Source organism: Calidris pugnax, unplaced genomic scaffold (genome assembly GCF_001431845.1).
Source record: "Calidris pugnax isolate Ruff unplaced genomic scaffold, ASM143184v1 scaffold1, whole genome shotgun sequence".
NCBI classification, from domain to species: domain Eukaryota; kingdom Metazoa; phylum Chordata; class Aves; order Charadriiformes; family Scolopacidae; genus Calidris; species Calidris pugnax.
This window is the reverse complement of record NW_015090800.1, coordinates 8,211,437-8,283,525: the sequence shown is the minus strand read 5'-3', so window position 1 is coordinate 8,283,525 and position 72,089 is coordinate 8,211,437.

Genomic DNA, 72,089 nt, shown 5'->3' with positions numbered 1-72,089 from the left:
ACAGCCTTTTATAAACGGTTGTGCAATTTCCCCCTTATTCTGCTGCTCATGAACTATGCTGTGGGACATGTCTGCCATCATGTCACATACAGGGGATTTTACAGTGTGAGTGACCACTGGGATTCAGTACCAGAAAAGATGTGACAATGAGAATCTAAATATACAATACAGAATAATTGTTCCCAAGGTAACCGTAAATCTGGGCCAGGGAATATAGTTTTGAAAGGTACTACTGACATTTATAGAATAGCTGCTGTGAATTATCATAGTACCTTTCACTTCAGAAAAGCTATGACAGTTCATGCCAGCTGTAGAAATACCCCTGAATTTATGAAGAAAATATAATACTTATTCTTCAGCACATTTCAAGAAACAAGAGAGCTAGCATGTTTAGATAGAAGCGCAATTCAGAAACCCGTGTCAAAAGGTAAATGTCTGATGTCTTTAAACAGGCATGGCTGTATGGATTCCAGTATATCTTTCCCCTGGGATTTCATGAGCAAATACAATGTACAAGACATTTTAAATTTGCTGTTCAAAATTTCAAGGACAGGGTCATCTGAATTGTATACAACTCTGATTTTCTGGGGGGAAAACACAGAAACTTTTAAAACTGGGGTCCAGGTCTTGTTTGGTCTGATCTTTGTTCTCTGTGCTGGTCTTCAGTCTTCTTAATTCCACCAGCCTTAACAACCATTGCCTGGTTCCTAGAAGCAGCATAGGAAAATTGGCAGATTAGCCTTGAATTGATATGGTGGACCAAATAGATCTGCCAGACTTTTCTCTCCTTCCCTTTTGCTGCTGAATGCCCAGCTCAAGTCTGAGGCAGGCATGCATGTATAATGTAGGCTGTGGTGTGCTGTGGGTTGCAGAGCCCTGAAGCATGAAAAAGTTGATTGGAATGAAAGCTATGATAATCACACTTTCATCTAAACATCTTAGCAGGGCTTCACAGGAAGGATGGCTGTGTGCAGAAGGTCAAGAGTGGCTAATATTAGGACAGACTAAATAACACCTCTTAGACAACTGCTGTTGTGTTTCAGAGAGCGATCCAGATGTGTCAGTGGTAGCAGGCACACAAAGCATATATTGGATATCAGGAATTTAGAGCTACAGCAATTGAAGACAGATGAATAATAGCCAACAGAGCTAAACCTTGAAAGCCATACTCAGTGTCAAAAATCTTGCTTCAGTTATTCAGAGAAACTATCTAGTAGGGATTATAAGATAAGTGCTTATTTCATTTAAATCAACAAAATTAGTCGTCTCTAAAAGCAGAAATGTCACACAACCTGAAAGACAGTGAAACTGGTTGGATCCTGGATCGAGTTTATATGACATTTAGCATGAGAGTTTTCTGATCACTACAAGCTTTGTTTAAATTTTCTTCAGATTTCCCCAGACAGCTCATCCTGATGAATTATGTCTACTTGAAACATAATATATTAAAATACAGTAAATTTTGGATTATTTATGGGTAAAAATATTACGTGAATACTTGATGGCAAACTGGATGTTTTTTATTGGCTTTTTAACCCCAAAGCAACCAACCTGTTTTAACAAATACAGAAGAAGAAGAGTGAAAACAATCAGCACCTTTTGTTTGACAAGAACAAAGGAAATGTCAGGCCAAAGGATTAGTCTTTTCCAGAAATTTATAAGCATCTGAAAAAGAAGGGTTTGTAATGAATGTGTCTCTTCAACCAGAACAAGCACACTGCGACTGCAAAGCTATCATAATACAACATACTGTACCAGTGGGAAATAAACACACATCAAGAAATCTTATTATTTCTATGACTGTGCTACGACATAAGTAATTTTAATGAGTATAACAGCAACCACCTCCCCACAGTTACTCTGCAGGCATTCTTCTCATACAGAGTACTGTGGGAGCCAAGCTTTGTCAAACTTTGAGCCCAGAAGATATTTACTTCAGGGAGAGTCCCCTGAAATTTCTTTTATCAGCTTACAATAACGTGGGTCACTTCTGCCATATCCCTTCAGCCATTCCAGTAAGTGTCTGCGTGGAGCTACAACATTAACAGTGCCTTTATTTCTCTGCAATACATTTTGGGGTTTGTGTAAAGGGCACCTCTTTCTTCTGCTCTATATTTCCTTGGACGCTGCCAGTGCTCCCCACTCAGCAGTGTAAATCCCATCTAATTCCACCAAAGTCAATGGTCAGGACTGATGCTTTCAATCCTAAAATATCCAAATATGTCTTTTGGGGCCAGTCCAATAGGTTAAACAATTTCATGTCATTCTTGTGTGATGGGAACTGTTTAGACAATCCCGGGGAGACACAGTTATTGCTAGGGATCCTTTGGCTGCAGCTTTCAGACAAGGAACTTTCACAAAATGTCAAACTCATAAAATTGTGCATAGATACAACCTATCATTTCATTTTGTTTCATAAGTTATACTTAGCTCACTTCAAAAAATATTAGAAACAAATTGTTAGTTGTAGTAAATAATTACAGTTCAGCTAGAGCTGAAGAAGGTTTTCTGATTTATGTTCAAAAAGATCTAACCTAGAGAAGAGTACGGTAGTTCTCTCTCCATCGTAAGATGGAAACTCCTTCCCATATCTCATGAATTAATTTTTTATGTCTCCTAAAGAGTTTTATCTCCCCATAGTGAGTAACCTGCTTCCCTGTTCCTGATGATTTTATTCATTAAGACTTCTCATTTTAATATTTTTCTTGATTTAATTAACGCATATGGATATTTTTGTTCAACTCCTATGCTTTTCTATTATGAAAATTGTCAAGTGCATTAATGTTGTGTAACTTTCAACTGTTAACATATTCCTCTCTGTAGGCTAGGATTCAAGGAATGCATGGTAAAACTAAAACTTGTCCCAAAGTTGCTCAAGAGCTATCTGCATAATTTAAGAGATAGAGAATGAAACCATTGACATTACAAATACACAGTAGATTCCTACTTAAAAGTGACCCACAAAAACAATGAGTGGGCTTTATGAGGACCAGGGTTCAGGATCCTTCACAATCTGCTCTGCTACTTCCTTCCCCAAAAAAGCCTGTCTTTCAACCTGTGTCCTGAGACAGCTATCATCCTGCCTTTATGCTTGGATGCATGCCCCAGAGAGTGCAAGTGTGCTGACACATTTTTTCTCTGGCCCTCAAGGGTTATTTCATCTTAGTAGAGCCTTCAGGAGTTCACAAGGTGCAAACTGCATCCATTATCTGTAACCCATTGCTACCCTCATTTCCCCTATGGCCACAGGCCTTGTTTATAAGCTTGTGAGTTGCTTTTCCGTGTACATTTTATATACACCATGTACATCCAATACAAAATCTTTGTGAAAGTGAAATATGTTGATAGTCTGGAAACAGTGTTCCAATAACAATGATGTCAGCTTAGAAAGCTGTTAGCTTTCAGAAAAGGAAAAAAAAAAAAGAATGTAATAGTGGTAGACAAAATCATGAAGAGTGACCAGCTTTCCTGATCCAGAAAACAGAAGTCGAATAAGAAAATAAAGGATTTATTTTCTTCAATGGGAGGGTCAAGATCATCTTATTTCAGTTATGAGACTTTAACTTCTCGTGGGTAGGTGCTCTGAAGTAAAATCAATAGAAAATTAAGCTGATCAGTAGCCACCTGGCTTGGATTCAGCACCTCCAATTGAAACTAGTCATGAGTGGCTGTAGAATTCCTGCCACCACTTCAGCTGTGGGGAAGCATGTGATACAGGACACGCTTGAGAGTGCGGCTGTGATTATGGAGGATATCACTGCTTTCAAATCACAGACACAGAAAGACAAATGAGACCAGTATGTCTGCAAAACTCTTGGTTCAGGCTGAAAACTCTGCCATGCTCCAGAGAGACTTTGAATTGGCTATGCTAGCAGAGCTCCTGTCTGCTCAGAAAGAAGTTAAGCTAAACAAAGTGACTCAGCTGAGAGATTGTGTAACCTACACAGTTCCAGGTAATAAAAAAAAAGAAAAAATGGCTGGATTAGTGCATTTCATACACTGTGCAAGTATCCCTATGAGCTTTAAAGCAATGAGTTTGATGCTTGAATAGTCTGGTGGCTCTGAAGGCAAATAATTTCTTGGTTTATCTTCCACTCTTTTTAAAACTTGCCATGGGATCTTTAATTTCCACCTGGGCAACCAAACAAATCCTTAATTTAATGTGTTCCCTGAGTAACTTGTCTTCTTACAGTGCAGCAGCTACCCCTACCACCCCCAGAACCGCACTGCACTACCAGCACCCAGCATAGGCACCTTTAGCTGAATCCAGTGTGGTATCAGCCATGGGTAAAAGTCACTGAGCAATAATAACACTGGAAATCACAAGATGTGTTAGTCTGGTTTCATCTCCATTATGTTAGCACTAACAGAAGTTCTTGCTCTTTGCAAAGTTTCAGTTAAAAGTTCTCAAATTGTTGGGAGTGATACCTCAGAAGAGCTTCATAGCCAGTGTCTGGGAGCTGATGGTCTTAAGTTCTTCCTCTGTTTTAAACACAACCTTTTGATTCATCGTTATTCTAGAAATTCTTGGATCTACTTTATCTGAGACCCACTAATACTTTTGGTTATATGTATTCAGCAGTTATTTTAATTTACTGCGTAAAAGAAGCAATTTATAATCCCACTAATAGAAAACAGAGGGGCTCTCATTTGACCAGGAAAACTGAAAATACATTTACATTATATCCCTGCATACTCTCTCAGTGAATTAAGATATTTTGTCATATTTTGAATCAGGTCTAGAGTAAGCTTCTTAAATACAGGGTTCAGGGAATCAATAAGAAATTTAAAAGTTTCTCAGTTTCAAAGGACTTTGCTCAGAAGCAGCACAACAGGGATTTGGAGCAGTGTTTCAGAGGTAATTAAGTAACACATGGAAAGTAAGCATCTAAATATCCTTAAAATTTGCCTCATATATTGCTGCAAAAATTCCTGCCCTTTTGCGCTATCGTTTAGCTCTGCAACCTCACAAAACTTTGAGCTGGGCAGTGACACACAGAAAAGTGTCCAGCGCTTGGCAAGATATATATTTATCAGTGTTTTTCTATTGTTCCACCTCAGGGGTCTCACCAGCGAAGTGCCATGGGGAATGATATGGGAAGCTTGTACCCGAGATCACCCCTTATCTGCCTCGTTCAGCTGTTACTCTTCGTACACAAGTCACACAAGGACTTTGTGACTGTTAGAGTTTGGTCTTCAATGAAGTATAAGCCTCTTGCTAACAGCAAAGACAAGTAACTAAGGTTACATTTCCCCAAGATTTCTCTAAATCTTCTTCCTAAGTCCATTTTGCCTATATTTTGGTCACAGAAAGTGACTCCTCCATTTCTGCTACGTATCTGCTAGTACTGCATGGTTATTACAATGTTAGCATAAGGTTTTCCTAAGGATTCCTCTTGACTTCGTTTGCTTGACCTCACTCAGAGGTCAAGATAGCTGTACATGATGAGATATAAACAAAGAAAAGGATTTATTGCAAAACACTGAATACCTTTCGGGGCAATTAAGAGGTAAACTAGAAGTGTGATGAAAAATGACAGTTGTAGTGATAAGAGTAATAACGTGTCAGAAGGAAATAAAAGAGCCAATCTTGACTGAAGATGAATTTGTATGACTGACAGCTAGATTTCTTTTTTATTATTATTACTTGTTCATTCTCTTTTGAACTTGCTCTTAGAACTAAAGAAGACAATAAACATGGAGCCCCTGTGGTGCCGGAGACCAGAATCACACTTTAAATCAATTAATTCTAGATGTGAAAAGTAATATACATATCAAAAGAAAATGTTGAAAAATGAAATTATTACTCTCTCTTTCCCTTCTGGGGACCAATTGTGCCTCTGCTGAAAAAGGATCATGAATGTTCCTTAAGTGGAATTTTCCCTTTTCCCCAACTTTATCAAGTATGTATTTTGGTAAAGTCCAAAGGGCCTATTATTCAGTGTGGGCAGATTCAGAGAAGAATTCCCAGTCCTCCTTCCAAGAGCTGCTAATTTTTGAAAGCATCTGAGTTAGCCACCAGGAGATGAAACTTAACTTTAAGATATTTATCCACAGTTTGTCACTTCAATTCGTTAGTATAGCAATACTATTTAGACTCTGATCATTCCCATAAACCATTTTTTTGATGTATTGTGCCTGAGACTGTATACAGGCATCCAAATGATGCCTTACAAACACCAAAAGAAGGATCATCTCAGGTGAAACATAGCAGATATTCTTTTTACATATTTTCTTACAATGCTTGCCCTTTTTGCAACATTGCTAACTGGTGTATAATGTTGTGTTTCTTTATATTCCAGGTTAATGAAACATTACTTACCAGCCACTCATTCCTCACTCTCCATTTTGGCAGACAATTACTGCTAAATGCAGATGATTGTTATTTGTCCCTAATGAATCACACCATTTTTGTCTAATTAGTCACAAATATTCTGAATTCTGCCCCTGTCCTCTGATGTGCTCACAGCTCTCCCTAATTTGCTGTCCTCCTCCAATTCATGTTCTCTATGCCATCACTCTGCATGTGAATAAAAATAGGGATCAGTATTAGGTTCAGGGTAGAGTTCTGCAGAAACCCACTGGGTAATTGCTCTGCAAGTGTAGCTGTTCATGAACTCTCTAACTTACCTGGGGTCTGGACCATCTGCCTGAAATCCCTACCAAACTCAAAGGTATCTTTTGCTTATCCTTAAACAAAAATCTGTACCTTGTCATAATCAGTTATGGCTCATTTTCTCTGCACCACTTCCTCTTGATAGATACATGTGGGCCATTAGCCTAGTATCTATCTTATAACCTAAACACTTACGAATCCAACGGCACATTGATCCAAATGACTTCTCGAAGGTCACAGAGGGAGTCAATGTCACCACTGGGGTTAAGTTTAGGAAAGCCCAGATATTAATCTTGCTCTCAGACCACAGCTCTCTCAATGCCCTGATTAAAGTGAAAGTTTTCGGGAGTTATACAAGGGATTGAAGACTGCTTGTTAGGTAGTGCTAGGCTGAACACTGACTGCATAATGAGCAAAGAGAAAAGAGCAGATTTACTGAGCTTGAACATTCAGCCCAATGTTGAAGGATTGAACTCCAAACTTTTTTTGTCCAAGATGTATCAAAACAAAAACTAATTACAACTGAAGACAAGGGTTTGTCTTGCAGGATCAAGGTACAGAAGTGACCAGCAAAGTCTTGTGGAACTCAAACAATAAATCCAGAGAGACCTTATACAGAAAACCATTTGAGGCTAGGATTGAAATGAAAATTCTATAGGTCAAGAACATATGTCATAAAAGCATCAGGACATATTGATCAAACAACTGTGGAGAACATTAAAGGCAGGGAGGAAAAAATGAAACGTCACAACCCCTTCCCTGGAGGGGGTAGTAGTGACAGCTGATGTCTAGACACCTTGAGAACAATTCTGGTGCTCAGACACAGGCCTTTCATGCCATTTTGGACACTGCACACTGGCTGAGACATCCCCATGAGGTTGACAGACAGGACACAAAACCTATGCGAGACCGTTGTTTCTAGAGTGGCAGCTGAAGCCCAGAGGTCTTACCCAGGCACCTAGATCCTAATTTTTGCTTCAGAAGTGACTGCAGCCTGAACTGCAAGAAGGCATGGATGCTTGGTTCTGATTAATGCTGAAAAATATGAGGCTGCTTACCCAAACCTTGTGAATAAGCAAAACTCAGTAAAAGGTTTGAAGAAAACAGGGTGGTTAGGAAGTTTTGCTTAAACTAACTTTTAATTTATTGCCTTTCCAGAAAGATTTCAAAATCTTTGCATTCCTTTATCAGGAATCACAACCATGAAGAAAAACAACTAGTAACAAAAGTTCAAAGAAGGACTAGCCTTAGCACATACTCACACAAATGCTTTTTCTTAGTCAAAAAATAATTGGCAGGAATTTATTTTTGGTCAGCTCTAGTAAGATTGAAATAATTTAAATCTTATATATTTTAGCTTTCCTCTACATCAGAATTTGGATTTGGTATGAGTTCTAACATGGAAGTCAGCCCGTTCTTTGTTTTTTCCAAGCCAGTTCTTCCATCAGCAATAAAGAAGCAGATCTTTGCACTCCAGCTTTGACTCTGCTGTAACTACAACAATCTGTAAGTGCAGTTCTCAGAGCAACATGCCATTACAGAGTACATCTTGCTTTTTTGTTGTAAAATAAAGAAGAAAAAAAAAAATAAAAGGAGAGCTATACTTGTACACCGGGGCTGACATGAAAAAGGCAAAGTCAACAGCAGTAAACTGTATCCTATGGAGACAATGTTGTTTTCTTTTTAGTTGGACCATTTTTTCACCTAGAATGAAAGTGGCCTCAATTTAACGTTTGGCCTCTTTGGAGTGAGTGTGACATTCCTTCTGCAGCTGCCTTATCTGCTCTCCATGCAATCTGTTCTGATGATGTACATATAAGGAAGAAGGAAGAAGTGGCAGCAATTTTTTAATCAGAATTTGCTTGCAGAGCACTTTCTTACGCTTGTATTTGCTGCAGAGAGCTGTAAAAAAATTGTCTTTTATTCCAAGTTTCCTGAACTAAATGAGCAAAAATAAAACATTGCATGCAACAGTGATCTGCATTATGCCATTAGCAAGCATTTGCTTTCAGTTGAACAAAATAACCTAGTAATTGTTTAGAGAAAACACGCAGTTGGCTTTTTACTTTGAAATGAGAGTTACACCAGAAAGCATCCAAGAAAAAAGAGGAATCATATTTTATTATAAACTATTAATAACTGTGTGCATTTTTTTAGTACAATACAAACAAGTGGTTCTGATTTGTGGGCTTCCACCTGCTGGAAGTCCTTCAGTACATCAGTCCTCATTTCTGTACCTGGCACACCAGTAATAGCAAACAGCTACTCATATACTTAAAGAATTACCGCTAGGAACATGCGTGTGCTCCTATAAGCTAGAATGCTCTCCTTATTGTAGATTCATCTTTATATTATAAACACTGAGTCCATATATAAGGTGAAAAAAAAAATTAAAAACAAATACCATTTCTAATCACCCTTGATCATACACACATTACACCCCGGTGAGAATTATTAGCTGTGATATCAAGATAGGATTATAATCGTATCTGTGAATTCATTTGATAAGGCAACTATTAGCTAGAAAGCATGATGGTGTGTCTATGTTTACATGGTTAATGTGGCTGGACACTTAACAATGATGGGAGAGGGAATCATAAACCAATAAAGGATGCCTAGTTTCTGCTAAAATAGTCAAAAGTTTATGTGAATGGTTACTAAAATGTAAAGACAAGATGCTCAGCTGGTAGAAGTCAATAGAATTACTGCAATTTAGTCAAGCATGTGGAACTATATATACAGTTAAATACACGCTTCCTGAATAACAATAGTAATTTCCCTGCAAACTCTGCAATGTCTAGCAATTAGAGAAAGAGACCATGAGTCAGACCTCCCAAGATCTATTCTGAGCTGAGCTGGTACTACAATCGCTGGCCTATGCATGTGTGAGGATGGTTTTCAGAAACACTGAACACTCACAACCCTAACTGAAGTCAAGAGGGGTCAGAGAGCATGAGTAGCTATGGGAAAATCAGGTCTTCAGCTCCCTACAATTTACTGCTGCCTGTAAACGCTGTCCCCATCATTCTCTGCTTTCTGGGGTTCAAAGCTTATCTTTTTGGGCATTTTCCTCGTAATTCATTCAGATATAATGGTTAATACTAAGAAAAAAACAGAAAATAATCAATGTGAAGAGGATGTACTGTAATTATTTTGTACAACAACAATAATAGTTGCAAATGAATTAAAAAGTAAGAGTAGATTTCACTGTAGTAAGAGAACACTTAACCAAATGTAACTATTATGTTCTTGTAAAGAACAGTGAGAATTTAATAAATTTACATGGATTTTCTCCAGAGCTTCAAGACTATATGCTATTTCAAAAATGCTAGACAACATAGTCCTTCTTAGGATTGGTTTTGAGGGAGTCATTCTCCCCAAAAAGGGGTCCATCAAAGCAGTTCTGTGAAAATACATAGAGTTGGAAAAGTGCTATGCCTTGATGAGATTCTGTGATGACATTTCAAGGGGCTTAAGTCTGTAGCTGTACTTCATTCAGTAAGCAGTAGATAGCAAGCACTGATTTGCTTGGATAGTTATTACACATTTTCCAAGCAGTTACTAAATGAACTGGTTCAGAAACAGTTTTCCTTGTCTACCCTTGAGGGTCTTCAGTGCTGCATCTGGGTCATGAGATGCTGAGTGTCTGGCAGAGGGAGGAAAATAGAATGTCTGGGAATTTCAAGAATCTGCTGCAGAAATAATATTAAAAGAAGTCTCCACTCATCTCTGATAAAATTTCCTCTCTGAGCTGTTCCCTAATAGTCTAATATCCTTCTCTGCAAGAGGTTTTTGTTTACATTGCCAGCTGACAAATATAGTGTAAATGAAACAAATTCCACAGACGGCTTCAAGGAGCACTTTTTTCAGTATGTGAAAATGTAGTGAGATCAGGAAAGGTGGCAGCAAGACTTCCCAGACCTAATTTCTATCCTAAGTTCTGCAGACAACTTACTCTCTGACTGGATCAGGACACTTCTTTTTTTCACCTTATCCAGCTTCTAAAGAGAAAATCCAAAGCCCCAATTCTCTCAGAGATACTTTGTGGGGCTTAGTGAATGTCAGTAAAATTTAGAGATACTAGAATAGTGTGAAGAAAGACCTTGTAGTTTGTAGGTGATGCACTTGAAAGCAGAGACTGGAGACTGGCCCGGTGTCAGGAGGAAGCCAGCATGCCAACACATTCATTATATAATTTGATATAATCCAGCCATAATTTCAGAAGATGAACATTGCAAGAGCATGAACATGAAGTCCATATCCTTGGCTCACAAATTATTGATTTTGAATACCCAGAAGGAAATCCTGGCTTCAGAGAGATCTCCGGGATTTTTATGATTAATATCAATAGCACCCAATTTCAGCTCAGCTCAAGTTTTTAGGACCTCCACATGCTTTTATTGCTGCTTGCTCCTTTCCCTTTCACCTTCGTATGCTGTTGAATTACAGTGGGTTAACAAGTTGTCATGTGTCAACTGAAACACAGGACCTAATTGCCCGTACAGACTTAGCCTGTGGCAAATATGAAGTAAATCCATTTACTCTCTTGTATTAAGGGTAAAGCTATTGCCTCCTTTTTCAAAATTTGCTACTTTTGTTGCTTGCTTTAGTTTTGTGGCAAGATCGAGCTCAAATAATTATTTTTTTTTTTTTTAACACACGAAAGACAGAGCACAAGAAGAGCTCTTTGCTTCACAAGAATTTGGGAAAACTGTCTTCCGTTTGCTGTGGAAATGCCAACGGTATTTTCCTGTCCCAGGTGATAAGGAAGGGGTGAGGCCAGAGAATCAGTGTACCCCTTTCCCTTCCATCTGCTTGGAGATACTGTACTCCCCCCAAAAAACAATACAAAGATGATGTTTTACATGTTTTTTTACTTTCCTGACAGCCAAACCACAATGACTTTGCAGCTCTTAGATCAGAGCAAGCACTCAGTAAAAGTAAAAGCAACTCAGTGACGGGTCCAGAGGAGAATTATGTGGTATTTGACCTTTCAGCGACATCTTTGTAAAACACTGGCTGGTAAAATCTACTGGGGAACAATCTTCCAGATTAGCTGCTTTGACTCTGGGCTTCTAGTTCAAGTACAAGTATTAAATGTGTTTTAGACAATGTCAGCAGTAGTTAGAGCAATATTCTGTACACTGTACTCACTATTCTCAGGTTACAGAGAAGCAAAAGGAGCAATTGTACATCAGGCAGTCAGAATAAGGAGGCTTGAAAACGTGCTGCACAAGCAGACTTAACTCCTAGACTGAGCAGTTTCCACTTCATATAACCGTTTCCAAAAAATGAAACAAGTCCCTGAACGTCCACACTGTAGATAGATAGGTCAATGCCAGGATTGATTTCAGTAGTTCTATTTATGGGTGCAAACTTAAGCATCTCCATACACAGCCTATTGTGCTCCTTTGCTGTATCAAGCTGTACCTTTCTCACTACCCAGCTAAGCGACTAGCCTTCTGTCAGAAACACAACTTTACCAATTAAACACCATTCTTTAGATTCTATGTAAGGGAAGAATCAAAAGGTCTTTAACTTAACCACGCAGCTTGCACACCATGAACAGCTCTGCATTAACAGCTCCTACACTTTCGTACCTTTCTGGTCATTAGTTACATTTAGTAGTGCTTATAAGTGAATACATAGGTATCAATAGGGTCAGCAATTGCAGGATTGGAGCTGCAAAAATAGATGTATCATGTAGTAGATCTTGGCACAAGGGGGGCATAGATTGTAATTTTTTTTTAACACTTATAAACCACTTAACGTGCCCACAGCTGTTGCTCTGAACACAAGCAGTATTTAAAGCAGTGCTTACAAGTATAGTCAGGAATTCTGCCTCTCTTTAGAGAGACATAGTTCACTTATTTGCCGGTGAGTTTTAACGCAGCTCTCCAAGATAACCCAAATGCCCTCTGGGTAACAGTAGCAGTGCTTTTACCTCCAGCGTGACAAATCTCAGCTTTCCTCACCTTCCTGCATCCCCACCAGCAGCAGTTATGAGGCAGTCAAGTTTACAAAGGTGACCGTACCTGTCTGCAAATCCCACCAGCAATCACCTCCTGGAACTGAAGAACAGCAGCTGCCAGAGGGGAAAAAAATCTCCTGAGCTAGTCATGATATAAAGGACAGAGCTGAATGATGAAAGGAACAAAGTCATTGAAGGGATTTGCTCCATGCAGTGGTGATGTGGTTCAGCTGCTGTTCATTGTATTGGAAACAGCTGTCATAATATTATATTCACTTCAAGGGTATGTAATGATTAAAACATTTTTGGTAATTAGAAGATTCAGCTAGAGGCAGTAAAGCAGGTGATCTACACTGCAATTAGGACTGAAAAAAGGTAGTGTTCTCCTTTACTCCTTGTTATATAAAGCATTGATCAGAAATGACTCAGTCCTTTGCTTTCACTATTAAACAGACTGTACAATAAACCTACATACTATGGTAGGTGGGTGCTGTCCCCAGCAAGGAAGGATGTGGGTGCTGTTTTCAAAACTTAAAGGAAGTGGGCCAGAGTATCCTCAGCCAGTTTAAAACTGAGGGTTTATTCTGCTAAAGGCAATAAAGCATTACCAATATTCTCCCGCTAAGGATTTGTCTCAGTGGGTGCAAGCTGAAACTGAAATGTTGCTGGATTAGAAAAGGCACATACAGTGTCTTTGCAAGGATGCAGATGACTGCACAAGGTGAGTAGTAGTGAAGTATAAACCCTTAGTCTAAGGGGTGTTTGAAAATACTGCTTTAATATAGCTTATTTCTACCCATCCTGATAGATTAAACAGAGTGCAAAATAATTTACCTGTAGCCGTATTTTTACTAGTCTTAAATACAGCTGTAAAACAAATTTTAAAACACTATGGAAGCAAAACTCTTGAGACTCTGAGCAATAACAAGATTCAACTCAAAGTATCTTACAAAACCCAATTTTTTAACCCCTTAATCTCAGAGTGATAGGATTTTACTGATAGTAGAAATTGTAAAAAATGTTTCCTTTATCCTAAAGTTGAATTATAGAGTCACTAGAAATTTAGACTCAAGAAAAAAAAAAATAGATGTATTAGATAATGAGAAATACTTAATGGAATAATGTTTTATATAAGAAAGTGTAGAAGTCATGTTTCTTTTTTAAAAAAAAAAAAAGCTCAAGACACTGTCTTTATGGCAATATTCTAGAGAATATGTTCCAAATGACATGGCTATAACTTGTCTTATCAGACAGACTCAGAACAGTTATGGTTATCAGTATGAGAGTTATAAGTGTTTTACAACTGAAGTAGAAAGACTTATTGCCTGGGAATTGAAAGGACGTGTTTAAGTCTGAATTACACATTTTTATTAAGTTGCATAACAACATTCTTAGGAAACTGCGGGTGAATGACAAGCTGCAAGAGGTTGTCAACACCTGGGAGGATAGAATTCAAATTCAAAGTCATCTTGAGATATTAGTTTAAACTTAGTGCAGAAATTCAACAAAACAAGTGATCTATATTCAAGGAGTACTAATGCACAGGTAGAATTTAAGAAAGCCTGTCTGGAAAGGAAAAAGTAGCACAGGGTTCATAAGGAATCCCAAACTGAAAGGAGGCAAAAAAACATGATGCTATGGTGGAGAAAGGAACCATCTCTCTGACATGCATAAATTAAAAATGGCCTGCTGTCAGTATACAGAGGCCTCAGCTAAAATATCATGTCTTCTTTGGGGCATCTTTATTATGAAAGCTGTACACAAACTAGAGGGATTCTTGAGGAGATTGACAAATCATATAAGCAGTTCAGCAGCCATAGCCTGTGAGAAATAATGGAAAGGATCAGGTGTGTTCAGCTCAGGAAACAGAATTCTGAGGCTGGAGGGAAAGAAGTTTCTTTAAATCCATAAAGGTTGCTATAAAGATGTCTGTGATTGATTTGTTCCCTGTATCTACTTGAAAATGTATTTGTTGTGGAGAAGAAAACCTGGAAGCAAACCCTTGCTGAAAAAAGATTCTTAATTCATTTGAATGTTTATATGCCAGAAAAGCTGAGTTAGGGCTGTTTGGGCAGCAGAGAAACATTCTAAAGTTTTTAATTTACTTACTTCCTATTCCTACTTATATTCCAATGAGGATTTTCACTAAAAATCAAAACATGAAATAAGAAATTAATCCTACCAAACCAATCTATCTCTATTAGAGCTATGTGGAGTCAGAATAAAATCAGGCATCTTTTTAATATCTGCAAAACTAAAAAGAATAACCAGAAGTCAAAATTTTCATTGGTCAAAGGACTTTATAGTGTTGTCCTGTCACACTAAAAATTATAATTCCCCGCCAGTCTTATTAAAACAGATAAAAATAGAAAGTGTGAGGGTAGAAGGAGCATAAGGGGATCCAACTTTTGCCTCTAGGTTTTGAAAAATAAATGAGAGAAGTAGCTCTTTTCTATTATTAGCCACCAAAGCAGCCAAAGGCAAACTTTTAGTGAACTTTGTATCAGTGGAAAATCCATTTATAACTTGCTTTGATTTCTGTTCCTTTTCTACACTAGGACAAGAAAATGATAAGCTACAGCTACATCATCAAATATAAAATTTGTGGGGATACCTGCGACGAATTGTCATGTATTTGAAGATACACCATTTTTCTCACTTGGGCTTTCCAAGCTTTCAAATACAGTTCTGTAATAAATAGAAAACAATTTCTCCAAATATCTTGAGTCACACACAGATTTGGAGAAGGCAAACTTTAATCTTCCCTGCATTTACGTAAGCGACTGAGGCTTTGCTCTGGCACCTTCCCCACACTAGGCAGCTCTGATCCTCTTCTGAGTAACTGCTTCAAGTGAGGGTGGTTACAGGTGCGATGGAGGATCAGATCCCCATGGCATCTGCGGAGCAGAGGGGCACATCTGCAGGGAAGAAACCTGTTCTGTAGCTCACACCACTGAATTTCTCATCTTTTTTTTCTGTCAGAGGGAAGGGACCACATTCTCCTGTTTCATTGTAGCCTCTAGAAGAAAGAGAATAGCTTTCCAGGGAAAAGATTTCTTTCAACAAAATTGTATTTTCCAGTGACAATGGCTTTTATGCGGGAGTTTCAACACAGTCTAATAATAACACTTAGACTGTAAATTTGTCAAAACACTGCACAAACATCAGCTAATTAACCTCACCGCACATCTTTAAGACAGGCAAGTACTGTGAGCTCTATTTAATAGACAGCACAGTAAAAACATGAGATAAGTTGCTTGCTGAAACCTACACAGTGAAACAGCGGAAGAATCAGGGTTATATATGAAGATTTCATGGTTCTTTACCCTTTGATTAATTTGCTAGGCAGCAGAGTTTTGAAGAGAAAGCATGTTTAGCCCTGGCAATAGCATTTAGGCTCAGCATTCAGTGCTGTATTCTGCAATGGAAAGTCTTTACACTACTTATGCTGAGATCACTGAGAAGTATAAAACTCCTCTGCCTGTAAAAGCAGGGTGTAGAAGTGGAGAAGGAGCATGGGCAATACCAGCAATTTGTCTTTTGGATTTAAGCAAAGCAAGTGACATTTCCTGAGAGCACTCCCCGAATGCTGTGCAATTGGTGTATTGTGTGAGAAATCATTGCTACATAGGTGGCAAAGAGAAGCTCTCCCACGTCCTATTGCGCATGGATGATATGGCAGTGTTTGAACAAATTATTTATAGACTGCATTATAAACCTGGAGGTTTCTCTAGCATCTGGGCTGAATTCCAGTTCTGCCATGATGGTTAAGAAGAATTATCTCTGACAACGCCTGAACCACAATGTAGGCAACGATCGGTGGATGGGTGCAATAAATGCCCATTATACAGTATCTACCATAAACCTCGGGTGTGCAGAAGTATTTGCATAGGTGGGGACAAATGGTGAGCTGAAATATCCCGTTTTCTGACGTTCATTTAAAGTAATACTGCCGTATGCTCAAGAGCAAAAAGAAATTAAACGTCATCTTTACTGATGATTAACACATAATCACCAGTGCTGTGAAGACCTTGATGGTTTTTCAAAGACTTTATGAAAACTGTCATTTCTGTTCTGCAGTAAATTCTGAAATGTCACTTTTGCATAGGACAGAAATGTCATGCTCAGCTGAGGAGCCTAGCCATTTATCCTGTCAAGACCAGACTCAGCTCTGGAATACCAGTGAATTCAGAGCAGCTCCCCAGAAAGATTTTTGAACAGGGTTAACTATAGGAGCTCTGTGGCTACAGGCTCCTCAGATATAAGGGGAGGAACTAGCATAGTCATAAAAAAATATATAAAAATGAGTCCACTTACAAAGAACAGGTTGCATTAGCAATTTTACAGCCAAATACAGTAAATTTTTAATGTTATTTTGCTTTTATTTGGTTTGCTTAGCAGTTGTTCCTTTGGTAGAAAATAGTTTCAGTGCAGTATAATGTAGATATGGGGTCCTTTTTGAATATAGGCTTTATAGGTTTCTTTAAAGCTAGTGGGATTCTGGATTCACCTGATTTCCAGTAAAAGTTTATTTTCTAGCAGGTTCCTTTTGACATAAAAGGCTTTAATCTCAACCCTAAAATAAATAGTCTTAGCAAAAATAGGTCAGCATTTCCTGACAGAGTGCTTTTTGTCAGAAAATGCTGATTTGATTCAATTAAAATCCTGTGTAGCAATGTGACTATTTCAATGAAAGTGTCCTCAGGAAAGGATTGCTATGGTTGAAGATAATGTTTCAAGTGAAAAATCAAAGAGTGAGAGACTCAAGATATAAATGCCAACAGTCTACTATTTAGATTGTTCTCTTGAGTTTTGATGATTCATTTTCGAGACCTGTAATTCTCCCACCCCCAAGCGACTGACAAAACTCCAGGACTACAGCATGCCCCTTTCAGTCTTGCTGAAGCGGTTATGTTTTGAAAAAAGATTTAACATTCATCAGTTTGGATAAAGACTGATTTTATATCCAAGTGAATGGGGCATTGGGGGTCTGATTTGACATCCAAGTGAAGGGGATTTGGTTTCTTGAATCTGTTCTGTTTGATTCCCATCAGTGAACTGAAAGTATTCTTTATAATTTTTTTCAAAATTTATTTAATGCAGGGGGCGGGATGGGGAGGAAGGAAAATATTCTGCCTGCTGCCAGAAGTCAGATGGTCCTTTCATCCATTGTATGTGTTCAGAAGCCAGCACTGGCAAGGGGAGATGCATGCTGAGGTGAGGCGCAGCTCTCCTGATGCACCAGTCAGGAGAAGGAAGTGGCTTGTTTCTGAATTCCACCTCTTTTTGATCTTCTTATTCTGAAATGCCTTGCTAGCTATACGCCTGTGAAGATACCGCGGACTGGACATCACTGAGGAATGGCATCTGCATGGCTTATTAACAGTGGGAACGATTAATAAAGCACTATCAATGATGTAGAGTTTGTTTTGTGTGGATTTAGTCGAATGTCCCCCGCATAACATTGGTGGGCCAGAGAGAGAGTTGCTCCTCCATGACTGCATAGTTGAATTTAGCTCCTGAACAGAGTGATTTTCGCTAGATCATCTCTGGACTTCTGGGAGCTAAAGCACATCAGTGTATATATCTTTCTCTGCCAGGCGATTTCCCCTGCTCCTAGTATCACATGCCACAAAATCTCAGCAGCAGCTGTCAGTTATAAGATCAAAAGGTGGAATATATATGGATAACACTTTTGCTGACTACAGGAACTTTCATGCCATGTTAAGGCTTCTTTGAAGTTAATAATTTTGTAAGGGAACAACCTCTAATGGCAGTGCCTAAATAATGATACAAATGGCTTTACATTCTCTGGGAAAAGCTTGCATAACATTCTCTCTTCCTCCTACAGCCTTTTAAAAGTCAGCTTGCTACACCATACTAGCAGAAAACAGAATAACACTACATTGCAAAAGACAGAGAGGTGCTGTGGGGTTTTTTTTTGGTACTGTCAATGCTGTGACAAATGCTGTGACACCAGTCACAGACAGAAGACTGTGTCTCTGCAGGATGCATTAGACAATATCTGCCTGCTATCTGACTTCCTTGCCAGTCTGCTTGATGTGACGCAGGCTGGAGTCACGTCTTCAGTGTGAAGGGAGAGAAGAGAAGAAGCCACGAGCGTGGCAGGTCATTTAACAGTTGAAGCCAAGGCCCTCTTCCCTGTTAGTGTATGACTCCAGAACAACCCTTGCCCTTCCTAAACATAGTCAGTTTGTGCCTAAGCTGTGCATGGCAAAGAGAGGGTTATTGCCTCCTTCCTTGGAGAGCGGAGACAGGGAAGGCAAGAGATCTTATTGTTTGGGCCCATATTATTCAGTGAAAAGTCCAAATTCATTGTAATGGTGCCAGATCCTGATTGATAAAAAAAAGTCAATAGTTACTCAGTAACACTGAGTTACTGTGCTGATGGAAGTGCCCCGGGAGGAAGGAGGGAGGGAGATGTGCCACACACATACATGCTATGAGCAAAAAATGAATCAAAGTACAAGACTTGCTATTCATTTCAATATATGAAAAGTATCCAAATATATCAAAATATATCCAGAGAGAGTTCAGGACCACTGGCACAGGGAATGCTCTAGCATTGGACCTCACTGACAGAAGGCAGGAAGCCCTGCAGAGCAGTACTACCTCTCAGCGTCAGGCACATGCAAACCTCCCTCTTGCCCTAGTTGCAAAGTCATCACAAGTTTTGAGGGGTTCCCCAGGTCTCAAAGAAAAGTTTTGGAGCCAGTGATCCAAAGTATCATTATTTATACCATATAAGTACTTTTCCTATTTGTCTCCTGGCAGCATAAGTGCTGATGCTGAACTTTTGTTTTAAGAAGCATTTACTGATTCAAATTTTAAATGTATGTTGGTCTGACCCTAAATTTTGAGTGGATGTGGAAGTTCTGACAAAGTGGGATCCAATCTTTAAGATATTCTGACAGGTATATGGACCATTGGAGCCTGTCTAGGCGTGAGGTTGATGCTGCATCCCCAAAACTGGTCCTGAATGTCAGCACTTTTTTCACTACTCCAGGTCTGATAGATGTCTTTGCCTTGAAACTTTTTTTTTTATAAAAAATGCTTTAAAATTACTTGATGGCTCCAAGGACAAGGAGACTGTAGTTCCTTTTTTATTATTATTTAGTTTTCTAACAGATTTTTACCACATTTCCTTAATTTATAGCACTGTACATGTGTTACACAGCTTCAAGCCTATACCATCTGATTTCTTTTAGCAGACAGGCGTTAATGGCAATGTCAAGTTTTTCCAGAGTATGTGCTTATGTGGGTTTAATAGATGTCAGGCCCAGGAAAGCACATCACAATCTGCAAGTCTGACCTCCTCCTAACACAGGCCATTGGATTGCCCTTTATTAATTCCCACTTCACATCCACTAGCTGTCCTTGAGCTAGAATATCTCTTTGAGGAAAATATCAAATAATCCTATATACATTTTCAGTGATGCAGAATGTATTACCTGCCTGATACACTGCCCAGTGACTGAACTGTGTAACTGTTGTTAAAAACACTATTTTTGTTCTTGCCTGAATCTTTCATGTTACACTGAAGAAAAAAAAGACATGCATTGCTTTTGGATGAAATTAAATAAAAAATAATGAATAGGAACCCCAAATTACTACTAATTTTAGTCTGCTCTCCAAGTATATAGACTGTAAACAACTTGTCCATAGATGGTTTTTGGTGATCTAACTCATTAATTTTTCTCAGTATTCATTTAACTCTTTCCAGCCTCTTAAATTCCCATTTTAAAGGATGGACCATAAGAAGATGTGGTACTCCAATAGCAGTCACTTCAGTGCTAATTGCACGAGAGAATGTAAATTCTCTTATTGCACTCCCTCAATTGCACATTTAATGATCTTAACTGTTTTGACCACTCTTGCCACATTGGGAACTGTAATTCTCTATCATAAACCTCAAGTCATTCTCAACATTTCCTATGATAAGATCTTCTAATCTGCAATTATGTCTTGTATCCTTCTTTTATGAGAGGTATGATTTTATACTTGGGTATATTCTAAGAAACTTTGTTTCTTTGCATTTTTTGCCTCCTCATGGTGAACTTTGTATCTCACTATTTTCTAACATTGACTTCTCTTGGGCATTATTTTACATTTCTTTTGTTTGTATCACCTGAAAATTGTATTAATATGCTTTATAGGTGTCTTTCAAGATTGTGGCAGAGGATTAATTTATTTTAATATGAGAAAAAATGTTAAATGTTTTCAGCTAAGAGCCAATCCCTATAGGATCACAGCAGAGACAGCAGCTCAGCAAGATTTCCTGTTTCTAATAATATTTTAGGACTATTATTTCAGCAGGTTTTGATTCATTACGATCTAGCCTGTTGGTTTTATACTTTCCATTTAACTAATCAAGAAGTCATCAGATATCAAGTTAAATATTTTCCTTCTACCTTAATGTGTTAAATCAACATTTTTGCTTTTGCTATCTAACTTTATACCGCTGCCAAAACATATCCAGTTAGATCAATCTTTTCTTCTGTAAATTCTTTAATTTCTTTATCAATCAGGTTCCCTTACTAGTCATTCTATTATTTCGTCAATAATATCAGTCTAAGAAGACCTATAATTGCTCAGTTCATGCCATTTCCTTTTAAACAGTTGCCCAATGCTATTCCACTGCCAGACCACTGAAAGTGCCTTTGTGCCATATGGCTTGCTGAATACCCACAGTAATGGTGATTACAGTTTCTGGGGCAACACTGGGAACAACAGAAGTGACAGACACCCATGAGGAAATGGGAGATACAATAAAGTGTGGATACCTCTTCACTGATTTTTTACTCTTTATCTATCACTCTCTAATGTTTTCTCCTCATTGCCCTTTTGTCTCTTTTTTCTTTCTTTTGGTGAGACAATGGTACAATATTCGAACCACCTCTTATCTGTTTTAACTTTCCCTTTTTCAATTAAGTTAAACAAAATCTTTTGTGGGTCCTTAATTCCCTTGGATTCTTTTCCTTTCTATTTGCTGCTCTCTTTTCTCTGTTCCTTCTGTTGTGTTCCCTTCTTTGGTGATTTCATACACAACATCTCTATCTCTCTAAACCCTCTATTTTCTTCAACCCCATTCCATGTTATGTTTCCTCTTGCAGTGTTTTCTTTGTTCTTCTGAATAAACAGCTTATTCCAAAGTTTCTGTGTGAGGAAAGTTAATTCACTTGTTAGCTGATTCTTTTCCTTCCTGATCATGTCGATTCTGAGCAGTACATTTCCATGAGTTTTTTGCCCATTTTCAGTAATTTTTTTAAACAGTATCTTGCTCTGGGAGACTGGTTTGAAATAAGTAGGTACTAATGTGGATAGATAGTCAACAGATTTTAGCAATTATCTTTTGAGATTAACTTGATGTTGGTGATCTGTTGCAATTTTGAAAGAAAAGTGGAGTACTTGCACTGAGTCACATTTTTTTCCCCACAAACTAGAATGAATATTTTTACCCTGCAAAGAATGATTGCATTAATATCTTTATCACTCATCAATTATGTCAACACACTGTGTACGCAAGAATACTTGTTAGTTTTTCAGATAACAAGAAACCCACTCTGAATTTTTTGCAAAGCAAGTCAAATGCAAAGCATTCTCTTTGAATTGTCAACATCATCACTCAGTTTCATTAGCTGTTGTATTAATTTGGAGATTTAATCATTTGAATCTATTGATTTAATGATTTAATTTTATTTGTGATATAAATGTGGTTATTATATTGCTTCACTTTTAATTAGTTTAGTGAAATGCAGAAATTATATCAGTAATATGGTGGATTAAGTATATATTTTTTTGCTTACTCCTTATAATAAAATACATTAGAAGATGGACAGACCATCTTTATCCTATCAAACTGAAGCAAGATTCATATACTCTATGAGCACAGGTAATCTTAAGCAAGTAATCTCCATCTCATGTGAGGATTCTTATATTCTTGGGTAAGAAATCTGTGAGTCACATAGGTCTCTTTGCAGATATGTCCCCACAAAAGATACCATGAGCAAATCAGCTAATGGTGAGGTCATAGCCGCAAAGGCAAGAGCAAATATTGGGCACAACCCAGTGAAGCCCTCCTTTTTCCAGACCCTGCAGCATTCTGGCTGCTAAAATTGCCCTGTCTAGTAATTTAGAAGGGTGAAAAATCCAGCTGACCTGAATTGTTATCCTTGCCTGTAAAATCACTCAGCCTTGTTTATTGTATATTTGCGGGTGCACAGATCTAGTGTCATCACCCCTTCCACTCCACTGTGGCATCGAAAAGCCATAACACTGTCATTTTACACCCACAGAACAAGTGCAGCCAAATAAACAGCCTCCCTGCTCTCTGTTATTGCTTATGTAAAGCGGCTCTGATGGCAAAATGGCGAAAAAGCGCTATTTGCTCCACTGTCTAATCAGGAAACTGCTCTTTTAATGAATGTATTGTTCAGCTCAGAGTACTTCTATTGAAATGATTTTGTTAGCCCCAGTAACACAGTCGCTCATCATGCAAATCAAATGGTGTTTTCCTTAGCTTCTGCCAGTTATAAAATACTAGTGTTTGTCAAATGCAAAGACAAATTACCTTGCCTTGCCTCCGGTTTTATTTATAGAACAAGGAACCAAGTTGTTGTAGCCCTGAGGACTACCAGTTTTATGTTGCATACCAGTGTCATTTTTCTGTGTTTTAGGTTGAACTAGATCTTTTGGTATCAAGACAGAAATTAGGTAAAATGCCTATTTGCTTTAAAATTCTAAAGAATGAGATTTCAGCTGAATATCTCGTGTAAATGAAAGTTTGGGGCACCTGGAGAGACAAGACTCTCTAACAGGTGGGTGATTACCAGTCTGAGTTTAGTAGGTGTTTAGATAAATAGACTAAATCACTCCCTGAAGCTGTGTTTCTCCACTGACTTGTAAACAAGATATAGACAACTTGTTTGCTGAACAACAGCTAGTTTTGATGCAGCATAGGTTACATGGGGCAACCGTATCAACAGATTTTTATTTTTCACAGTCCCTTTCCCTTTGAATACAGATGCAATGCAGGCAAATACTCTCAGGGGTGCTACTCTAGTGCACAACAAATAGTCAAGAGAGAGACAGAAATTGTCATGTGAAGGAACAGAGCACTAAGATCTTATAGGAAATACTCTCCATGAACACCATCACCTCCCCCACCCAATGTTACGGTTCAAAGTCCATAAAGTTCCTGAGTCTCTTTTACTGAATTTAGCGGGTTTCAGAATAGTCTCAGGGGTGGTTTTTATACAGCAAATAAACAATACAAGCGCCTCAATAGATAGTGGATTTCCACACTCTCCTGTACAGTATTAAGAGCTTGCCATTCTGAATAAGGCAAACATAATTTAAATTGACATCTTTCTAACAAGATAAAAAATATGTTTCATCCTTCTTATGTTTGTAATTTGTGACATCCTTGGAGCAGGGACAAACCTCTTTAAATATTTAACAAACTCTTGAAACACATAATGCAATGCTGGAAATTAATATTTGCCTTGAAACCCCTTTCCTAAGAAAGAGGCGACTTAGCAGAAATTCAGAAAGCACTGAAAGGTCAACAGCAAAGCCTTACTCCATCAAAGAGAGCTCACTCATGGCCAAAAATAGAAACTAGTATAGGAAATGCAGCCTCCAGTTTCAAAGCTAACATAGAATAAGATATGTGCAAAAAAAGGTAAAACGTGAGAACTCTTAGTTGCAGCTCTGAGCTGCTTGAAGGCAAAGTGGATGAAAACAAAGCAGTGTATGCGTAACATGCAGCTACTGAAATGTGAGATAAGGTTGGTGTGTGATGAAGAGTTTTCAGGTCATTGAACAACTGCTTGTACTTAAAGCCCTGCCATGGGAAATGATCTGACAAAAATTACAACAGACGTTTGTAATGACATACTTTGGTATCCTGGTTAGCTGCTGCAGAATGGATAAAACCAGCTGGTGAAATGTTTGTTCTGGCCTAGTCCCATGATAATGTTTTAGACGTAGGTTTGTTCTTCATTTCAGGAGATTTGACAAAGGCATTTCCTTTCCAGCTGTAGGCTGACAGAGCCCTTACATGCCATTGGTTCCCTTTGACTCAAATGGAAAAACGCCAACAACTGACAAAATACTGTCCCCAGCTCCAGCTCCCTGCATGAAACCTATATCTCTCTTCCAGCTCTTGTCCTTGCCCAATAACATTTCCTAGTGGAGCGATAGTTTTCATGCTTCTGCATCACAGATGAATGGGAAAACAAGAGGCTACAGAGATAGTCTCCCCATTGCCAACCGAATGCTGCACATGAATGAAACTTTTTGAAACACACTGAAACCACTCTGTGGAGAGATACTGAGAACAGGCAATGGCCTGAAAGGCCCCTTGCATGAGGTAGAAGTACAATGCAGGACAGAGACGAGGATCACAGTCCATAGCATCCAGTGTGAATGCCTGATAAATCTGTCATTTGTGAATTCTCTGTTCTTCAGTCCACTATTCAGCCCTTGAGTCAGTGGAACTTTCTGGGTGAAAATTTTGTTGGAACTGACAAGCTCCCAAGAAAAATGCTTGCTTTTTGAAAAACTGTGTGGATTAGGACTTCAGGGGCAAGTAGGACTCTGTATTTAGTCCTGATGCCATGGAACACTCCAGTTATATGACTGATAAGAAATGGAATTAATGCAGCTCTGAAACGTGAAAGTACCTTGCAAGAAAATGAAAGAAAAAGATAAAGGTACAAGCACAGAAGATAACTTTGGTATCTGCAAGAAAATTAAAGGCAGAAACAGAGCTGTTTTGAAACTCAAGTTTGAAAACTCAGCACCTTGCTTTATCTTGCTGCCTCTAAATTAAGTTTCAGTGTTACTCAATTATCCATTCAAAGATGATGTTTTGTAAGTGTTATGTCTACAGCTACCCTGGGTGTATTATCACGAGACCTGGTAAAACTGGCTAGCAGACAGACCTAAACCTCTTTGAGCTATTGCCCACTAAAGCCTTCAAATCTTGTCTTTGTCTCTTGTTGTGGGCCTGCCCTGACATTAAGTATATATCAGAAGTAGAGCTAGTTGAAAGCAAAAAAAAATGCAAAAATCTTTAAAATTATTTTATTCTCTCTAAATTCCAATCTAGAGCCAATTGCTTTATAGAACCTGAATCTTTGGATTTTGGGCAGCTGCCCTCCATAAGACCAAGAGTGATTGATGTCCACTTGTTTTCCCTTAGTGCATTCTCATAGGGTAAATTTTTACCATTGCTGAAGACTAGAGAACCGTAGAAATTTCTCCTAAACTAGATTGAGACCTGCTGAAAGTAATCTGTGCTAGACCAAAATGGGGGAAGGCAGTTGGGAATCGCAATGACGTACACCTGTATTATGGAACCTATCATGACCTAGATTATCCATTGTGTGGATTATGTTATTCCAGGGTTATCCAAAGTGCTGCTTCTGACAGTGGAAAATACAGAGTATTCTTAATGTGCTATACAACTTCCAGTTTCACAACAGGTACTGTTGCAACTAGAGTCTTTGCCAGAAGCTCAATTAGTAGCTACATGAATTCACCTCGTCACTAAGAGAGATTTCTTATCTGATTCCTTCTCTCACATTTATATTGTTTTATTTATTGTTTTCTTCTGCTTGGTAAAGTGCAGTGGGATCCAAAGGGAGCATGAGGGAGATCTGCATCACTCCAAAGGGGTCCACAAATACTGGAGTACTGCAAGATATGGATAAGTATTCAGGAAGGAGAAGGTAATCCCTCCACTGCTTCTTTGAGCTTCAGAAAATCCAACAGTATCAGCTGTGAAGCTTCCTTACATGAGGCCTACCTAGTAGCAATGCTTTAAATACATGAATTCTTTTCATAAAACTTGGAGGCCATTCCATTAACAAGGTGATGACAAATCATATTGGCCTCTTCCACACACATGCACAAAAACACACACGCATTCTTCTTTGCTAGCTTGTATGAAAACCTCCAGAAGACCAGGCACTGGGATAAGATGACGGATGGTACTGCCAGCATATCCAGAACCAGCAACTTTATCCATGCCAAGGAATGGTCTCTGTCCCAGCTATCACCATTAAGTTGTCTCTGGCTACCGCTGCCAAAGGAAAAAAAAGAGCAGCCTGTTACTACACCTATCTCTGCTACTCACTTAGCCTTTGGCTAACGTATTGCTCTCTCTTCCCTCCTTTCCAGTGGGGACTTGGAGAAGTCAGACATGCTGCTTACCATCCATACATAACAGACAGAAATGTCTTTTTCTCTGTCCTATTACCTGGTCCATTAAAGTCATGTCAGTGTGATGCAGGATTTAGACCACCACACCGATGTCAGCCAAGTGCCAAAGTACTTCTCGGTTTTCCACATACATCCCTCCTGGGGAATACACTTCCTTTTTTGGAATTGAGTGCTCCGTTTTTCAGTGTTTTGGATTTTTTTTTTTTGCCTTTTGTGTGTGCATGGTTCATTCACTGAACTGAAAAGTCAATAATTCATGTGTTTCTAATCAGATGTAGAAAGGTACCCCCGTGCCAAACGTCTTGAAGAATGTATGTAGAGATAAGCTCCGGAATCCAAAACCATGGGCATGACTCAGAAGTTTAATTTTATCTATTTCTTTTTGAAAAGTTTGCCTGAAGACTTTTCTTCAGACGGCATGGACCTGAATTAAACCATGTTTATTGCTCCAATGACTTTGTTGTTCATATTAACCCTTCTGAAAGAAAAAAAAAAGATAATCCCTGTGACTAAACCATATCCCAGAATAGTGCTTGTAAGAATAATGAGATCACTGCTTTCCTGACTCATCTCAGATAAATGGGCTGCTGGAGAGAAGAGTTTGTGCTGCACTCCAACCAATCAAGCGTCATCTGCAGTGATTCAGACTTCAGATAATTAGCTGGATGTAATTATTTCAGGAATCCCCACATTGGGACTATTAAAGATGACAAGTTAACTATATGATCCTGACAGGCAGGATCACCATAAGCTGCAATCCTCCAATAGCATTTGCAACTCCTTCTTAAAGAAGCTCAACTACAGAGCATGCAGCACCAGGCTGGGGTGGGAGCACCCCACAGGCTCTGTCTGCTATCCTGCCCTGGAATAACTCATTTTTGAGCCCTTGCCTTGTGCAGTATGGAAAGGAAAGATTTTTAAACATTTTTGCCGGTCCTACTCTCGCTTGTAGTGGGGCTCAAGACAGGGAGATCTCAGTGTTCAGTCTCATAACCCACAAAGAGTCCTTAATGAGAGTTCATAAATACATTTCTGAGCATCCTCAATGTAATCAAAATATGCTTGTGAGGAAGGACAGAAGGTCTGTGTGTTCTACACTGTCAGACTGCTCACACCTCATGATCATCGTTTCAAGACTGATCACAAACCTCCAAAGGGTCAGTATCTTTTGATATGGTGTGAGACAAAGAGTCATCTTTGAAAATTCTTTGAACTTCAAAATCCTACATGTTCCGCCTGAATTTAAGGGAAAAGCCATCTTTCACCTTGATTTGTCTGAGTTTTTTCATAGACAAAATAAGAGAAACAATTATTATATTCTTCCAGGAACCAGAAAAATATGCAAAAGCATCTGAGCTGCAAAGAAAATGTAGCCATTGAAGGTTAAGCTCCTAGCCTAGATAAGAATTCTGAAAATTTATCGGCTAGCATTAAGCTGATGTTTTTTAAGCATATCAGTATTTTCTGAATGGAAATGCTTTGCAGTGATAAATGGTAATTTACTTTTTTTTCCCCTTGTGATTGATGTTTTCTGTTTACTAGACTGTCATGGAAACAGAGCTTCTGTGATTCTGAGGACAGCTAACCATTGCTGTGTGCTATCCTATTAGAGGGAACCCTGCAACCCAGAATTCAGATGAGCTTTGGTGAGAGATGGGGACTTGCAGCTTCTGTAGGCTTTGGGTTGGCAAGGCTTCTTGTGTTGATTAAGAGAAAGATACTAGAGATATATGAGAAATATAGAAGAAAAGGCTCTGTGTAAGATTAGAAAGATAAAATCTTATCTCCCCCAAGTGATCAGAGAAAACAGTCAAGGGATCTTGGCCTTGCACAAAGACAGAAAGAAAATAAACAGAAACATCTATAATATGCATTTAAAGAGGAGAGGTTAAAGGCCCTTCAGATAACATACTGAGAGATTTTTTGTACAGTCAGAGTCAAATGGAAGGTACAATTTTGAAGCAAGAGGTGGGCTCATCTGATACAAGATTAGAAGGTCATCTTTCTGCATAAATGGGGAAATTTTCCATATTTATTGAGGATAAAATACTTCATTTTTTCATTATGTAGCTGAACAGAGGTTTTCTTAAGTGGGATAGATCTGGGGAACACTTGGTGACACAACTGCTCCAAATTCCTCAATTCATGTATGGCTCAGTTCACTCATGTGACTGGTACAGAAGTCTTTACAGACAAGAGTTCCTGCAATACACTTATCTATAACACCAATATCTGCTCATTAACACCTGAAGAAGCATTAACAGGGGGTTGAAGGGCAAGGCAAGGGCATGGAGAAATACCTTTCTAGCTGGTGAGGGTGAAGGGATAGTAATTAGTATCTTAGCACTCTTCAAGGAAAAAGACACAGTTTCTGTAAGGTTGGTTCAACAAGGTGGCAAAAGAGTAGCTGAGGTACCTGTTTAACTCCTACAGGTAGTTTGTTGGGGAATGTCTAATTTCTGCCTTATTCTCCGTTGAGACCCAGTACCAGTCCATCCAGACAGCTTGTATAGAAAGAAAAATTACTGTCTAACCAAGAAGACCTTGTCCCGCCAGGGAACAAAAGCTTCCCTGAGTGTCTAAACAAGAAAATAAATAAACAAAACAGCCTGGATCATAGCCTATGAAAAGATGTGGTTCTGGATTCAGACCATGGACAAATGCCCAGAGCCTAAATATTCATATAGATCTACCCTTGATATCTAGTGGAGTCTTTAGGAATTCAGGTTCAGAAAGTAACTGATGTTTTATCAGCAGGAGACAGTATATTTAATATGTTTTTTCCAGACTGACTTTTATCCCAGACATTTCTCCTGAACCTTCTGCAGACAGTTGTTGAAGAAAAGAAAAAATATCTGACTATAAAATTTCATCAATCTGTTAACAGTTTAGTACGCTTACAATCTTCATGGAGTAATTAGAGAAGGACAGCTACTGTGTCGGAGTGTTTTTAAAAAGAAACATTTTGAAGCTCAGGATCGTGAAAAATGCCATGACATTTCTGTGACTAAATAACTAATCTGAGGGGGGTTGTTTTTGTTCTTCTGCTCAGACATTTAAAGTGAATTGTTCCTAAATGAACTTTTCACTAGAAATTGTTTACCAAAATCTGTGAAAAAATAAAAACAATTATATATTTGAGTACTTGGTAATCTATGGGTGGAGGAAAAAGTTGGAAGAAACTAATTTCATTAACTGTTATAAATTATTCCTTCTTCTCTTGCCAATTGACTGTTTCTCCATTAGCAGTTTTTTAGGCCAAATCTTCATACTTTGTCTTAAGACTAGAAGGAAGAGATTCTTCAGACAAAAATATTTTTTCTTGGAGAAACTTTGGGAGACAACTCACGATGTAGCTTGTAATACCACAGACTGTTCTTCAGAAGACATAGGATAAGTCTGCAAACATAACAGAGTGCAATTCATTTTTATGCTACTTATACTTTCCCCTGCCCCTGTTTTATGCCCTGATTTATCCATTAATTATTTTAAGTTAGGCTTTCTTGACAGTCTATAAGTTTATTTGCTAACAATTCCAGTCCTTTGGATATCTAGGATGTTCAGAGAAAGCTGAATTGAGCTTGAATTTTGGCTAGCCCTAAGATGCTTAACCACTGAGGGGAAAAAAATTATTATCCTGGCCAGAACTTCACTTTTATACTTTCATTCCTATACCTATTTTTCATAAAAATGTCTACCATAACAAGTTTACCCTTAGGGTATTTTTTCTCATGGTATTTTCATAACCTTATATGAAGTACAATTTTTAGATCATACATTTTTTAAAAATTACTTTTTAATTATACTTATTGTCTAGTGGTGTTTTAAACAGTGTAGGGAAAGAGATCTGTGCAAATGGGTTGTACTACCCTAGCCATGCAAACAAGTTGTACCACCCTGGCTAAAAAATCAAAACCAACCAAAACTTTTTAAGAAGCAGTCTCATAATTTCTTTTATTCTCACCTGCTTTTTTACCTGACTAAATCTACTTAGGCTATTGATAAAAAGCGGGATTTTTGGTAATCATATCCGATTTATTACCAAATGTGGGAGCAGGGGGAAAGGGGGATGTGGGACAGAAAGAGCAGAAAAAGAAATCTTCAAAAAACCCCTTAGGCACAGAGTTTATTTTGTTTTATTTAAAACATATATGATAAAGTGACAGAGACAGTAGTGCTTGATTGGTCCTGACATGAAGCTCCCAGCTGCACAAAACATTTTGGTAGGTTGACTGGCTCCTTCTGATTAGATCTGACAGATTATTAGAATAATATTATTTGATGGACCATGAGAGTAGGAACTGACATACAATTTCACAGTAAAGGACATTACTATGTATTGCATGATGCTTGATTTTATTAGTAATTTTTTTCTTTTTTCTATGCATCTTCTTTTTTTTCTTCCTTTTTCTTTTTTCTTGTTTTGTTTTGTTTCCCTGATCTTCCCTGAGGATTTGCAATTTAACTTGTGTATGCTTAGCATATGTAGCAGGCTGGCAGCTGACAAGGTAACATCTTGGTCAAGAGCATCACTATGAGATGTAGAGGGGCACCGAACAATGTCAAGCCCTTTTCTGTGGTCCGCCTATCAGATTTATTTTATATCTACTGCAAAGAGCAAAGTTATCTGAGAGAAAAAAGGAAATTAATAAGAATCACAGCAGACACTTATTTTGTTGTATATAAGATCCCTGGGAGGCATGACAGGTATTAAGCCTCCATTTCCACTCCCTGATAAAAGAAGTAAATAGATGCACCGAGCCTTTAAAACAAATCATACATTTTTAAAGATGTGAGAAAGCGTTGAGCAGTGTGAGTGTATCCTTATGCTGTAACCAGTCTTTTTTATGGATCCAACACTGAGCAAAATTGCCATGGCAATTAAGGGAATGGTAGCTATGTGGAATGATGATAGTGATACAGGACAATTAGGAATCCTGCTGTAACAGTGCACCTTTCATGCCACTTAACTTACACCCCAGGCAGTCTGCTTACTGATTTTTTTTCTCCCAACATTTATTTTTACAATACTAACCTCCAAGCTTGTTCAAACTATCACCCCTTCCTATCAGCTGGACTGCCAGTGATTATTACTGTAAAAGTTGCTTAACATTTTCTTATTATAAAACTTCTTTAACCAAAGCTTAACTGCTGAATGGAAAAAAAATACCGTCCTGTGTAGCAATGAGTCAAGCATCATGTAGAAAGAAACTGGATGTTATCAGGGAGTGAAGGTTATACCATAAAACATAGGAAAAAATAGATTAAGACAACCTGAATTTAATTTTGAGTAGGGAATTTGCTGCTTCAATGAAGCTATTTTGATGTGCTTTTACATACTGCATTTATATGTGTAGGATGGCACAATGTGCGGGTTGGCATATTTAAACTGGTATCTTATTTTATAACTACCATAAAGGAAATGTTAAATCATTACAGAGAAATGCTTCCTATCATTTAAAAAGAACATATAACACTGGCTTTGCAGTTCCCCAAGTGTGAGTGTGGCTGCAAAAATATACAAATCACAATGAAAATACATGAGAGTAGAGTAAAAATTCTGAGCTATGTGTGCATAGTGGCCCCGCTTATTAATAGTAAGGCAGCTTAAATGTGAGGTAAGGGATGGATTAGATGACCTTTCTAACCAATTTTCTATTATTTTAAAACATCACGCTATAAAAATCTGTATTAAGCACCACAGGACTCTATGTTTTACATACAAATTTTTTGCCTGTAGGGTTTCTACAGCTCAGTCTAACTCACTGCTGAGATGTAGCTCTTCTACCATCTTTATCAGACTTGGGCTGTTAGAAAAGAGCTTCAGCTGAGAAGAGCTCCTGTACTAGACAGAGATATAGCACAGTAGGCCATTGAGAAAACCTCTCACTGCATTTCATTTCACTGACAGGTTGGGCACTGTTGGCCCATTTAAAAACAGGAGGTACCTTCTCTGACTTAAACTAGCAATGAAGTATGTTTTGGGAAGCCAAAGCACAAGCACAATTACTGATGATTAATGGTTACATATAAACTAGCTCCTCATTCAAGAAGAAAACTTTCACAGGACAGAAGTATCTGCCATCAGAAGACAGATATAAATAACATCTTTACAAATGTCACTTCCTTTGTGGCTTCACACCTATCATCTCACACCAGCAATGACATTATTTAGTGGCTAATTAGACCATCCACTCACACATCTTTTAGCATTAGAGCTACCACACCTTGAGTTATTGAATCTCCTTCAAAGAAAGATTGTGGAAGCGAGAGCTGCCACAACCCAGAGCAAAGCAGATTTATCCATATAGTCTGGTCCCACAGGACCTGATTTAACAACTACTAAAGCCAGTGTAAAGGTTTCTAGTCACCTAAGGAGGCCACAGTTCAGGCCTTTAATTTGTATATTAGTCTTTTCCACAACTAGATGCATTTCAATGACAAACCATCACACAAAGTTAGTGCCCTGATTTCTCCTTGTCTGAGGAGATTTGCATTACCTCCTGCAGTAAAGCAAGAAAGCCAGCAATATCCTGGGCATTGTTGGAAGTGAATCCACATATGTGATATTGATGGACCTTACTTTTTCAGCAAATGTTGAGACTTTTAATCTCTAACACTCTAATCCTGTGGATTCTTTTTTTTTCAACTTTTTGTTTAAAAATAAAGTTTTCAACCAGCCCTGCTACACAGGCCAGTTCCTTCTAGAACAACTCTTCTCTACTTTAGATTGCAGTGATATTCACGATAGGTTCAATTTTGCTACATCCAGTCCCAACTGGGGAAGATCAGTGAAAGCACAATCTCTTTCATCACTGAAAATTAGTCGTACATGAAAGAGAAGAAAACATAAAATGAAGGTAAAAGATAAAAATATAAGCAGATGAAGAAGGCACCTTCATGAGTGAGAATATTACCCTAATAGTATTTTTATTCTGATTTCTGCGTGTTGGGTCTGTATGGAAAAATTGGCAGAGCACTTATTTAGGTAAAATCAGTCTGCAAAAAGTCTGGGGACCCATGAACTGCAGTGCCCAGAGTTTTCAGCAGTTTATTGGTCAAGCCCTCAGCACCCTACAAGTCCTTCACACATGCTGAGGGCAGTGGCACAAGAAGGAGGGATTTTCCTACACCTTCATGAAGAGATGTGCTGCTGCCTCCTCACTTGGTGCTCATCCTTCCAGCTTCGGCTGCTGCAATGCAATGCTCGTCTCTACCCTCTGTATCAAAAGTGAGGTGAGTCAGGTGTAAGAGACAGCAACAAAGTGATGCACATATGTGTGAATGTGTCTTACTTTGGCATCAACCTAATCTGCCGTCCATTGCTTCAGCTGGACACAGCTGCTGGCATGTGAGAGTTTGCACACTCTACAAGGTCCATGGGAGATTCAGAGATGGTGGACATCCCTCAGATCGCTGCACATGCTCAGCAGTTCTGTGTTGTTATCACTGAATATTAGTGCATGTCAAACAGAGGCAGCCTGGTAGAGAAAGGAATGAGAACAAAGGGGGAAGTCGTGAGCTCTGATTTTGAAGATACTCTTTTGAAGTCACTCTATGTTAATATTCCCATCAGCATAATAACATATTGGCTCAGTGATCCACCATGATGTTGCAGTGATTAGTTAATATCTGTGCAGCTCTTTGAATTTATAGCTCCTTATTCATCACTCTGTTCCACCAGTTTTATGAGTTGGTGCTAAGAACCACTGCTGAGTGCTATTAAAAGTGATCAATATCACTATTAAAACATCAAGAGTCTTCCTGCAATCACTCAAAGGCAATGAACATCTACTGAATATCTACAAAAAATTTAGGATCAAAATAGTTAATAGAGTGAATAAATTATTCAGAGACACTGGCAATGATGTTCTCCTGTTAATTAATAAGATATATCTAGGGACTTCCAATTGTCTTCCTGAGTAAGCTCCACTTTCAGCTGATGCTAAAAGCTTGTTACAGAATGGTTGGTCTTATGACATGGTTCTTTAAAATATTTCCATTTTTATAGATCATATATATTTATCCTAAGAGAGAAAAAGAGACATTGTTTTCTTGCCCTTTCTTTTTTAGAAAAAAAAAACCACAGGTGGCTGAGGCAAATTCACACATTGTTTAATGTAAATTAGCTGTCACCACACTTTATAACCCCAGCCTTCAAATCTTTGAAGTACTTCTGCAGTTCAGACGTGGATGACTTCTACAGGATCCAGTGTGGTGCTTTGCAGGTCCAGAACTACAGGGTACAGAAGACCCTGTGGTTGTGGAAGAACACTCTTGACCAAGAGTAGAGCACTGCTATCACTGTGGCTCTGTTGTAGGTTTGGTTCCTATGTTTCCTATTAACTGTTAGAAAGGAGACCCAAAACAAACAGATGTGTCTATGTGGCTGTCCAGGTGGCTTCTGAAGAGAATCGAGGAAGTAATGCACTCAGACCCTGCAGCATTTATTTTCTTTGGGCTTAATGAAGCCCACTGCAACAGCAGAAAACACTTTCTTTTCTTAACAGACCTTGCCTCTGGCACTTACTCCTCCAGTAAATCTGTCCGGGATGGTGTGCAGGGACATAGAGAAAATTGCACTGCTTCTAGCAATGACCAGTTCTCTGGACAAAGAACCTTGTTCCGACTCTTTCTTCTGCCATTTCAGAACACAGTTACAGAAGACGTGGAGAAGAATATGAAGAAAAAGGTTTCTGATGCAAAAATATGCACAACAACAACAATGGAAACAACTTGTCAGGAGATAACCGTGAGAAGACCTCACTGACACCAGTCACCACTGAAAGGATATGTTTATGTTATCAATTTACTTTTTCATTTAAGAGGCAGACGTGAAAAAAAAAAAAAAACTTCGTGAGATCACTTTGTGCACTACAAGTTCAACTTTTGGTATGTTTTATTTCTTCATTGGGAAATGATAACACAGTCATTGATTAATGTGAATTCTTGCAAAGTAATACTTTAAAAAAGAGAGAAAGCTTGTATATATTTCAAACTGCCATGGAAATGAATGCATCAAAAATATTTTCCCTTTATTTTAAAAAAAGCTATGCTAAAAGATGTAATACATTACCCTGTAACTCTGCAAGTCATTTTCAACACACTACCTACACTAAATGTATTAATAGTTTCCCTAAGGTGAGTGTCATGCAAGCAAAGATGAATGTTATTGATGTTTTCAATTTCTAAGGCTTTTTAGTCCAATTGGCTGAAATATTTCCTATTTTCATGTTGCTAATTCTGCATGTTTCTACCTGCCAATATGTACCAGGTTAAGACTCCAAAACACTCTTAAGAACCAATGTTGAATCTTCAAGTAATACATATTTTATTTTTAAATTAAATCTGGATTGCCTTATTTTGCTACAGGTAACCCCCAAAACAACAGAGTTACAAAACATAGATCTATAAACTCAGTTAAACATTAATAATGTTACATACTGAATATTTTAATAATTTAACATTTTTAATAATTTAAATATAAAGTAGTGTTTGCATTTTGAATGAAATAGAAAAATCACTGCTTGTTTCCATGTTAATGAGATAACTAATGAGTATAAATTCCTAGTGCAGCAAAACTACCTGTCCTCATGATCTTGTGGGTCATAAAAAAAGAATTAGATAACGTCTTTGAATCTACTCACTGCTCTATGAATAAATTCCCCTAGATGGACTTCTTATGATAACTGTCTTACTAGGAGGAACTCCCTTTCTGACCGGCATAACTTTTTGGCTTTCTTGGAATGACAGTGAAGAATTATTTTCCTTCTCTTTCTGTGCATTCTACTTGGAAGTGATCTGGTCCTTCATTTAATTCACTGCTGCCTCAATTAATCCAGCTTTCTAGAAATCTTAAACTCCATCACTGGCTTTCAGCCACTCCTTAACCATCACACTGTTGACCAGAGGCTCACTTAAGTGTAGGAGATATGATTTCCATATAAATTAACCTACAGTACTTCAGTGGAACTTTTGACAGTCTAGTAGTGTTTAATATCAGTTAAATAATTGTTGTGTCCTGATCACATGGTATTTTTGCCAGGAGGAAAAGAAGGAAGAGTTTTTGGATCGCCTTACTATCTTAGTCAGTGCCACAACTACCAAAACATGAAAAACAGCAGAAAAAAAAAACTAGCTTAATAACACAAATGATGGCATTCCCACTACAGTCTACACATTGCAAGTGAGGCAATATTCTTTTCAGGAGCTTGAAACATTTGGATGTAAGAGAGCATATACAAGTTCAATTTCACATGGAAGAACAAGCAAAATGTATGTAGAGGTGGAATATCCCAGTGAAAAATTATCTAGTGGTTGAGAAGGTTAATGATGCCTATGTAACAAAGAGAGGTTCCCAGACATTTGAGACTCCAAGGCTTACTCCACTTCCATCCATTGGGTGGGGCATTAACCCAGCCTTTGACCACCAGCCTAGCCAGTTTTGCAATCCCATTCTCAAGCATTCCCCAAATTCATTAGCTGAAGACAGAAGTATCAAAGATGCTCATCTGCAGTTTTTCACAGGTTATGAAATAATGCTTCTTGCTAGGACATCTCATAAAACTAAAAATCAAACTGATAAAGAAAAGCACACAGACTGGGAGCATGCATGCAAGTTTGCCAGATCAGGTTACTTCGCCACAGTCTTAAATGTTGTCAAGCTTGTTTTAGGCACTTTTCCTCCCAGATTAGATAAACTGAACACATAGATACTCTCAGACAAGCCTGTAGTTGCTGAAGTCCCTTTGCTCTGTCCAATGAACATCTCTGACCATTTCTGCAATAAGGCTTGACTACTGCCCTTGCCAAATTTCCCTCCTCTCTGGACTACTCTAGGATGACACATAATATCAACTGCTGCTCTTTGCCAGCTTCAGTTGCATTGCAGCTCATAGCTGCAATGCGGTGATATTATTAATGGAATATATTTTAGAATTACATGATGAAGTGCTTTAATTTCCACCTTTGATTGCCTTCTCTCAACCCTGCCCGCTGACCCGCCTTTACCCTCTAGCATTTGAAACCTCTTAACAACTTCAAAGAGCTTCAGAAAAAGGTTTCTTTTTTCCCCTCATAGCCTGTTGCCCCCTTAGATTAGAGAGTTTATTGGAGCCTTACCTCTTTTTGTGTCATTTGGAAAAATGTGTAAACAAACTCTTAATCCCCTTCCCTGGGAAGGGGGATGACTGACATCACAGCAGATGAACTGAAGTGTTACAATTAGACTCTCCTCAATCATCCAAATCTGAGCCCACTTTCTCTTGAATATTCAAAGAAACTTTATCTCCAGAAGATTAGCTTCCTTGACCCTCTGAGGCCTCTTTTGCATTTTCTGTGCAGAGCTCCAGCATGTCACATCAGCTTTAAAGATTATGTAAGAATAATGCACACCCACCTGACACAGCCAAAGCAATGAAAATGGACCTGTGTGTAAATTAAAACAATGTCTCCTAGGTTCAGGTGTTTTGGGACTAGAATTGCTTAAATAAATATTTCAACATTTTTTGAATTACATTTCTTATTAATGATAAAGAATTGCAATTTGTGTTTCACTTCTAACTGAACGTATCTGTTTTTCTATATGTGTCCCTCAAACCAGAGTTATGGAAAATGAATACATGCTCTCAATTTAAGTATTTCGGTGTCTCAGCTATATTTATTCTCTGTGTACAAAATTTAATGTTCACTTATAGACTCACATATTTCCTTGATTTGAAAGGGTTTCAGTCAAATGGTTGAGGTATAGCAACTTGATAGGAGGTATTTTTTTGACATGGCCACTCTGATCATTAAAACATCTGGCTGGATTTGCAAAGGTGATGAATACCCACAAGTCTATCTGATCAGTGTACACAGATCCTCTGTAAAAATCAAGCAATTAGTAGACATTTTACAATCCAGAAGCTGCAAAAAATTAGCTGGTACTGTATGCGCATACAGTTACAAAGAAAAAGCCCAAGAGCATAACTATTGTTTGATTATGACAATTAAAAAGCTGAAGTTAAATTTCACCCTGCATCTTACTGAACTTTATTTTGCAAAACCTATTCTCTGTGAGGGCCTACTTTTGAATTCTTGCCAATGTGATCTGAAAATAACCAGAATTCTTGACTTTCAGACCAAGTAGCAAATCTGTTCCATTCTTGTGGGTGTTTGAGGTGGAGAGACAGCAACTGTTGCTCGTATTCATCTTTAGCTATGGCTCTGGGCATGGGAAGAGGTGTAGCTTTTGATATGTTTCTATGCTGTGTCAATAAATATATTTTTAAATCATACCACTGGTACTTTTTTATTACTTTTTTGTAGTACTGCAAGTCAAAACCAATAATAAACAGCTGGTGGCTTGGACTATTCATCCACAGAAAAGAATAAAACCCATCAAGCCTTGTGTGAGTTATCTGGACATGGGATCTGGAAATGAAAGATGGTTTCTGCTCATGTCTTTGTCCCTCCCCTGGACCCAGCAGCCAGACAGACTCAGGGAGTAAATAAATTTACCTTTTCTCAGTAAGAGTATCAGGGCAACACAGAAGAATGTTGTTTTCTTCTTCTCCTATCAGAACAGTGTTAATTACCACTCTGAGGAACAAAAGGAAATTATGGATGTTATCTGCTTTGATGCCTGTAAAGGTATCCCAGAGAGATAATCAGCCTTGTGCCTACAAGTATAATCTAGCCTGATAAATATCAGACAAGATCCCTCAGAGATGGACACCAACGAGAGGTTTCAGAAAGTCTATGGAATTTTATATAACCTGGTATATTTAGATAGGGAAAATATTTTCAAATGAATATACTGGAGTCAGGGGTTAAATTCTGACTTGCATGCAGTTTCAATAAGTTTGAAGATGGTCGCATGTATCTTAACTTCCTGAGGGGACAGCCTGTACATATTTCAAGTGATAACTGGTTATTAAATGAGAACGACTGCACTAGGCTGATTGGTCTTGTTGTCACTACTATCCAACCACCAAAAACCTCTGGGATACACAGATAAGGAGCTGGTATGAATGAGGCACTGAAGGAAAATTACGAGTCAAAGAAGAAATTACATTTGAGAATTGTTGACCTTCTTTTGAGTTACATATCTTAATGAGTGCAGCAAAGGTGCAATCCATGTGTTTGAGATGGGGCATGCGATCTGGTCATGCCTGGATGTAAACTTACCATCTATTGGACAGAAAGGCCACGTTGCTGCTTCAATACTGTGTCAGCATGAGAAGACAGTTTAGCCACTTCGCCAATTGCCATTCAATTAAAGTCTCTGACTTCAGGTCTGTCCTGTCATTAGTTTTACATAGCTCCATCTCTTCTCTCTCAGCTAGTCCAAACTAGTAAAGACATAGCACTGCTGGCAATAATTATCTCTGCTTGGGTTTTTTTAATGTTTTTTTTTTTGGGGGGTGGGTTTTTTTCTTCTTTTTTTTTTTTTTTTCCCCTCAGGGTCATCAGTTTAACTTTATTGTTTCCTAATAAAATTGAGTTTTAAAGGAATTGCCGGACCCCTACATTGCCAGATAATTGTATCTTCCTCAAAATAATAACCAGCTCCAGAGAGTACAATTAAGAATGAGAAATGTGGCGAAAGAAATATGCCTAAGTGTGTAGTTTTTCATTAAATAACTAAGAAGAAATAGGCAACATAATTATTACAAATCAGCTGGAGTCCTGGTTGGGTCTGCTTTATTTTCTACTTTGCAGCCACCACTGCTAGGAAGCATTCACAGCCTGTGCTGTGAGACTGGGAGATGTACGGCACCATCCTCCTTGGTAATCTAGTCTTTTCTGTTCAAAACCACTGTAGGATTTCTTTTGAATTGGATAATTTATATGCTGCATTTGGTCAGGCAGTTGGACTAGATGATTGTTGTAGGAACCTTAAAACTGAAATTTGTATTGTGTTGTATTCTATTCTATTCTATTCTATTCTATTCTGTTCTGTTCTGTTCTAGTCCATCCTACCCTACCCTGCCATGTTCTATACCTTGAGAGAAATTTAGTATTGATGGTCTAACTCACAGACTTGAGTCACAGCCTGCTAAAAGCATTAGGAGGCGCTCTAGAAATTTCAGCTGGTTTTGGATTAGAATATGGATTACAAAACCAGCCTCTCACATGGGTTTGATTTTTTATAGCCACTACTATAACTTGTTAGTTAATTTAACTTGCCACGATGAAAGAGCAACATATACTTCTGTCATAAATTGTTCTTCACCAGGTTTTGTTCTGATTCAAAACCGGTTCAAGAACAAATGTCATATAAAGAAAAGCAATTTATTCTACCATATAATTCCCATGTTTTATTTCTACCAAGAGGAAATCAAGCTCAGTTCTTGTGAAAAAGAGATTATATCACAGCTACATAAAAGAAAAGTTTTCCTTCATGAAGCTTAATATGAGCAGAAGTTGATTCTAGAGATCAGAAAGTAAATAGACTTGCTTCAAGCTCCCTATCTGGTTTTCTTTATTATTTTGTACAGCCTAATTCAAAATTTAATTCCCCCTGGGGGAAAAAATCCCAGGCTATCTTATTTATAGCTCTATCACACACAGATTAGTTTGTTAGTTTGATCTGGATTACAGTTTATGGATGTTACCAACTCTTCACTAAAGACGTTGGTGTGTTCTCTGTCACGGTGACTGAAGCATCTACCATACACTGCAGTAGCACAAAGCTGCTTCTCAAAAAAATTCTTCACTGGTGATAAACGAAAGGAAGACTTTGCACGGGACAAGGGAGAGCCATATAGCAATCTGACTAGCTCTGATTATCACTGAGCTAGCTGGCTGGTAAGCAGTGTCTTCACGAAAAGAAAGACTTTAGAAAAAATAATGCAAGTGCAGATAAAAGGGTTATTCCTCCCAGCAGCCCAGGCTCATTTTACTAATATTACACTTTCTGCATATACATGAAGAAATAATTAACCCTTTAGATCATGTATTAAAACTTACTCACTTTTGAAGTCATAATATTACTTAATAATAGTGAAAAGCTCTGTTTATATGCTGTAGATATATTGTTAGAAAATATCAATCAGAACTGAGGATTCTTGTTCATTTTCCAGGTCTGCAGAATACTGGCAATGTTGCTGTACTGGAGTATTTTTAATCAGTCATGTTTTCCATGCCTTACATAATGATTCTGTCATGCATGCTTTATCAGTTGTGAGCCTTAGGCTTGTGTTTGTTGCAAGTTGGAGTTCTGTATGGTATGAATTAAATAACCTTCAAGTAAGCAAGATAAAATATATTGTCTCTCTTCCAACATTGATACTGTGCACTGAGTGAGAAAACATATGTCTTTCAAATCATGCATATGCATTACTTTATGCCGTACGTGCCATGGCACAAGGAGACACTGCTCAGCCTTGTAAGCTCATTTGAGATGCCATAATAACAATATCTGCATTTGACTTACTTAATCCTCTGCATTACTGTTATTTCCAAGCTGTGGTCCAATTTCTTCAGAATTGTTACATCTTTCGAAAACTAGTGTATGACTAAGACAGATGAAGTAGTTTTCAGTTAGAAATGAAATTCTAAAACATTCAATTTTTGTTTGGATCTTCCCAAAGGGAACTGATGAAAGAAGCACAAGTTCTTCAAAGCAAACATAAAACCTTCAGCATTTGCTGTCATCGGTGGCAATAGGTCACATCTGCCACTAGCTTTGGCTAGCGTAGAAGTCATGTATTTAAGAGCCTGATGCTGGCTACAGAAAGACCTTTGCAATGTCTTGAAAGTGTTATATATGACCACAGTGTTGAGGAGGTGTCAGAAACAGAGGACAAGAATCTATATCTAACCTCTCCCAAGGTGAGGAATTGCTATTGTCGCTATACAATAAATTGGATACTCTGAGTGAAAGACTAATATCAAGAAAAAGACAATATGGGTTTCAGAAATAGACCTCCAATATGTTCACATGTTTTTGAAAATATTTATGATGTTTAACTCTTTGACTTCAAGTACCCATTCCCCTAAGTAGCCTTTGAGAATCACAAAAGTTGCACCAATATCTTTGAAAATCAGATATTATCAAGTTGCAAGAGAATGAAGTTTAGGTCTCTGATGTCAGATAGTGGCAGAAAACATCCCAAAATATCCTTCGGCTTATTTTTTCTTGAATCTTCTGGAAAGGAAAAGGAGAAGGAAAAAGAAGAGGAAAAGGAGAAGGAAAAGAAGGAAAAGGAAAAGGAAAAGGAAAAGGAAAAGGAAAAGGAAAAGGAAAAGGAAAAGGAAAAGGAAAAGGAAAAGGAAAAGAAAAAGAAAAAAAGAAAAAGGAAGGGGAGAAAGTGCTAAGGAACCATCATACAATTGTTCCCTTTTTCAAACTTCCTTGAAGTTTTCTGTGGAGAATATTTGACTTCAGTTACATTCAGAAGCTCTCAAGAGGCAAAGAATTCAAATGTTTTGATTCAGATTTTAAATGAAACACATCTGTTCTTAACAGCAATACAGTACTTGATTAAAAAAGAACACAGAATAATACTCTGGAGTGAGACACATTGATGAATAATGAAAAAGCGAAAGACATACAAATGCAGGAAAGACAGAGTTTTCACAGTGGGTTAGCTACATGGGATGCCGATTACACTCAGAAGCTATTCAGGTATTTTACATACTCTATGAAATGTTAAGGAAAATCAACCCTAAGTAGCAAACTACACAAGGAAAACCCTTTCCTTTACAAAAAATGTGACGGCTTCTGTTCTTCATTCTTGTCAACTGCAGTAAAACAACAAGATATGGCTTGTTGTACCTTATCAAGCACACCAGAAGAACTGTATGCTCTTTTGTCTGGAATAAGGTTTTTTTTAATGAGGTGTTTCCTTTGTCTGTCAATTAAGTGTTTACAGCCTCTTAAAGATGTAAAGTTAGTAACAAAAGACATTAGTAGAGGATAAAATTATTCTCTAGTTCAATGCATTGCATGATCACAGAGGCATAAAGTATTGAAACGTGGCTGCAGAAGTTATAGAGGAAAACAGGGCTCCGTTTCAACTGTACTGCTTTTTGACAACCCTGTACCCCTGCTACAACTAGTAGGGGCTTCACACTGTTTCATGGCTCTCATCAGCACTGACAGTGACATGCATGCACTAGAACTTGTTAAAGAGCAGATAAAGCCTCAACAGTTCAGATAAATAGCAGCAGGGACTGCACCTCTGAGGTCTACAAGAGCCAAACGTTTAGCTTCATCTATTCATATTTCCCAGATTGTCCCACACTTTCATCTTCTTTATATCAAATGATTTACTCTCCTTAGTAGAGTGTGCGTAGAGAAAGGTCTCTGCATTTGCTGTTGTACAAGGTCTGCTGAGTAGGGCTGATTCTCATCCTTGAGAGAACAATCACTTTGTCTCAAAATGGCTGTACACTGCCAAATTCCTTGTTTGGATTGCTGCCACTTCGAAGGATTGTTTTTCATTTAAATTTAACCAAGGGTGCTAAAGCTGCATTTGCGTCCACGAAACAACCTCTCACACTCTCATGCGCGTGATTCTTAGGCAGCTGTCAACAGTGGAGAACTCTCAGTGGAGATGTCAGAGGTATCAGGATGATGTTTCAACTGTTAAGGTCTGATTCATGTCACTGACTGAGTGAGAAGGAGATCCTGAAGCCTATATTTGTAAAATCAAATAAATAAAATATATGCAACTAAAGAAAAGAAGAGGTCTATAGCAAATGCATAATGCACTTTGAAAGTAAACATAACAACATGTATGACAGGTATGAGTCACTAAGTTGAGAGTGTGTTATTTTTTTTTGTTTACTTTATTGCCATGAGCGACAAATCCCACTGGAGTATTGGACCCCATAAACAACACAGTTCTCTGCAGGAAACTAGGAGATTGTTTGGTGACCATATCAAAGCCAATGGTTTGTAATTAAGCAGCTACACAAGAGCAGGGGGTTATGTATTCTCAAACACAGAAGGAGAAAAACATATTGCTCTGGTGTATGGAATGTCTGCATACAAGATGAGAAAATGCTCAAACTTAGTAGGAATTAAGGCTACAGTCAAACGTTTAAGGTAAGCCGTATGTAGCCAGTACAAAATGGTTAGTTGAAGGGGAGTTGGGGAGTCTTTTAATCATGTAAGATGCAGATTTCCCAGATAAGGGTAGCCAAAATGCCAAATTTAGTTACAGATGCAACAAAATTAGAATCAGTGGGGAAAAACTGACTAGAAGCATGCTGTTTATTTCTGATGAGACTGGGCAGAAAAAGGGAAGAAGAACAATGAAAAGGTGTGGGTGGATATAGGGGAAAGTGAAGTATAAAATCTAAAATCAACCAGACAATGAAGGTAAGTGGACTTTCTGATGGTAGGGGTGCAAACATCTACAGCAAGCAGTGCTGTGGACCTGAGGGTGACAAAAACACCAATGGACAACCCCCTGGACTCTCCATCAGTTCTGTGCCTGGAAAGTTTTGTGTGGGAAGCTGCACCAAAGATGAACAGAATTACGTCCTAATTCTAAGTGAACTGGGGAGGAAAGGGTGACAGAATTGTATTTTAATAGAATCTGTGTACATTTAATGAGATTTAAGAGTGACAAATAACAGCTTCATAATTGCATACAATAATGTGCAAAATGATATAATCATAAATTGATAACAGTGCTGTGCCCATTAGTTTATTAGGTTATTGACCTTTTTATTTTTTAGTTTCTTAGAAGCTTGTTGCTAAATCAATAAACATTATTGACTCTTGTATCAGTTGTGTTTCAAGGCTGTATTCTGAAGGTGGCGAGTCAGACCGCGAGGTACCAGTTACTGCATTTTTCTCATTTGCAGAGCGAACTCCTCCTATTTAAAATGGAAATGCACAGCTTTTCACACAGTCTCACACTATTTCCATGTTGTGGCTCCTAACTCAGGAGTCTCAATTGGATATCTTAACTCCAGGTAGGAGAAATCTGATTTCAGCATTCAATGTAATTGCAAGAGACCTGCTTTATCTCACTGCCTAGTACCAGCCTGCTGTACATAAACCAGGAGATTTGCAGCACTCAACACACATTCACTCTGTTCTCAGGCATATATGATCTGTGACACTCTAGTGAACACATTTTTTGGGCTGCTGTTAGGAAGAAATTTACCTGCACAGAATCGTTGAGTAATTTTGAATTAGCATATTGATTTAAATCAAAGCTTATTAACAAACAGATTGTAAATTCAAAAGAGCAAATGCATTTAAACAAAAAGTTTGGGAAAACATTGTTTCCACTTTGTATTTGCTCAGATGTTTAATTTCACAATAGCACAGTTACTTCTCCAAACTTATTTTTAAAGACATAGACCAGATAAATAAGTAATTTTCAATAGACCTGCTTTTAAAGGCAGCAAATATGGGGAAAAAATGACATGTTTCAAAAGTCTTTCTATGGATATTTTCTGTGTGGGTTCTGTCAATTTGAAAGATGAGAAGAAAATTGATCCAATATTACTCATTCTAATTTGGGCAAATCCTAAATTGTAGTTAATAATTGTAGGGGCTATCACTCAAAGGTAAGATGGACATCTGCTAATTTATTTTACTTGCTGAGAATTTTTCAAGTTGTATGGGAATTACAGGCATGAGCATTACCTCAGATATAATCAGAATGTAAAGTTTCTCAAAGTTACTGCAACTTACAGCAAAGAATTGTGGGTAATAGCATGTAAATTATTATTTAGAAAGCAAGTTTAGTTTCTGGAGCAAGATTAAAACATTATAATATCCACAGAATTGTATGGCTCCTTAGAAAAATAACATCCTTAAAAGCTATTTTATTCCTGTAACCACCTAAAGTCCCCACTATAAAAAAAATATCATTCAGTTCTTTTAGAATAACTGTTTAAATATTATTTTTCATTTATTCTCCACTTCCCCACCCCTATGTCCAGTACAAAATTACTAAAATATTTTCATTCTTAGTACTTTTTGGAAGCATAATTCTAACGCAAGGGATTCTTGAGACATTGAGAGATAATGGAGCACTGACCAAGGGATAAACAGGCATCTTCTTGCTCATTCAGTCTGGTTGTTCTGATCAAACTACAGGAGCATTTCTTATAACTATCTCATGCTTCATCTCACTTTATCATAAAATCCTTTTGTCTCCTGCTTTTAAGTTGCTCCTGTTTTCTCCTTTTTCCTCCCTGTGTAAGTTGTAACCTTGATTTTCTCCTCCTGATTTATCATGCTTGTTTTCCCTCTCTCTTTACGCCTTGTTTTTGATCAGGGAGTTAGGATCTGTATTCTCAATCTTTGGTTTAGCAGGTGGAATTATTCCTGTTGTGCAAATCTGAGTACTGTGATAAAAAAATAACAATTCATATTGCTCTTCCTACTGTCACTGTGCTTTACTGATAATGAAAAAAATCACTTTTAAAGACCTTGAATCCCCACTGATCATTTGCTAATGGGCAATCCATAAACATGAGTTGGAAGATTTGTCAGTGTTGAAGTATAAAAGAAAATATTTTGTTTGAGTAATTCAGACATTCCTAAAAGATCTTTGAATATTACTGTTGCTGACAATAGGAAGGAACCCAATATATTTCAGAGACTTTTTTACTTGATCTAGAGCTGAGCTATCTTGTTGGATGGATTTCTGTTTATGACTATAGCGTCAGAAATTTAAGTGTTAAGAAGTGTTCTTTGGAATTCTCAAAATTGAAAACACCTGTGGCTGTATCTACCTAAAATTGAGTGGGATACACCCCTCTTTTGAATCATAGAATCATAAAACACCAGGTTGGAAAGGACCTCAAGGATCATCTGGTCCAATCTAACCTAAAATTTAGGAAGACCTAAAATTCATCCTAACTTTAACATCCTATTATTAGGTAGTTTAGTTTAACGATCTGCAAAGTAGAAGTCAGACATATAACACAATATGACCTTATCCTGCTGGAAAACCTGGCCAATAACAGCTAGAGAAAGAAGAACCCTTGAAAAGTATTTGAATTTTTACAGTAGGAAAGTGCTGGACTGACATGGATGTTTAGGAAATGAGACCTGCTTTCAGCAAGAAATCTTCAAGTTATTCATGTAAATTTTTTCCACTGTGTATTTTTCCTTCTCCAGTTAAAATTTTTAAGCTCATATCCAGACACTTTACGTTCACTGTGTCAAGGTAGCTGCTGCTTCAGGAGCAGCAGGTTAACAACTGGCGGGGACCCAGCAAGGAATGCACTTTTAAGAGACACAGCCCACTGCAACATGACTTTCTCAATAGTGCCAGCAAAGTCATTAGTACTGCTGACTCATTCCTGGGATCATGGATCAAGACTAAAGAGCTGACACGAGATATTTAGGTGGTGACTACCCATATAGACTCATTTTAGCACCTGAAGCAGCAGTAGAAATGAAGAATGCACTGTAGAACAAATTAGATTAGATTTATATAATAACAAATTAAATTAGATTTTTACTTTTCAATGCCTAGGTAGTTGGTGACTTCAAGACTTATACAGCTGTACTCAAGCCCAGTGCAAAACTTTCAGCAAGCAGGCTATAGTAGCCTGCCGCCTCCCTACACTAAGTTATTTCATTTGCAAGTTTCTTGACTGCATAGAGACTAGTTTTAAAATTGGATTTAAAACAGAGACTAAAGCTTAAACTTATTGAAGCATTCGTCTCTCTACTGGCTTAGTTGCTTCTAAATTTCCATAGAATCATGGAATCATAGAATCATAGAAACATAGAATCATATGGGGTTGGAAGGTCCAACCCCCCGCCAGAGTGGGTCTAGCTAGAGCAGGTTACACAGGAACTTGTCCAAGCAGGTTTTGAATGTTTCCAAAGAAGAAGACTCCACCACCTCTCTGGGCAGCTTGTTCCAGTGCTCTACCACTCACAGTAAAGAAGGTCCTCCTCATGGTTAGGTGGAACTTCTTATACTCAAGTTTGTGCCCATTTCCTCTTGTCCTGTCCAATTCACTTAACTGTCCATTCATCTAACCCATACTTCCTAAGCTTAGCTATGAGGATGCTGTGGGAGATGGTGTTGAAAGCCTTGCTGAAGTCAAGGTAGACAACATCTACTGTTCTCTTCTCATCTATCCAACCAGTCATGCCATCATAGAAAGCTATCAGGTTAGTGTGACATGACTTCCCCTTGGTAAATCCACGTTGACTACTTCTGATAGCTTTCTTTTCCTCCATATGCTCTGAGATGACACCCAGGATGAGCTGTTCCATGACCTTTCCAGGGATGGAGGCGAGGCTGACCAGTCTGTAATTTCCCGGGTCCTCCTTCTTGCCCTTTTTGAAGGCTGGGATAACATTGGCTTTTCTCTAGTCCTTGGGCACCTCACCTGTTCTCCAGGACCTCTCAAAGATGATGGAGAGTGGCCCTGCAATGACTTCTGCCAGCTCCCTCAGCACTCTTGGGTGTATCCCATCCGGACCCATGGACTTGTGGATGTCCAGCCTTCTTAAGTGATCTCTAACTTGGTCCTCCTCCACCAAGGGAAGATCTTCCTTTGTCCAGACTTCTTCTGATTCCTCCAAAGTCCATGGCTTCTGGGGGCTGGCCTGAGCACTAAAGACTGAGGCAAAGAAGACATTCAGCAACTCAGACTTCCCTGCATCCTCTTACCTTGGCGCCCGACTCATTCAACAGCTGGCCCACATTTTCTTTAGTTTTCCTTTTGCCTCCAATATAATTGAAAAACCCCTTCTTGTTGACTTTCACATCTCTTGCCAATTTTAATTCCAAGGAGGCCTTGGCTTTCCTTGTTACTTCCCTACATAGTCTAGCAGCATCCCTCTAATCCTCCCAAGTGGTCAGTCCCTTCTTCTACTCGGTGTAAACTTCCTTCTTCCACTTTAGTTTTTTCAGAAGGTCCCTGTTAAACCACACAGGTCTCCTGCTTCCCTTGGTAGATTTCTTGCTCTTGGGAATGCACTGATCCTGAGCCTGGAGAGAGCCCATATATTGCCCAGCTTTCTTGAGCCCCCTTAACTTCCAGAGCCCTAGCCCATGAGATTTCACCTAGCAGCTTCTTGAAAAGGACAAAGTCAGCCCTCTTGAAATCTAAAGTTTCAGTCCTACCTGTTGTTTTGTGCATGCTACCCACAATTCTGGACTCTATCTTTCCATGGTCACTGCAACCAAGGTTGCCCTCAACCTTGATGTCCTCCACCAGTCCCTCTTTGTTCGAAAATGAAAATGAATACTGGGAAGTTCATAACATCACTGTGTAAATTGCTTGTGAAATATCACTTGACATTTTTCATTCAGTTTCATCATCGTATCTTAGAAAATATATCGCTGAAGGTGAAGGGTGAAGAAAGGATTGACAAAATATTATGCATAATACATAATGGAAACACAATAATTTCCACAGAAGGAGAGATTTAAAAGATTAGGTCTGTTCACTTTAGAGAAGACGTGACTGAAAGTGGGCATTTCAGGAAAGTAGAAAAAACTCCTAGGGAACATACAGAGCATGTAAATCAGATATCCAGCACCTACTGTCTTCATATCTCAAGAAGGAGGAGGAGGAGGAGTTCAATAAAACAAGATACAAGCTGAAGTTGATCAATAGAAATACTTTTTATATAGCTTGTGGCTGAGCTACAGAGCCCACTGACACAAAATAGTTGTTGTAATAAACTTAGCAGTGTTTATAAAAGGCAACTGACCTTTATATTGATATACTGGCTAGATAAATACAGGAGGGATATAACCCTCATCCTTCAGCATATATACCAAGTTCCAGTTCAGAAGAAATAGTAGGACATTTCTCAAACAGACAAGTGATTCAGACTTTAGTATCTCTTCTGTGTTCTCCCAGAAAGAAAAAGAATTTGACTACCACTTTTGCTCTGTCTACTTACCTCTAGGAAAACATGCCAGAACCAAATCACATAGATAAGTACATGCAAGAAGGAAAGGATGGGCTTAGGAAGAGGTTGGTTTCAATGAGTCTCCTTCAGACTAATGACAAGCTACACACTGATATGCAGGACCCGGTAAAATCACATTTCTTTTAGGAAAAAAAAACCCAAACCAGAAAGCTTACAACAAAACCCTATATTATATAATCTGAATATAGCAAATGTGTTCAGCCATTTTTAGTCATCTCTATTGTGCACAGTTACATAACAAAAATACAGAACTATAGGACTAATATGTCTTTGGCGACACAGCCTTTTATCTAAAGGCCAAAATACCTTTAACATAAATAATACATAAACATTTCAATTTCAAATGTTAGGTCACCTCCAAATGGCAGTTAATTAGTTGCCTTTCAGCAAGGGAATTCGTCATTCGATATCTCATAGGAGTCTTTTCAAATATGATCTGGCTTATAGATTTCCATTTTATTGCAGAGATTGCCATAGTGTTAATTTGTTACACTGTTTAATGGAAGGAGGCATAGGACTTTGCGAGGCATAGGACCCCAGGATCCCACTCTGGTATCTGGAAGCTGTTTCTGGATTCATGAAGTATTTGATCTCTCAGAGGGTGAGTTCAAATAGCATCCCAATTTGATGTGCATTTAGCTAGCTCTATGCTAATAAGGAAGTACAGTTTAGCATCAAGTCACTGAGTTATTCGAGGGAGACAAATGTAGCAGGAAAGAGCACATTTTCAAGTATGTCTTTCACCGACAGTCCAGTTAATTACTGTCTTTAATAAGTAACCTCAAACTTCATACATTTTCCTTGAAAAGGAAATGGGTGGGATGCCTAACACTCGTAGTCGTCTTTTTCAACTTCTTTCATTTGCATGTTTTTTTCAAATTAGCTAGTGCTTCTTATATTAGCAGTATGACAACTTTCCACTATACCCAGTGACAGAAAATTTTGGTTTGACTTTGAAAGGCAATGACTTTCTTTCCTTCCTTCCTTCTTTTTTTTTTCCTTACAGTCACTTATCTTTATTCCAGAATTTCTTCTCACACACAAATATCTATCTAATTGTACAATCCCCAGATGATGGTTTAGCTGTAATTCATAGATGTCTAACAGATAGATTATTATACGCAATATGAAACTAATATGCGCATATTTTTCTTTAATTTCATATATATCTAATATTTAGAAAAATCCAGTTCTCTCAAAAAGAAGGCCCCAAATTCCAAAGCCCCTGGACCTGGACTGCTGCAGACAGAACCGAGCCAACTTTGTCTAATTTTTCTTTACAAGGTTAAATTCTTACATTAAAACAGCAGGAATATAAACTGATAAGGCAGCTTTTCAAAATGCATCAGAACTTACGGTCATCACAAAATACCTGAAAATTGTGGAGTTTAATGATACCTAGTTAAATGCTGGCCTACACATCTGTAAAAGGACTAATATAAAAGCCTTTATGGCTACTGTCCAGTTGTATCTTTTTAAAGAAAAGGACAGAACAGCCTCTGTCATTTCCTTTAAACTTCATCTGACAGACCAGGGAAGACAGATGTGTATTCATTGTCATATAAAATGCAAATTCAGTTATAAATAATTGTTCCTTTCTAAGATTTCTTTCCCTTTTTAAAAAATGGTAAGATAGACAACACTAGTATTCAAATTCAAAATGAACCGTCTAGCTTCAGAATGAATACAAGGCTTTTGCGTTCATATTTCTAACTGCAAAAATATTTTTTCTTCTTTTTTTTTGGCTCCAGATAAACAACACATTTGAGGTTAATTTGAAACATTTTTTTTCTCCTCATTTTTCAAAATTGTCAGTAAACTGAAAAAATCAATGATTTACATGGTTCTGCTCCATGACCTAGAGTTCTGTGATTCATCACTCCTTTCTCAAGTTTCATTAGCTTTTGTCTAAATTCTCATTCACTTCTGGAGGTACATAGTTTATTCTCTGCTTCATCTTCCTTAAGGAAAGAAATGGCTTTCTCATTTATAGCATAACCAACAATTGTATTAAGTAGCCTTGCTGCATATATTTCTTGAGCAAATCTTGCAACAGCTAAATAAACATGAAGGCAGAAAATAAATGATTCAGAATGACCAAAGTCTCATGAGTTCTTCCTTCTCATTTAAAACAATATCCCAACAATTGATGATATGATTAGAAGTTCTGACTGTAGCAAAACCTGCAAATTTTGACTATTGTCATTAATTTCCATCTTACAAAAATAACAACAAAAAAAAGCATAGCTACACCTTTCAACACATCTAATTGCTTATATTTATTCCTTTCTGTAGTCCAGGAACCGTATTTTTTTATTCCAAATACTGTTCTGGTCAGTGATTTGCCTCTACTATTTAATGATTCTTAATAACTAAAATTTTGAGATTGCTATTATTATCAGTATAAGATATTCCAGTGTGAGGGACTAAAAATTCTACGGAAGCAGACTGTGATACCTGTAGGTCTTGCTGCCCAAAACAGGGATGAAAAATCACTACTTGCAGTGAAATCACTGTTTCATAGTGAAGAGAAATACAATTTGCATTAACCCCTTTTGTTACACTCCCTACTGCTGAAGTTCTCTGTAAGGATTGGATGTTTTCACAATCAGCTTTCCTGGAAAATGTTATGAGGTTGCTGTGGAAGAGGGCAGGAGAGAGGGAAGCTGGGGGGGGAGTTGTAATCAAACTTCAGCTCTGTGCCTTTCCTCACCAGAATTCCTGCCCCTGCACAACAGAGCCCCAAATGTGTCCATGTTTTTCAAAGGGATTCCCTGAGAGGACAAAATATTAAAGAGACAGTCACATGGACACATTTAGTCCCTTCATTTTGAATTATGTTAAAGAAGAAAACTAAAATTCCCTAAATAGTATCCATAGGCACATGTCACTAAAGGGGAAATAACTGTATCATAAAATCATTTCCCTCATAATCATAAGCTGAATTGAGCAGATTCTGCAGAGCATCAGTTCCACATGCCTTCATGCACCACCAACCACTGGTTTCTCATTAACATGGGGTAACACACATTGTTTTAGTCCACCTCATAAGCCAAAACTGTTGTGGAAAGACAGTAAAGATCTCAAGGGAATTGTCAAAGTCTTATGCATCTGCATCAACAGAGAACCTGTCAAATTCCCAGACCCACTCTGAAAGTGGATCACACACTGCATTTCAAAATGAAACAGCCCTTTCTTTGCTTCCTTCTACTCCCTAGAGTTGTGCCTGTCAATCTAGTCTGGTTGAAAAAAAATAATTCCCAGCATCAAGTTACCCAAGGAATCTGGAAACTGGCATATTTCCAGGGACGTTTCAGTTTGGCATTATTGCAACCATAACCATGATATTTGTTGCATGTTCCCAGGCACTAGAACCAAAAATGTGCAAAGAAATACAAGCAGGTGTTAAAGTGTGTCTGGAATATATATTATGGGAATCTATCAACCTCATAATACCTCAAATATGGTTCAATTTATGGATTAAAATCTTGAAGCTTTGCTTATTTGTGATGTCATATAGCTGCTTGATGACCTGTAAAAGCAGTGCTAAGTTATAAAACCGCTTCTTTGGATATGACTCTCTGTATTGACTGCATCTGATTCCAGAAAGATATTAAAGAAAAAAACTTGTGAAAGGGTAAACATCACAATGTAACAAAAAAACAATACCAAAAAAAGGAAAATAGCCCAGATGAGTGAACTAAGTCTGAAGAATTTGGCTTGATTAAAAAAGTCTCCAACTGCTCTTTTGGATGTTATTTCTTATTTGATCATATTACATGTTTCCAACATTGTCTGTTTTTTGTTTTATTAGATACAGCTTCCTTGTGTCCTATACATAACATATAATATTTTATATATATATATGTATATATATTATTTTGACTCATTCTTTTAGACCTCTGTTAAGCTCACTCTGGGATTTTGCCAGATGTGCTGTAAGACTAGAGACTAATTTCCCCATAGCACTGATATATCTTTCATGAATTTACATTATTAACTGGATTGTGAAATGTCCTCCAGACAGCCTTCTGGTGTTATGAACAAGTAAGGTCTATGATCCTGTCTGGTCTCGTAAGCTAGGTCAGGTATAAGAAATAATCTAACAGGACTTCCCAAAGGGCCCTTGTCATCCATTCAGGTACTGTGGGAAGTTTTACTATTTCCACTGTCAGTGGCAATCTTGTTCTTCTAAACCAGGTGTCAAATCTCTCACAGGAGACAAAGTATGAGTTAGGAGAGGTCATGAAAGACCTGAAAGAAAAACAGGAACAGTTGTGTTGCAGAGTCCTGGCCAAGCCCCCATACATTTCAGAGCCATGCAGAGTATTTGTGCTAGAAGTGAAAGCAGTTAACATTTACCCCTGTAACAGTGGGATGTCTTCAATGCCTTGGGAGCCCTCATGTCAAAATTCCTCTCATCAGGGAAAAGCACTGTAAAACTTGTGCACAATTTGCTGTTGCTCCAATTGATCATCATCACAAAGCTCCGTGCATTACCAGGTTCAGTGCTTAGTTCATTGAGATTGCTCACATGGATGAAGGCACTTGCAATTGCTCCTCTTTCCTTGCCCAGCAGAATGTTTTCCATATGCTGTGGGACACAAAGAAGGGAAAGGAAGAAAGGCAAAGGGGGGAGTGAGGGGTGTCAGAATAGCTTTTGGATTAACGATCTTAGAAAAGGAATTTCCAGCTTTTTCCTTCTGATGCTGTTAAAAAAACAAGATTTGTTGCAATTATACATTATTCTATAGCTTGGGAATAGGCAATGCTCTTGTATTTTAGCTTAAAATGTTAATTTACTTTTTTAATATATCAATGAATAACAGGATGGCATGTTTGTAAATCTGTTCTCTTGTTTAGCATGCAGGCCATAGTGTCCATTTTGAGGGTGGAGGTTTGTGTCTCCTACTTGCTGTTCTATTTTATAGCTAGGGAAACAATCACATTTTTCTATAGCAGAAAGACAGACTGGATCCCTCAGTTCTTCGACAGTATGAACTTATATGGGTGCTGATCCCAGTAGATCTCACAAACTAAGTCTGGTGTGTAATGCACATTGCATTTTACATGCTTGTTCACACTCCAGGAAGGATAGTGCAATGAGTGTAGTGTGCATCCACCATTCTTTCCCAGCATCATTTTAACCATCTCACAAATATAGGGGACTGTGTGGGTAAGAGGAAGGGAGGCCACTATTAAGTATGTTATGCAAACAGGCCAGGATCCATGCAGCTCCCAAATATTGGGCTTTGTTGTGGGAAAAAGGTAGAGCTCAGCCGTGACTTTGGTTCATAGGGGACCCCATCAGTACCATGCACCAGAACACATGCTAGCCCAAGTACTCCTCCAATAGCATGGCAAAAAGCATCTCCAAGAGAGTGAGGAAGGCGTACAGCAAGATACAAGAATATAGTACCTGCATCTAAGAGCTAGTTTCCTTAATATGAACAATATCCACGCTATTGTCTGCCTCTGAAATTTGCCATCTAGCACTTTAAGTCCTCTCCATCAAGTGTAACCAGGTGTTCACAAGAAAGGGAATAAATCATTCTCAGAGCTGAATGTTAAGTCACTTATAGCAGCTGTAGTTACTGATGATAATGTCTCTAAGATACCTTTTCCCACTGAAAAACTGGTGACAGATGAATATTGTAGGAAGATATGAGGAGGAACAATAGTGCCTCTGCACTGATGGGGAAGCAGGTTAGAGGTCGGCAAGCTGAAGTGGAGAAAGTAGCTGTCCCAAATATCCTGCATTGTTGCCCTTCCCGAAGCCACAGTTTTTATCCTGCCTACGTACAAACTCATAATTTCCCTTGTATCTGGCTGCCATCCGTAATTTACATTATAGGAAAGTTAATAGCACATTTATTGATTCCTTCTCTCAGCGATATTCAAGGGCCATTCAGAAATGGTTATTAATGTTACCCCAGGTCTAACTGCATCATTTATTCCACATGTACAGCTATGTCTATGCTTTATTATCTTCTGCTTCTTCATCCATGCTTGTCATCCATTGCAGCTGCTGTTTGGATGGCAGGATGTACCACGTGTCTGTTTAAGGTGTGCCATTTCCAGGGTCCATCCCACCTCAGTGCCCTGCAACTTAATGGTAACCTGGCAATCAAACTTCCTTTATCTAGAGAGATATTTTTACTTGTTGATCCAGTTGATGGGTAGGAAAGTAAAATCATCTCATTAAGGACTTATGGGCCGCTGCTCATGCACAATATAAGGGTTAACAACAGAGAAGTTGATATTTTTGCGTGGAAAATCACCTCAACTACAAAGTCAGTTGCACATTCCTGAGAAGTACAGATCAAAGTGCAGCTACTCAATTCTTCTTTCTCTGTTAATTTGTAGCTCCTAAAGTTCATGCTACTCAAGGATATGTTGGAAGGTATGGTATTATGATGATTATCTTGGACCTCCGTGAAGGCAAGGTACTATATAACTGAAAAATCCTACATCTTAGACTTACCCAGACCCACTAGGAGACTTGACAGAAAAAGAATTGCACAAGGCATTCAGAGCAGCGTTGATCACAGCTCTTTTGCATCCTTCTGTCTAGAGGCATCTGTCACTTCAACAAGACAACATCATCCAAAGCCTGTGGTTCCTACTGCACATCAGCCTTGTGCACTGAGTGGCAACACCCTGAGCTCTGTTGCAACAGTCCATGACATAATCACAGCCAGTTACCCCTCATCATTGCCTCAGCTATCCGTTTGAAGTATTGTGCTCATAATCCCTCTTAACTAATAAGGGAAGACAGGCTGGGCTTTGCCAGCCAATTATGGACACCCTGAGCAAGTTACAGGGCACAAGACTGAAATCCAAACAGCTTTAACCACTCAGAAATCACACTGATTCACTGCCTTGAGTAGCTTACGGTTAGATGGGAATGGAGACTGCAGATAAAAATAAGGAAGCCAATCAAATGTGAACATTTACTGCCCGTTATAACAAGGGTTTCACCACAGCCCTGGATGACAGCTCGGCAGAAAGCTGTGTTTGTGTTGCTCCCCACAGCGCTGGAGCTAAAGTGGCTGCAGGAGGTGAGAGTCACTCAGACTGCGGCTCCCCTCTGCAGTGGTGTTTGCCTGTCTCTTTCAGGGGCTACAGGATTTATGCTTACCTAGAGCTGCTGCAAAAAAAATCCAATCCCTCAACTACATTGTAGCCCTGTCATGCCGAATCACCTGTTATTTAACCTGAAGCTTGTGAGAAAGAAAGGGGTGATGTCGTGCTCCACACATGAAGTACAATGTTTTGGAAATGCTGCTGCTATTTTCTTAAAGGACACTTTTGCATATCTTGTTTACTGAAATGTAGGAACAGGGTAAAAGTGAGATCCTGGTTGTACAGGAGCTCCAGCTAAACTCTAATAATCTGTGACTGTGAAGAAGAGCAGTTATTTACTGCACATGAGCTTTGCAGCAGCTGAAATGTGAAAAACAGCAATCATTCTAAAACAGAGGATACTGAGGAAGATGGGAGCGATTTGTGTCAAGATTGAAAAAAACATGTTCATTATTTCAGCAGACTGCACAACAAAATTATTATTAGGACACGGAGAATTCAAGTATCATTTTTACTTTCCTTGAAACATTTGTGCTGATCTATCTTTGCACAAACAAATGTTCAAGAAGGACGTTTCATTCATGGAGGTACAGCCCATAAACTCAGATTAGTGCAGTCCGGTGCAAAGAGGTGTCTGTATATGAAGCAAAATACATCAGTCTCACAAGTGCTTTTCTGAAAAGGTAAAGCATAATTCTGAATGCTTAGCATGTGAAACTCTAAAGGAGGCTGATTGTCAGCTCCTTCTGAAAAATTGCAAACTATTTTCTAAGTGAGTTCAGGCTATCTGCCCCCAAAATAGAGGCACCTGAAATCACGCCTCACTCCTTCAGCATTAAGTTCCTGAATGTACCAAATGTATACTTTGTTCAGCAGTAATGTTGGTAGAGATTAAGAAAATTACTAATAAAGGGGTTGTAAAAAACACTTTTTAACATATTGCCAACAAAAATTTACATAATCAGTAAAAAGAAGAATAGATGTACAAAGACTATCCTTATATTTGTATGCAACAAAGAAATAGAAATTATAAATTACTTCTATAAAAACATTTTAATTCATGGTTTTGTGTATAGAAATTTTCCAAAAGTTAAAAAATCAGTTGCAAGGCTAAAATTTGATGCTCATACGCTTTTCAAGAAACACAGAACATAAAACCAGAAGAAATAGTCTCAAAGTATAATGCAAGTATTGTAATATTTACAAGATATTTCAGTATTTTCTGTGAAAAGTTCAAATATCCAAATGAAAATGTTTTCCTGATTCTGGAATCATTAAATGTTTTCCTTATTTTCACCATCTTTATATGTTAATATTTTACAAATGGTTTCTCTATGGAAATATCTACATCATTAGTGCACTAGCAATAATTAATTTTTAAAGAGCCTGTAATTTTTGTAGTGGGAAAATAGGAGAAACATATTAATATGGTATTGGAATTGTCTTAAGCTCTTCAGAAAATATCTGTTTTAGGATTGCAACTTTTAAAGTGAACAGCAAATTATACACAGATGAAAAACATCAGCATTAATCTACCTAGGGCACCAGCTGAAAATTAACTCAGATCTGAGAGCAGAACTAAACACAGCCCTTTGCAGTAGCAGCCTACACTGAACACTGGCTTTGGAGCCATGTCATCCACCCTGTACACCAATTAGTGGTTGCAGCCAGTCACCCAGTACTTGCACCATACTCTTCTTTTCACTCTCTGCTGCGTTTTCTTCTGTGTGATAATTGCTTGTGCTGGTGCCAGAGTTCACCACCATCTGAGGGAGATATTTTCTCCACAATTCAGTGTTCTCTTTCTATTTCTCTGTCGGCACTTCATGAGCCCATGGTGTTGCTACTGCAGCGAATTGGGTCCCTTGCACTTTCCCCAACTCATGTCCTCCAGATCTTCAAAATGTTTGCAATCGTCTTTCTAATCCATTTTTACTTTGATAATCACAGGAATGCATTCCCTAGACCTTTCTGCCTGGTATGTCCCCACTCACAGTGTGATGCCCCATAGATCAGTGGTGGCCCAACATACTCCTTGGACAGAGGCACTGGAGCTGTTTCTGGTTTTTCTCCACTTTGCCCTGACCATACACATCTCTGCCTTCTTTCTCTACACACAGATATAACCTGTCCTGAAGACTGAGAACTTTTAAACAGAGATCTACCATCTTGTTAATAAAAAAATAGAAAGAAAGAAAAAAGAGCAATGGAGAGACATGACTTAGGGTGCAGAGGCCAAAAGGATGAGTTTCAAACGGAGATGACAGCCAGAATCTGTTAGCTGAATTGCTGCATTTTGTACGAATCTTTCCTTTTGTTTCCAAGCAAAATACCTTTGACTGTGGGTGTGGATTATTGAAAGCCTTGCATGCAGTGTTTGTTTTGCTTGTTTCATACGGTAAAGCAGACCATTAGTTTACTGAATTTCAGCCATTCTGCTCAATAGTCCACTGGCTGTATTTGTTGTCTACATATTTTTCTTAACATCTCTGTGGCAATAACTGAGAACTTGATGGGAGCAGTGCTAACTCAACTGCAAACACCAGAAAAAAATAGCTCAAAAGTTATTATGTGAGGTCAAAGGATGGTTACGATATAATTCTGAATCTCTCAGTAACATTACGTTCTATCCTTCATAGATATTCAAACTTTGTGTCTCACATATTTCCTATGGTGTTGTCTGTTGGAAACTCCCCCACTCTGGAGAAAAGTTTTGGCTGAATATGGCTTCTGTTTCAGGTCATTGAACCAGAAAAGATGCTCATTCAAGTTTCTTATGTTTGTACATTTTTAGTTCAGTACCCTCCTACATCCTTGATATAAAAGTAATGCAAGTGGAAATTTACAAAGATGTTCTTTTCACATAATAATAATAAAAAATGGTAAGATCGCTTGGGAGTCCATAGGCAGCAATTGACTTGGGATTCAGTTTACTGTTACATGAGGTACCTCCCGTGCATTTTAGAGCATCTGTACCTTCTTTCTTTATTTTTTACTGCAATCCTACAGGTGAGATTCAGATCCAGAGCTTGGAACCCTACATTGACATGCCTATCATAGGAATCCTGGGCCCAAACCTGTGAAAGGACTACCACTGTTTGACGTCCCAGAGTGAATTTTTGGCTATGCACATAAAGAGATCCAACCCAAAGGCTGCATCCCCAGCTCTATTCCTCCCAGTGGTCCATGTCCACGCTTTCACAGAGAGCTATCTCTGGAGCTAACAGACTATTTCTTCAGCACAATACCTGGCCATGGGCTTGCCTTCATCCTATGCAGAAGTTATTTAATCCTGAGATATCATCACATTTTTTGTGGCTTTTGAAGATGAAACTCCTGGAATTCACTTCAGGGTCATGCGACAACCTGCCAGAGTGGTGTTTCACAGTGTGACACCAAGGCTACTTGCTGCATAAGTGCAGCCATGGTAGAAAGGGTATAAAAAGATATTTAATGGTGCAACAACCATTGGGATACTGTCAGAGGACTAGGTAGGATAAACAGAGTTAGACTTTATGTAGATTTATCCCCATTGAGCTTTGGGAGCAGGTCCTAGAGGAAAGAATCTCTTCCATTTCACTATAGAGAACTCAGTTTACTCCAAAAAAGTCTTGGGAACAGATTAATACACAGGTAATGAGCATGAATGATGAGGGAAGCAGAATGTGAAGTGAATTGGGGATCTAAGCTATCAGACACTGTAGACACAGTGCCCTGACAGAAATAAAGACCAAGCAGTAGCTAAAAGAAAGACAATTTTGAGTGGATAACATGGATTATGGACTTGTAGTAGATCTGCAATCTACGTCTACTCATGAATGGAATGGATTTGAAAGCTTGATGAAACAAGATTACGTTCTCCAGATTCATAGACAGAGAAAATGCACTATACAGAGCAGCCAGCTATCACAGAAATAAATTTAGTCAGGCTGATAAGACACTGCCTTACTTTCATGGAAGTGCTCATCACAAAATTGTAGTTTCAGTGACTTAGTGCAGCACCTCAGCAAATCCAGTCATCGTTCTTTTCGTCTTATACACACTAATCACACAAAAATAAGGCAATCCATGTGTGCAACATGTCCATGTTGCATTAACAAGACAAATCTCAACAAGCACTTTGTTCCTACAGTGTGCTGTAAATGGTATGACTTGCTACCGAGCCTTTTAAAAACAGTTTGCAAAGTAACGGAGTCACCTGCCCAGAACTTGCTAATGGTCCAACCCAAACTGCAGTGTTATATGTTAGGAATGGTAATGCAATCCACTTAGGTTTATTAAATAAATAGAAAAGAAGAATCAGAAGGAATAACCTGGAAATAAGTCCATGGCAATATAGCTGTACTTGACAAGGAATATTGATTACTAAGGGGTTTCACATTTGTTATACACTAACACACTGAGCGCACGTAAAAAAGTGACAGCTCTGAAGTAATTACATAGGAATTGTCAGTGCATTCATTTGTGTTTGGGTTATTTCACTGCACTGGCATTTCTATAAATTATAGCATGTCACCTTAGATGTACACAGAAGTTAAATCATTTATCCTCCAACTAATCATTAAAACAAGAGCTAAAAGGACCCTTTCCAAGAATTTGGACAAAAGCCTTAGTAAAAATTTTTCATCCTGTAAGATTTGTTGCTGATTTTTTTAAGTTAATTGAAGTTAGATTTAATTTTTCTCTGGTCACAAAGGGTGAGGAAAATTCAAGTGCAACTTTCTTCAGTGCCCACATTTCCGAGATGTAAGCATTCAAAACTAGACTGAAATAAGATCAATTATTTTCCATAGGTCATTAGATAGTCAACTGATACTTGTAACCTGCATTCATGAGGCTAACTCTGCTGTCTGAGGTTGAAACAGGTGACTTGTAAGAGAAGGATTCATGAGATAAGATTCATGAACCATCAGGTACCTCAGTTAAGACCACTTGATTTATCTAGTCACCAGTCACAGTCTAGGACACACATTTTATTCAGAATATTATGAGCTAGTAAGAGACATATTTGAAGCACTTGCCTGTTGGAAAAGTACTAATATACTATTTGAAATTATGAGTATCCTTAGAGCTAAAACAATCTACTCAGGTAATAATTAAGCATCAGGTTAATGCTTTTTTAGAGAAGGAATTGAAAGCTCTGTAAAAGGTGGGGTTTTTTTTGATTCACTTCTAGAGAGGGGGAAAAAAAAAAAGAAAAGGAAAAAGAAAAGGGAAAGGAAAAAGCAATATTCCAGCATTGACATGAGCCAGCAATGTGCTCTAGGAGTGAAGAAGGCTAATGGAATCCTGGGCTGCATGAGGAGGAGCATTTCCATCAGGTCGAGGGAGGTGATCCTTCCCCTTTACTCAGGTCAGGTGAGACCACACCTGGAGCACTGTGTTCTGTCCTGGGCTCCCCAGTACAAGAAAGATACGGACATGCTGGTCAGAGTCCAGCAAAGGGCCACAAAGGTGATTAAGGGACTGAAGCATCTGTCCTCTGAGGAAATCCTGAGAGAGCTGGGACTGTTCAGCCTAGAGAAGAGAAAGTTTAGAGAGATCTTATCAATGTATATAAACAACTGGTCCTTAGTAACCTTCTCTAAGTCCCTACTTCTTGTGCAAGGGGGTTGTAGAAGATGGCCTCCAGCTGTCCCTTCCGATGTCAATCATTCTGTGCTTCTGTGAAAGGAAAGAAAAGGGAAAGAGAAAGGGAGAGAGAGGGAGTAGGAGAGGTTGAGTACAAGTTACCTAATTCCAACAGTCTGAAACATACATATTTTTTTCCACTAAAAGAAAAATACCTGTTATTTTGCTTTTTTAGTTAGCTCACAATATATTTTTGTAATATTTTGAGGTTCTATCAGAATTACAAACCTCTTAATTTTAATCAAAGACCTTTTTTTCCCCAAAATAAAATTGCAGGACTGCTTAGTTTATGCTCTTGAGTTTTTTCATGCTGCTATCCCGTTCTTTGTAAACAGCTCCATTAACAAAAGTATTGTCCATGTCAGTGACTTGTGCTTGTATAATACACCTCTGATACTTAATTTTTTTCAAGGTTAAGTTTCTGAACAGTAGAAGAGTCTACAGTGGAAGAGATGTTAAATTTATGGTGTCTATGATTCATTAGTTTAAAAAGAAGTTTCTCAGTGATGCATAAGCTGCCAAATCTGGAGATGTAACCAATCCTGCATTTTGTGTGTGATTCCACCTAACTTTTTTTTTTTTTTTTAATTCACATTAGGGAACAGATTCCCACAATATTCCCCTCAATAAATTTAAAAACAGGTTTCAAGATGCTATTTTCAAACACTAAACCTTACAGCTATGTTAGATGTTTTCTTTCCATAGTGAATATGTTAAACTGTTATAAAGTACATGTATGAGAAAAGTGAAGCATTGTTGCAGAAGCAGTGTTGTAGAAAAACTGTATGTCACAGCTCACTCATAATTGGAAAATAAAAGGACAGTTTTCTCTTCCCAGTCTGATCTTGCTGACAGTAGCTGAGAAAGATATTTCAGAGTTAAGCTGACACACACGCTAAAAAACACTAGTTCATAATAAAAATCCCATGGTTGTTTCTGAATTTAAGGTAGGATTTTAATTTAGCAATAGATAAATTTTCAAATGGAGCTAGATTTTCAATTTGCTTCAAGGCTGAGGAGTTTACATGATTATGAAAACTCTCTCTAGAACATTGCCATTTGCAAAACGAGGCTTAAATGTTCATGACACCATCAGTGCTCATCTTCCATGACAGCCAATGTATATTTTATATGTTGAACTGGAGGCGTATCTGGATTCCTTGATTAGAGAGGATTTGAGATGAGGCTTCTAGTGTTTTTCTGTTCTGGATAGGCCAAGCAGCACTGATTGAATGGCGTTTTACCATGTTTTGGCCTCTGACAAATTATGAAAGAGAAAATGGGTATTAAAGGACAGTTAAACTTTGTACACATTACAGAATGGAGATTATTATTTCCAGCTTTGGACAATGGTTCAGACAAGTTTGTAGCTCATTAATTTCTGGCTGTTTCTGTACTTGATCCAGTTCACAGAAATTCAAGTAAGCAAACTTTAAGAGACATGAGTCACGAGACAGTTATGTATAACTTCACTTTTCCTCCCTGCTTGCAACATCAGTGATTCTACCGGGAGCACCACAGTCAACTATGGACCAAAAAGAAGATGTTATATTTACTTCTAAATGCCAATAATGAACCAGCATGATCCAGTGCAATGAAGAGAGGCAATTGTTTTTGAAAGGATAAGAAAAGACTCTGTTTTGGGCTTTATTATTTATTAAATACTTTTAATAAGTTCTTGCCTCAGTGGCCACCACTCCTCATGTGTCTTCCACAGTGATCCCTGGGGTGTATTTCTGTAACAGTCAAATCTCTCCAAAGGTCTTCTGTTTTTCTTTCTACTGAGTGAATTTGATAGTCAATTTTGAGAACACTTTAACTCCCCATTAACTATTGCTAATTTACAAGAGAACTCCTGTGGAAAACAAACAAACAAACAAGCCCATAATTTGATGCAACACCGGTCTGGAATACCAAACAAAGTCATTAGGAACAGCACAACTATTCAGAATAGCAAACACAGGTGATTTGGAAGAAGGGGCAATCAAACAAACACCAGAGATATATCATTCTCTGAGACAGCTAGCATTATTTCCTGCATTTATTAATATTCCTGTAGGGTTCAGAAATATATTATGAAAAAACTCATACGCAAAGACAAATTTAAAGTTCATGCTTAAGAATTCTGATGTGCAATAAATAAAAAGATATAGTTCATCCTTTTTCTCAACTCATCCATAGGGACAGAATTTTAGAATCTAATGCCTTTCATGTAAAGGAATTACACATAGCAAAACTAGCCAAACTCCTCTACACGTCCTTTTCCACACTTGAAAAATTCCTCCCACTCTGCTTTATGAGCCAAATCATTCTGCTGCAAACAGAGTCTATAAGGGTTGGTGAGTAAGAGGTTTGTATTAGATCCATTTTCACTCCTGAGATCCACCTCCAGTCTGCAGATTTCTTTGTTGTGGCCAGCAGTGGTAATGCAAACCTCACTAGTCCTAAAATACTTCTTTTCCCTTCTGTTTTTTGAAGGAAAAAAAAAAAAAGCAATAGCATGGAGAATTCTGAAAACCCATTATATGTGCACTCTTTGTAATTAATGGTCATTTGTTCTACAGAATATAGAAATATTTCTTCTGTGTCATCACACCTTTAAATGTTGCATTTAATGTAAAACCTGAATGGCTGATTAACACCTCATAGTGTGAGACCTCATTGTACAAACAAGGACGACTTTATTTCAATGAGCTTATACTCTAAGTAAAATACTGTTGTTATGAAATTTGCATGACTATTTATAGCCATATAATTTCTAGTGTCTTTGGAAAAATTAATCAAGCTTTATAGCTAAGGTTTGCAAGAAACAAAAAGACCAATATGCTGCACACTCCTTAGGTGGATCAGAATTGGCTGACAGATAGTAGGGTACACTTTGTGCTCCAGGGAGCCCCTGCCACCAAAAAAAAATGAAGGATGTTACCTCAAAAATATAGGATCTAATATTTATGGAACAGAGGACTGAAAAGTTTGGGAAGGGGTTTCAGTGTAATGTATGGGAGCACTAAACAAAATTATTACCAGCTTGGAGGATTTAATCATCTGGCATATTCAAAGATGTTTAAAAGACATCACCCTGCCAACAGGATCTAGTGAAGCGAAGAAAGGAGGAGGAGAACTAAAGCTCTCCTACAGGACTTTTTTTCAGTTTGCTGGCAAAACCAAACTTGTTAAATTACATTATCTCAAGTCAACCTCAAATATATCTGTCATCCCCAAGCAAAATATTTATTGTGTGCTTTTTTTTTTTTTTTGAGGGGGGGATTCTAGTTGAATGTCCTTTTTATCATTTTTACCTGCATTTTGAAAGAATCATTAGTTTGAAATGAAAATTTAGTACATTTCACTCTGAGTTTTTAACAGAAAGAAAGATTTTGCCTTTCTTTAAATGTTCCTTTTTTTTCTACCTAATGCTACTTGATAAATTTGTTATTCTATTTGAATTAATAACTTCTGTTGGGTCTTACCTGTGGGGTAAGCAATTGCTACATCACAGTCTCATCAGCTAAACAGTACCCAGCAGAACGGAACAACAGGTTTTCAGCTCAAAAAGACAAAGGCCAGTTCTTCCTGTATTTGCTTTGGATCACTCCTGCAGTGGGACAAAACTAGTCAAACTGACTCCTTGATCATCCTTTCTATGCAGATAAATCTCCCTGGGGAGCAGGGCTGGTATAATCCCAAAGCCACTTCTCTCGTCTTTGTCAGATCAGCTCCCAAGGGTCATGAGTTGACAGGAATGAGTTGAAGGACACGTTAAGCTGTCCTAAACAATACCTATCCATGACAAAAAAAAAAAAAAAAAAAAAACAGCTCAAATATTTTTCAGTCCAACCTCTAATCACTGGGATTTGAACTTTTCAAAAAACAACCATACACAAAAAAAAAAAAAAAAAAAAAAAGCATAAAAGTGGTTGAAATTCATCTTTGTTCTCAGTCTTTAATGCTGTGTTGGGCACAAACAGGCCAAACTACAGAGTCCAGACATCAGTTGTCTGTCAGACACAAATCCCTCTCCCAGCACATTGCCTTTCTCAAGGGACCACATGTGTTGCATCTGTTGTACCTGGAGTGCAGTCCTTTGGTTTTGATATGACATCTGTTTCCACAGCAACCAACGGGGAAATAACTATAGGTAATATAAACTACAGAAGCAGGATTGCTTCTAAATGAAATGTTTTTTAAAAGTTTCCCCAAGGCTGTCAGCAAACTCTAATCTTTTTAATGTTCTTCAGTTCCTAAGTGGAGGAGTGACAAAAAATTCCAACCTGCAAATCAAATTACAAAAGAGAAAGAAAAATAAGTTGACTTTCATCTATATAGACATGCACTGAATGTCAGATACCAGGCAGAATTCAGTCTCCAATAAGCTTCAGTTTCTTATTTCCCAGCTATTATACTATTAAAGGTTATCCTATCACCTGAGGAGGTACTTTCATATTGAAATTATAAATAAAACCATCATGGTTCACTCTAGGATATGGAATTTTCAGAGCAAACATACTACTTGCAGTAATAAGAGCGAGTATGGCATTTATTCTCAGGTATATTGGCAAAGCCTCATACTTCAGTCATGAGGACATTTCAAGAAATTAATTATTGCCTATTTATTTATTACAGTAACATCCTAAGCATTCCCAAATATTAGAAGAATCAATTACTTGAGCTATTTAAGACCAAAAGTTTGGTGTAAAGATGTTCTTATTTGCCTTCCACATAATACAATTCATGTTACATCGGCCAATCATTTATGTAAGTATGACAGCTTGCATTTAAATACAAGTTTTACTGCTAGGGACATAGCTGCTGTTTGGCAGTAGTACACTGCCCCAGATATAGCTGGAGCCTGCCATAGCCAGGAACAGCACCCACCTTTGCTAACAATGACACCTGACGCGAACAAATGTGTGCAGTCCTTAACTTCAGAATTTTGCCTTCTTGGAGAAGGAAAAAAAAATTTCAAGAGCATCTAAGCCTCCCTCTGGGAAATTTCTTAAGGCTACATTTGAATTTATCCTTTCTAGGGACAGCACTCATTCAAGTTCTGTCTTAGAGGGGGATATTTTCTTGACAGAGAGCCTGAGGTATCTCATAGGACTAAAAATCTCGAATGTAAACTTTTCCAGCACATTATTGTTCACCTTATAAACTCACTGTGTTGTTAGGACTGCTGTTAGACACAGTCCCTGCCAGAAAGAAAGAGTGTTTTGATATAAAATAAAAAATAGTAGTGGAGAGAATAGTGGATAAAGGTCATTGCGTTAAGACTTGTTTGTTTATTTTGGCTATTTCAGTTAAGCAATTCCATAGAACTTCATTAAAACACTGAAAAATGTTAAAAAAAATAAATCAAAAAACCAAACAAACCAACCCAAACTGTGATGCCATTTGTCATTCTAGCCATTAATTCTGGCGATTTCTGAGATATAGCAGGTTTTGATGAGGGATGAGGGAGCAGGGAGGATAATGGTGTACCATTGTGACATTTCATTATTCTGTCCATTTCCCAATTCAATAAACTTTACAAAAAAAATAAGCCTCAAAAGCTCCCTATGAGGTAGGGTAGCACTGTTATTCCAATTTTGTGATAGGAAAACGAGACAAAGCGGGTTAAAGTGAACAATACAGAGACTGAAGTCACATTAAAACAGTGTGGCTCAGCTTCAGAATGAAGCCCACCTAGGTCCTGCTCCTTTCTTTTAATAACATTACTGTGCTTGCTTCATAAAGAGCCCTGAATATGTTACAGAAATTGCCTTTCTTCTGTCACTGCATGGGTTGCCACAACATGCTGAATGCAAACAGGTATGATTCCAGGGAACTGAATCTATAGCCATATCATTCAGAGCACAGGGATAGGAACACTTGATGAACATGGGCTTCAAGGTGTTTCCCTCACCTGGTCTCTTCATTTGCCTCACAATACTTAATTCTTTCACAAAGATTGAATATGTTCAGACAAACAGGTGAGTGAAGCTTTTAACTTTTCTGCTCTTCACCAACTGTTCTTCCGTTCCACTGAGTTTTCACTTACTGCATTTCTAGACTGACTATGAAAGTGTGGGAGGTGCTGAAAATCACCTGAAAGTATGGAAGAATCATAAAAAAAATAAGAAAGAACCGAGAGACTGGCACAACTCACAGAAGGCATTCTCTCTGCTTCATAAGTTTGATTTGAATTATTATGAGCCCAGAGCTCTCAGTCAATGCCAGAATACAAAATTAGGACTGTGGTTAATACAAAAAGCAGCCAGAGGGCAATGCTTCATCTTTTTCTTAGGATTTTGTGCTCAGCAAGGTTACAAAGGGGGTGTTCATAAATAAAACGCTTTATCTTCCTCTTTGGGCTATTAAAAGGACAGGGTCACTGCGATAATAATGAGATCTGGACTTGTGAGACTTTAGGAAAAGCATTTTACATTGTAGAAGCACGCTGAAAAGCTTTAAGAAAAGGATGTATCTGATGAATATTCTGAAGTCACCCTTGCTGTTCCTAAGGCAGGAGACTTACAAAAATACCTTAACAACACCTTTTTTTAAAAAAAAAAAAATAAAAGAAGGCTTATCTCTCTCTTGGACAATAAATCCAAGGCTTATTAGTTTTATTTTGAATCATAAGGGCAAGATATTTATTTCCTGTTTTAAAAAGGAGAATATAGGGAAATAATGTAGTTTGAACTTCATTTGCAATGTGACTACAAGGAGCAAATCCTCAGCTCATCTGCTTGCTTTGGAGATAGGCTAAAGACAATTTTAGCCTTAGGGAATCCTGCTCCAAGATGCTGAGATCCACAGTTTCACCAACAGAGCTGACAAGTACTAGTTTTCTGTACAGTCAGATGACCTGCAACTACTTGGCCTTCCAAACACAGTCAACTGTCCTTACCTGCCTTCCTACCCTGTACAAGCAGTCAGATCGACTCTGAATTTTCTCCTTCTGGCAGAAATTTTACTGAAAGACTGCTGTAAATTCCTTGGGTCTAGCACTTCACATCGTGTGTAAGTGCCCTGAAAGATGGCAAGTTAGTGAATAATACTATTCTAGTGAAGCTGTTACAAGGTTGTATTTGTAGTAGTGTGCAAATGCCTCACTGTTGGAGGTCATGCATATTAGCAAGCACAACAACGCAAAATCAGTTTTGTTTACTCCCTGCCCCCACTTCAGCAAATTTTACAGACTAAGAATCAGAATAAAAGGAGTAGAGGAAAGGAAAGCATAGAAGCAATTTCCTGGGACAGCTTAATATTATCTGCCTGGAGCAGAACCATAGTGTGCATCATGCCCTATCTGATCTGACACGCTAACGCTACAATACAGGCAGGTGAAGTTCATTACATTTTGACTCTGGACCTGAGTGCTACCAAGGTACATGTACTAATTGAAGCTAGGGCCCTTACTGGTATTCCCAAACAGCACAGTGAATGTGCATCATTCATTAGCCCTCATCTTCAGCTCTGATCAATGTATCTCAAGGTTTACTGTAAACCCCACCTACCATGTAACTTGAATGCTTACTGGATGTATGTATACAACAAACTACTTCACCCTCAGCCTTTTCCAGGTTCCAGGGATGTGTTAAGTCTTCATTTCTCTAGTTAGAGAAAACTGCTTGAAGTATTTATCACTCCAAAATATGTTTTATTGTCAGAACAACATTGTCAGCAAGGGGGAGTTGATACCACATGCAGTCTTTAAATTGGTCAGCAAGGAATTCAACACATTCTGAAGTTTCAGGGTCTGTCCACAGCCTAACACCATATCTCATTGTTTTTAGCCTCAGGGCAGTAAAGCACAATGGGGACCTTTCTCAAATGGGAACTTTCTAGATCATGTGGAGGCCTTTGTGCAACTTGTGCAGTGCTGCAACCTTATACAACAGTTCTTTCCATAGCTACCTTAATTTTCAGCACTTAGCATAAACTGCTCTTCAGAAAAGTTGGAAGGATCTAAATGATGAGGTAGATTTTCAACACCACGTAAGTTATTTCCTAAATGCTTATAATTATGTATTTTTTAAGGAAGAGGGGGGGTGAGAAAGGAATAATTAGAATATGACAAATTATTCATCAGTAACTCCCCACGCTAATGAGACATTTCACTAGGCAGTTAATTATACCAGAATGATTAGTGCATCCATACTTATGCTGACACATCTGTAACATGAAAATCAGGTTGTTCAGAAAAATCTGATGCGGTTACTAGACTTCACCAATTTAACTCAGTGTCTCAAAAACATTTCAATGTCTCATCTAAAGGATTTGCACAGCTTAAGTTAATTGGAGATAAGTTTATTCATCAAAACTTCTTTAATTTTCCACATCTAGCTTCTGAGGGATTTTTTATTATTTTTGATAAATGATGCAACACTGAAAAGTAGTCACTTCCTACCCTTAATCAGAGCAGAAAGTAGGTTACTGCTCTGCATCCCATAAAATACAAGAATAACCTCATTAAAGATTTGGTATTTGGTATAATTCGGTGACAGTTTTGTACATCACCAGAGCTGGATTTCATATTAAGTCTTCCAAAGCATGTTGCAACAGCTGAGCTACAGATTAAGAACTGGATGCCTTGGGGCAAACTAATCTGATTTCTTTTTGGTATCATCGATCATTAATATTTTTCCCCAGAGACTGGCTCTCAGATCCATATGGAG